General features: G+C 42.3%; 3 protein-coding genes across 3 annotated transcripts in view; 1 reads left to right on the top strand and 2 right to left on the bottom strand.

Annotated features, from left to right (window-relative positions):
• LOC132567534 (serine/threonine-protein kinase Nek3-like) overlaps positions 1-10,510 on the bottom strand; it is a 26,214-nt gene extending 15,704 nt beyond the window's left edge. The window contains exons 1-6 of the mRNA XM_060233220.1: positions 10,299-10,510; positions 8,894-8,981; positions 8,617-8,714; positions 6,851-6,934; positions 5,739-5,806; positions 5,131-5,217 (exon numbers count right to left, since the gene is read on the bottom strand). Of these exons, the coding sequence (XP_060089203.1) occupies positions 5,131-5,217; positions 5,739-5,806; positions 6,851-6,934; positions 8,617-8,714; positions 8,894-8,981; positions 10,299-10,415 (542 nt within the window). The 5' untranslated portion in view covers positions 10,416-10,510. The remainder of the gene's footprint in view (positions 1-5,130; positions 5,218-5,738; positions 5,807-6,850; positions 6,935-8,616; positions 8,715-8,893; positions 8,982-10,298) is intronic.
• Positions 10,511-15,449: 4,939 nt separating this feature from the next.
• Positions 15,450-28,005, bottom strand: CKAP2 (cytoskeleton associated protein 2). The gene is made up of 8 exons (XM_060233209.1): positions 27,685-28,005; positions 25,780-25,835; positions 23,879-24,654; positions 22,314-22,530; positions 19,875-20,042; positions 19,340-19,409; positions 17,131-17,461; positions 15,450-16,259 (listed from the first exon to the last, which is right to left on the bottom strand). The coding sequence occupies exons 2-8, from the start codon at positions 25,831-25,833 to the stop codon at positions 16,013-16,015; spliced, it is 1,863 nt and encodes a 620-aa protein (XP_060089192.1). The 5' UTR covers positions 25,834-25,835; positions 27,685-28,005; the 3' UTR covers positions 15,450-16,012.
• A 9,465-nt stretch (positions 28,006-37,470) lies between these two features.
• On the top strand, positions 37,471-68,015 carry VPS36 (vacuolar protein sorting 36 homolog). Its single transcript, XM_060233197.1, has 14 exons — positions 37,471-37,689; positions 40,118-40,186; positions 43,951-44,021; positions 44,128-44,242; positions 44,362-44,451; positions 45,618-45,704; positions 53,512-53,544; positions 53,679-53,756; positions 54,746-54,880; positions 55,557-55,622; positions 57,101-57,165; positions 58,180-58,264; positions 66,934-67,010; positions 67,097-68,015. Exons 1-14 carry the CDS (start codon positions 37,594-37,596, stop codon positions 67,188-67,190), a joined length of 1,161 nt encoding a protein of 386 aa, XP_060089180.1. The 5' UTR covers positions 37,471-37,593; the 3' UTR covers positions 67,191-68,015.
• Positions 68,016-71,795: the final 3,780 nt, after the last annotated feature.

The raw sequence follows: 71,795 nt of genomic DNA, 5'->3' as shown, positions 1-71,795 counted from the left end.
GAGAGCACTAAGATCTAGCTCCCAAAGCCTTTTAAGGATCCCTGGACCAAAGGAGGCCAAACTGAGAGTAACAAGAGAGCAGGCCTTCTCCGTAATGGCCCCCCACTGGTGGAATCAATTACCGGAGGAAGTGCGAGCCCTGCGGGACTTTAATCAGTTCCGCAGGGCTTGCAAAACCACCCTCTTTCTGCAAGCATATAAGGAGCCCTGAAAGCGATATCTAGCCATCGAAATACATCTATTGAACATAGCACCTTAATTTATTGTAGTTTTTAACTTTTATGTAACTGTTTTTTAAATGTATGTACTAATTGTATTTTGAAATTGTTTTATGTAAATCATGGTATACCATGTCTGTTAGCCGCCCTGAGCCTGCTTCGGCGGGGAGGGCGGGATACAAATAAAAGTTTATTATTATTATTATTATTATAGATTGCACAGGCTGCAAGGCAGCTACAGTGCTTTTGGGGTGGGGAGGGAGGAGGGTAGCCAGGACATGTCTCCCCCAGCCAGCGTGTACAAGCCATGCATATTCCCTGCTGCTCCCAGTTGGGGAAGGGCACAGGAAAGCGGGGAAATGGGGAGGGAGCCCAGAGATACAAATCAGCCTTCTTTTGAACTTCGGAATTGGAAGTTAATCACTGCAGGCTGAGCTCCAGGAAAGGCAGAAGGGGAATCAGAGCTCACATGCAATTTAAATCACACTGGAGGGGGGAGGGAGAGGGGTGGCTCCCACCCTCTCCAACTTCTCCAGCATCATGCTCTGACCCTCATGCTCCCCCTCCTATGGCCCCCCCTTATGGCCCCCTCTGCCTGTGACCCTTAGCTACGGAGCTGTAGATTAGACATCCTTATAATCAACTTGATGTCTCTAAATAGTCAGTCAGTCAGTCAATCATGATCCAAGATCAGAAATCGACTCTTCTTTAGATACATATATCTTGACAACCGTGACAGTGAAATCGCTGACCTTGAGCCAGACATCCTGGAGTGTGAAGTCAAATGGGCCTTAGAAAGCATTACTAACAAAGAAGCAAGTGGAGATGACGGTATCCCAGTTGAGCTATTCAAACTCCAAAAAGATGATGCTGTTAAAGTGATGCACACATTATGTCAACAAATTTGGAAAACGCAACAGTGGCCACAGGATTGGAAAAGGTCAGTTTATATTTCAGTCTCAAAGAAGGGTAATGCCAAGGAATGTTCAAACTATTGCACCATCGCACTCATTTCACATGCCAGCAAGGTCATTGAGTCCCTTGCGGAGAGGGCGGGATATAAATGTAAAGTAATAAATAAATAAAATAAATAAATGTTCAAGATTCTACAAGCTAGGCTTCAGCAGTATGTAGATCGGGAACTACCAGAAGTTTAAGCTGGGTTTCGGAGAGGTCGAGGAACTAGAGATCAAATTGCCAACATTCACTGGATTATGGAGAAAGCATGGGAGTATCAGAAAAACATCTATTTCTGTTTCATTGACTACGCTAAAGCCTTTGATTGTGTAGATCACAACAAACTGTGGCAAGTCCTTAAAGAGATGGGAGTACCAGACCACCTCACATGTCTCCTGAGAAACCTGTATAAGGGTCAAGAAGCAACAGTCAGAACGGAATATGGAACAACTGATTGGTTTAGAATAGGAAAAGGAGTTCGACAAGGATGTATATTGTCACCCTGCTTATTTAATTTATATGCAGAGCACAACATGCAGAATGCCGGCTTGGATGAAGCAGAAGCCGGAATTAAGATTGCCGGAAAAAACATCAACAATCTCAGATATGCAGATGATACCACTCTAATGGCAGAAAGTGAGGAGCACCTAAAGAACCTCTTGTTGAGGGTGAAAGAGAAGAGCACAAAAGTAGGCTTGAAACTCAACATCAAAAAAACTAAGATCATGGCATCCGTCCACATCACATCGTGGCAAATAGAAGGAAGTAGTGACAGGATTCACATTTCTGGGATCCAAGATCACTGCGGATGGTGACTGTAACCATGAAATTAAAAGATGTTTGCTCCTTGGGAGGACAGCTATGGTGAACCTGGGCAGTATAATAAAAAGTAGAGACATCACCCTGCCAACAAAAGTCCGTATAGTCAAAGCGATGGTATTCCCAGTAGGCTGTGAGAGCTGGACCATAAGGAAGACCGAGCGCAGAAGAATAGATGCTTTTGAGCTGTAGTGCTGGAGAAGAATCTTGAGAGTCCCTTGGACTACAAGAAGATCAAATCAGTCAGTCCTAAGGGAAATCAATCCTGACTGTTCCCTGGAAGGTCAGATGCTGAAGCTGAAATACTTTGGCCACCAAAAGAGAAGGGAGAACACACTGGAGAAGATCCTGATGCTGGGAAAGACAGAAGGCAAAAGAAGAAGGGGGTGGCAAAATATGAGATGGCTGGACAGTGTTACTGATGTAACAAACATGAATTTGAGGAGACATCGGAGAATGGTGGAAGACAGGAGGGCCTGGCGTTCCTTTGTCCCTGGAGTCACAAAGAGTTGGACTTGACTGTGCGACTGAACAACAACAACCTTGTAAAATACATTGGTTCAATAGAATTTGTTAAAATTATAACATTTTCTTCTGTCTAACTGAACATGCCAAGGCACAAAATCTAGCTACTTTAAAGGTAATTTCCTTGCACTGATCACCGAGCAGGAAAGAAATATGAAATTTGTTATATCTACCTGGATGACTGGACATAATTGGATTAATATACATATTCCGAATGTACTGGTAAAACCAACAATTGAAGAGGACATGCTCAATTTTCTCTACCATACCCAACTGGCATGGGCAGCAGCATTTTGCATAGGGGATATGTGTGTACCTCTCTTCTAAAAGGGCAGATGGAAGAATATTAAGTTCAGCCAGAGTGAAAGGTCTGTGATATTTGGGGAATTCTAGCATAAAGAGTTAGATTTACAACAACAAGAGTCATATAGGATATACCTCTTCCAAAAGGCTTGAATGAAAAATATGTTCTGAATGGTTACATTTGATGTTCCTGTATAATGATCTACTGTACCTTTAAGAGGGCTGTGATTTACTTCTGTTTAGAGTATTCACCTTTGAGGCTGTTGCATTATTACCCACTATACCTTTAAGTGACTGCTAATTTACTATTTCAAGTTAGAGGCTTGCAGCTGTATCTTGTATGCCATCACTAAGTAGTGCTTTCTACATGACTTATTAGGTATATATAATTGCCTCTCTTGTGTAAGTATCTCATGATTTTTTGAAAGAAATCTGAAAATTCAATAGTGCACTTAAATTGGAATTCTAAGGTTAGTGTTTTATATTAACAGTAGCTATCATACAGTGTAATTGTTTTAAATGTTATGTAACTTGACAGTATATTTTGTTTGCAGATAAAAGAAATCCTGACAGACTATTTTGAAATGGGAGTGAAGCTGACAACCCTCCCAGCTATTGCATCATCTGACAGGAGAACGTTTGAAAGAACTGAGGATTGGAATTGTTACTGCTTCATTCACTCTGTTTGAAAGAAGAACTGTAGCAGGGGTGGCCAATGGTAGCTCTCCAGATGTTTTTTTGCCTACAACTCCCATCAGCCCCAGCCATTGGCCATGCTGGCTGGGGCTGATGGGAGTTGTAGGCAAAAAAAATCTGGAGAGCTACCATTGGCCACCCCTGGTATATAGGTCTTGTTATAAGCTTAGGTACTCTCCTACTGAAAAGATGATGTGGAATGCCTCGTTTCATATGTTACTCCTCAGAAGGGGAACCCCAGGACTGTGATATATGTTTATTATCTTACAAACTATGTTTATATGAATTAATAAATTGTAGTTATTAGTTTTGTACTGGTTCCCCACAGCCACGTACTTAGTCTGTATTAAGTCTGTTGGTGGCTGTGTTACTATTTTTATAGTCACAGAACTTAAAAGTTCCAGTAAAGGTTTATATAAAGATGTCCAGAAATGTAGCAAGAAAACTAAAACATCTGGGTAGATTATATGCCCTTCATATAACAATTTAGGGTGGACAGTTGTCATCCTAGATTTTTTACAAGTTATTTATGAACAGCAGGATGGAGATATCCCACCCCAGATTGAGTGGTCTCAGCTTAGCTATAGAGGCTTAGCAATAAGCACTGTAACCTGTGCAAAGTGGAGTAATACGAAGTAATATTAGAAACTGGGGGAAAGTAGAACAATTCTTACTACTAGAAGAAGAAGAAGAAGAAGAAGAAGAAGAAGATATTGGAAGAGTCTCAGAGCGGCTCACAATCTCCTTTACCTTCCTCCCCCACAACAGACACCCTGTGAGGTGGGTGGGGCTGGAGAGGGCTCTCACAGCAGCTGCCCTTTCAAGGACAATCTCTGCCAGAGCTATGGCTGACCCAAGGCCATCCCAGCAGGTGCAAGTAGAGGAGTGGGGAATCAAACCCGGTTCTCCCAGATAAGAGTCCACACATTTAACCACTACACCAAACTGGCTCTCTCTTTATCCCTCCTGTTAAAATCTCACTAGTCAACTGTGCAAAACAGCTTGCCATAACGGATTCCCTATGGGCAAGGCATATTATACATACATTATTAGACTTCCAGCGAAGCCCTTGGCACATCAGCTTTCTGCTGTTGCCTCAGCAGATCACACACATGCGTTTGGAAGCACCAGAGAACTTCCGTGCTTGCAAGAGGGGTACAATTTCTACATTTCTCCTTCCCACAGCTGATCTCCATTTCCCTCCATGCTGTTCCCAGGGTCCCTGAATCCCCCGCAGGGGGGCTTTCTGCACTGCTGCAGGAGGGGGAAAGCAAGGAAGTCATACCTTCCACTTGATCCAAAACATAGACTGCGGTTTTCTTTGTGCAGTATGGTTTTGCTGGACTGGAGCAACTGCCAACATAAACCTCCAGTGTATTTGTTTGGCATGGAATCCCCCTGCTCACATGTTCATATAGGCTTTCACTTGCCTATGTTTTTCTGTCTGGTACCAAGCTATTATCTGTCATGAGTTCCAGATTCTGCAGAAATCAATCTTGGTTTCGAAATAATGCCAGTACATTGAGTAATTCTACCCAGAATATGTACATAGGTTGACCTACAAATGCTGCACAATACTAAGGAGAACCTTCTCTTATGATTAACTCCTTACCTTTTATTGTTGTAAGGCTCATTCTCCCATATCTCAGGAGGCACGTAATAAGGGGTTCCCACATAGGAACAAGCATATGCCTTTGGGCTGTCCCAAAAAAACAAGCAGAAAGACCGTAAGCAAATGATAGTCAACATTTCTACATCAGCCAGCGATTAGGTTTTAAAAGTATCAGAACAAAGTTTGAGTCTAGTGGCACCTTTAAGACCAACAGAACTTTATTCAAGGTAAATTCAATTCAAAGACCAGAACAGCAATAAAGGAAGACAACTAGACAACTCATAAGAGTACAGTTGATGAAATGAAGACTCTTCCAAATATTTCCTCTTGAAATTACAATGTAACAAAATTTTGCTACCGCATCAGTTGTTGAGCTCTGTGTATCTTCCAATAAAAATTTCTGAAGTACCTCAGTTCTAAAATCTATATAAAACTCCAAGGGTTTGAATTTAGATAAAAGTGGTGTAATTAGACGCAATCTTTCCTCTTGATAAAGTTCACAGTGGAGAAGGATATGCGAGACTGTTTCAACTACTTTTTCTGAACAAAGACAGCATCGTAAAAGCTTTTGTGTGCATGCACAGAATCCGAATGTGATATTTACATGCCTGGCAAGAAGAAGCGCAGATCCAAAATCTCCCAGTTTTACTTTTCCATTTTGTGTGAGAAGCATATTCTGTATTACAGAACAGGAAGAACAGTCAGCTTGTATATATGAATGCACAAAACAGTATCAAACCCTATCACTTCCCATATTAATGTCCTCACTGAGTAAATCACCACTAAATTAAAATTAGTTTTACTGATATTCAACACTGCCCTGTAGTCTAGGTAAACTGGCTCTCAGTAGTCTGGAGATTATGCTGGTGTCAGATTAGTGGGATCTAATGCTCCTTGAGATGCAAAGTCAAATGCACCTCAAAAAAAGGAGATAAAATTTCAATAATGATAGCTACTCCCTCAAAGACTCATGCAACTTTGCTGTTGCCCAATAATCCTGGTGCTGAGTCATCAACACTTTCCTAGCTGGCATGGTGTAGTTGACAGTGTGTCAGACTAGGATCCTGGGAGACCTGAGATCAAATCCCAACTTTTGCCATAGCAGTTTGCTGGGTGACTGCGGTTCAGTAGTAGAGGCAAGCAGATGGTCCCAGGTTCAACTTCCAGCAACTCTAGTTAAAAGGATCAGGGAGCAGGTCATGTGAAATATTTGTGCCTGAGACCCTGGACAGCCACTGCGAGGGTGAGTAGACAACACCGACCTTGATCGACTGATGGTGTGACTCAGTAAGACAGCTTCATGTGCCCATGTGATGTTGGGCCAGTTTCATTCTCTCAGCCTAAATTACCTCACATGGTGGTTGTTGTAAGAAAATGAAGGCAGGGAGAACAATAATCTAAAGTGCTTTAGGTCTTCATTGGAAAGAAAACTGAGACATGAAAAATACATGCCTGAGAATGCATACTGACACTAAGGCACTAATCAATATTCAGCAATGGCATTAACCCTGAGCTGGTATCACTTATCCCAGTCAACAAAATCTCAAACACAAGACACCCATTTGATTGTGGGCTCTCCTGAGATCAGTAGTATCAGCCATGTTTTGAAAGACATGCTTTATAAAGGAGCAGGCCTTAGATTTTTATTTTTTCTGATGTATTTCTTATCTAAGTAGGAGGAGAAGAATAGCAATTATAACCATCAGGAGATTTTAGTCACCTTTGATTTGATGTCTCTGTGCAATACATGCCTGTCATGAATATACTTCACTCCCAGACATATCTGTGCAAACCAATTAAGTATCTGGGGGGGAAAAGACAAGGTGAATAAATTTGTGTTGTATTGATAAAAACAAAGAAAACCATAAGGGAAAAAAGGAGAACAAATACCCTAATAGCGACTACACATTTCAATCAGTACCAAGTAACTAACTGTGAAATCGGAACACCTGTATGATTGCTTATTATCTTTCAGCACTTGAAAAACAATTAACTGGATTCAAACTCCACCTCAAGCAGATATTTGATGTGTTAGGATATACATGTCCTATGTAATTACCTTCCCCTCATGCAAGAGGGAAGGGTGATTTCCACTGACTGCCCCACTCCAATGAATGCCCCTGCGCAACATCTCAAGCCATTCTCGAGCATTCTCCCATTCTAACTCTCAGGAAATTCAAGAAGTAGGGGGCACTATAAGTAGAGGAAAGCAGCAAATACCTATGCCACAGTTTTGTTTGTGGTTCCCTGGAATGTTCTACAACTGTCATGAGTTGTATTTTGAAAAACACATATTCTGTTCTCATACCAGGTATGCATGTATGGTATAGATCAGTGATGACCAACCTCTTGAAAACTGAAGCCAGTATGTTGAATGCCCACACAGCCCTGATTTTCCCCACCTCATCTGGGCAGCAGCATAATCCCAAGCACGGATGTGATGATTCAGCTTGTTTAAAAACAATCCCTTAACCTTTACTGACTGGACAAAGGGTAGGCTGAGATGCCGGAAGGCAGTCTTCAGGAGGCTCTTCTTAAGGCACCGTCACCTTCTGTGGCTAAATGGGCAGCAACCCAAGAAAGGGCCAGATCTGAATACCACACCGGTATTGGGATCCAGGATTTTTTGGAAACAGCAGAATTTTTTCAAACTGAAAAATACTAGGGGCGGGGGGGGGGGGGGGGGGGTTGCACAGCCCTGGTATGTGTGTTTAATGTTTTTAAAATGATGTTATGTACTTAAAAGCTTTTTTTAATGGTTTCCATTGTTTGCTGCCTTGAAGACATCAGGTTAGAGGGAAGGAAGCATAAAAATGTTCTAAATAAAACAAACAACTAAGTAAATATTAAGTGGAGTGTCTTTCGACTGTAAGTTGAATGCCTGCCTTTACAGTTCTGGGAACTAACCGAGATAATATGCAACTTTGTCACTTTGCCTGTAAAAGTGAAATGTGCTTCCAATTTCCGTGTGGGGAACAACAACAACATGGCCCTTTGTAGTCACCAGATTTCTTGTGGAGGTTCTTAAAAGTCAAAGAAATTTTTATATAGTGTTGCTTCTGGGTTTTTTCCCTTTCAGTCCTTTTCCCTATGAAATCTCTGTACAAAATTTTATGTTTGATGGATTCTATATTTTACTGACTGGATTATTATTTACTCTGTGATTCTGTATTTTATTGACTGAATTATTACTTATTTGGTGATTGCTGATATGCCAATAAAGGTATACGATATAATAAAAAACATGACCCCACCTCAGCCTGGCCCTGGCAGTTTGAAAAACATCGCTCTGCTTTGTATGAAACTTCACTGAGCTATGTGAGCATGCACAGATTTCCACGAGGTTGGATCCTTAAAGGCGGTGCTCTCCTGGTATTGAAGACACTTGAGGCAATGGAACAGCACTCAAACTGGCAGAGGAGGGGAGTGGTTTTGGCCCATTTTGACCTTAAAGATTCTCAGTTAGGGTTAGTATTCTGTTCTTACCATATCTTCTGGAAACAGTTTTCCTTTTTGCTGCTTAATCTTTTGCAGGAGATCTCCATCATCACAGTATTCCATCACTATGTACAGGTGTCCATCAACTAATTTCAGGGAAGTAAAAATACATTACTAGTGGTATTAGTGTGCAAAATGTATTACTGTTATTTTATTTGTACAGCATCAATAGCATACCAGACCAAGACCAAGTCAAAGATACAAAGGAAGTCCAATTCTACAAGTGCAATAGTGTAAATAAACATTTGAAAATATAAATATTTACCTTCAAATGATTCCTTGTAAGTGACAATATTTGGGTGTTTCATTTTAGCTAACAGAATAGATTCATTCCAAGATTTCTGTGTATTTGACTGAAAACACATTTGTTAGTCAGAAAAATGGTCTCACTTCTGCATTAATAAACTTTTAAATATACAATATATTAGAATATACTTATTAGTTAGTGGGAAGCACTGAACCAATTAGTAATAATAAAAACAAATTTAAAAATAAAAAGCTGAAATTCAATTTTAAAGTAGATACTTGTCAAGATGGCAAACAAGTTAAAAACAAAACAGAAACACAATTTATTCCCAACTACTCAACGGCCTTCCAAAATGGAACTCTCTTTGCAGAGATAAAAACCTTATTAATTTTTAAAAATTATATCCCTTCTCTCAATGTCAGTTTCCAGGATGGCTTGTCATGAGTGCCACTATGGTGTAGTGGTTTATTGTGTCAGATCTCTGGGAGATCTAGATTCAAGTCCCTACTCTGCCATGGAAGCTTGCTGGATGACATTGTGCTGGTCACACACCAACCTTGCAGAGTTTGGTGTAGTGGTTAAGCGTGTGGACTCTTATCTGGGAGAACCGGGTTTGATTTCCTACTCCTCCACTTGCAGGTGCTAGAATGGCCTTGGGTCAGCCATAGCTCTGGCAGGAGTTGTCCTTGAAAGGGCAGCTACTGTAAGAGCTCTCTCAGCCCCACCTACTTCACCAGGTGTCTGTTGTGGGGGAGGGGAGATAAAGGAGATTGTGACCACTCTGAGATTCAGAGTATAGGGCGGGATATAAATCCAATATCATCTTCTTCTACTGGCTATGAGAGTAAAATGGAGAAGAGAACATTGGGTCTCCAATGGGGAGAAAGGCAGGGTATAAGGATTTACTAGCGTACTTTGAACCATGTAATCCCTCACCCACGGTTGGAGGTAGGACAGTCCATTCTGCCAACAGGGTTCTGCTGCCTCATTACCACCTCATTCCAGTGCATGCCTAGACCACGTCTAAGTCCTACTGAATCCAATGGTATAAATTAGTTGCAACTTGCAACTAATTTAAGTCTCATTCCTTTCACTGAGACTTGAAAGGTCAATCCAATCTATGTTTATTCAAAAGCAAGTCCAAACTATTGCAATGGGACTTACTTGCAAATAAGTGTACATACAACTGCAACTTTTGGCATATGTGAAATACAGTTTTGTTGCTAGATTGTTTTGTTCTCCCCTGCTTCCTCTGGGATGTAAAGAATTTCAATAACCAAGGGACAACACAATAGTTGGCTTGAAGGAAGCACCAAATTAGAGTTCCCTTGTGATGGTTTGCTGTACTGGTCTTAGCACCGGCTGAGGAGAAATTTCATATCATCTCATAGGTTTGCATGACATTAGGTTAATAAATAATTACCTTGGGAAGTCTTATTTCCTTCATTGCATATTTCTGGCTTCTGTTCTTATGATGGACCAGAAGAACTCTCCCAAATGATCCTTCTCCAAGCACTGACTGGACTATATACTCATCCATGGTTATCAAATTGCCTGAATCTTTTCAAGCAACTTTCCATGCAAAGTGAGCTGATTTCTTCCCCCAAGATTTCCTGCTTGAAAGTAGTAAAGTGACACACAGAGAATTAGATGATTTCATATGGAACTAACTAATCCCCACACCCACTCTCTGCTGACACCCTATTTGTCCCCAACTTTTATACTAAAATCTTTGTGTATAGAACACCATGTACTAAATACTAAAGTATTTACTGACAAACTGGAGTTATTCGTCAGGGGCACAATCAAGTCTATTTGCTGGGCTTGTGTGTCCCCATGACTGTCTGTTGAGGAAAGTGTGAATGAAAAATTTCTTTTGCAAGCTCTTATTCGCATCACAGGGCTCCAAATCCTTCCTTCCTTTGAAGTGGTGTGCAAACTGTATGTAAATTAAAAGTTGACTACAGAAACTGTGGCTTTCAGGTCCAACAGAGCGGCCAACCTCAAGGTCTCGACTCTTTTTACAAAAGGATTAAACAGATGCCTCGAGAAGAAGAAGAAGACGACGAAGAAGATATTGGATTTATATCCCGCCCTTCACTCCAAAGAGTCTCAGAGCGGCTCACAATCTCCTTTACCTTCCTCCCCCACAACAGACACCCTGTGAGGTGGGTGGGGCTGGAGAGGGCTCTCACAGCAGCTGCCCTTTCAAGGACAACCTCTGCCAGAGCTATGGCTGACCCAAGGCCATGCTAGCAGGTGCAAGTGGAGGAGTGGGGAATCAAACCCGGTTCTCCCAGATAAGAGTCCGCACACTTAACCACTACACCAAACCGGATCTCCGTACTGTACTATCCAAAGCAATGGTGGCTAATAAGATTTTTATAGGTTCAGGATCATTGCCTGGGATAGGAGATGGACATGTGGCATGGGGCAAGGCTTCAAGCTAGGAGGAATTCTACACATGTCCTGGAAACCTGTACTTCACATCTGTAAAGCACCATTTCAACCACACAAGTTATCAAGGTACAAATGTGCTCACATTAATTCACATATTATATATGCAGGCACACTCACACATGTGCATCCAGATACCTCTAGGTATTTTCCAAGCAGAAGCTCAGATTTAAATGGCTAGATCTTCCTAGTCCTATCCTACTGTAGTCACTTCATATATCTATTTATGCCCAAGTATTTTAGGCTTTCCTGAAATAATGATCTTTACTATTGACTACATCCATTCCTGTGAACTAGATCCAAGACCAAAATCACTGACAGACACCGGTATGGCGAAATAGACATGTGGGCACCAAAGTTTTCACCAAGATATGCCAGTGAAGTTTGTCAAAGATTCCTCATGGGCAGATTGCAGGAAAACTAGGTCCTCTTCAAGGAAAAACATCATTGCCAGTAGTACCTGACTAGAAACTGGGGCTACAAAACAATTTAGTTATTAGTAAGATGCCCAAGGCATTTCACTCCTGAGGTGATCTGTGAATGGAGAGGCCTCTGGATACTCAAAATAGAGATGTTTTCAGCCAGCTGATAATTTCTGAAGAACTGTAAGGTAAAGTTCTCTGCAGCCTTCACCATCTGCAAATGAGCCCAAACTAAACTGTTTATCCTTAAGTCATCTATGTGATAAGTAAGGGTTCTGGCCTTCATTCTTCAACATTTCCTCATCCTTAGAGCCTTCCCAGTCATTTGACCTGCTCATTAATAAACAGCCCACTTATAGTTCTCTTCAGTATTACCCACAATGGCTGAATGGACTGTTCTCTTCAGAGGCAACATAGTTTTAAATACCAAGTGCCATCACGTGTGCCTTTGCAAATCTACTCATAAGTCAGTAAACGTGCTTGCCACAGCATGCATAAGTGTGAGGCTTGCACCTGAGCAAGACTCCAACCTGCTGTTCACAGCAAAATCTCCTGAAGTTCTTCACTGGGGCACCTCTCTGCTATCTTTTGAAGAGAGGCCCCAAACACACACATTATTTGCTCTTTCATAGGACCTGACCTACATGATTCATCAGCTCTTTCCCTCTGTAGCAGAGGTACCTGTTAAAAATCATAACTTTATTTATTTATTTTAGTATATTTCTATTTCTATTCTGCCATTCCCTGTAAGGCTCAGGGCGGAGTACAACATATGATAAAATAATAAAATACAACAAAAACATTTTATAAACAAACAACTCAACAGCACTCAGAAAATGTTCCATATCATCACATATATCTGTGGAATCATATCCCAGAGAATAGTTTTAATCTTCCTTTAGATGAAACTGGCACACTGCCGATCAACCTGGTGCCAGTTTTCATTGACCCACCCTACAGGTGCCACTTACTCAATAAAGTTATATCTTCATCTGGCTTTACAATTTATGACACTAATGGCCCAGCTCAACAAGGTCTCATTTATGTCAGATCCAGCCCTCATAACAAGTGAGTTCGACACCCCTGTTATAGAGTATGAATACCCGTTCCACAAGGGACTTATTTTGCACAACCAATCAAAAAACGGAGCACTATTCTATAGCTCCACCTGATTCGAAAGGCGCAATGTAGCCGTTTTTCCCAAGTATTCCCCCAACAGAGGGCATGCGGGAGGAGGCACCCCCCCGCCCCCACTTGTGGAAACTGCTCTGCTTCGCTTTGTGCCTCGATAGTGGACGAGAGCAGGCTGGCTGCTGGCCGCAGCACGTCTCTCTCCATATCTTTCTTCTCTGCTACGGTTTTCCCTTCACCTACCCTGGCCGTGGAAGCCTCTCTTCAGTTTCCCAGCTCCGCCCCGCTAAGCAGCGACAAAGGAGGGCTGAGCGAGCGCTTCCTTCCTTCCAAAAGGGCGTCCCTGGAACCAGAGGGTGGGCCTTGTCCTGTTCCCTCCCCTTACAGAGCGAGGGAGCCGCTGTCCTTCTGCTGAGATCCTTTTCTTTAGCAGTGGGGGCCAATTCAAGGTTCAGGCGGTCATAGGGTTGCCAAGTCCAATTCAAGAAATATCTGGGGACTTTGGGGGTGGAGCCAGGAGACATTGGGGCGGAGCCAGGAGCAAGGGTGTGACAAGCATAATTGAACTCCAAGGGAGTTCTGGCCATCACATTTAAAGGGACAGCACACCTTTTAAAATGTCTTCCTTCCATAGAAAATAATGGATTGGGCACCTTCTTTTGGGGCTCATAGAATTGGACCCCCTGGTCCAATCCTTTTGAAACTTAGGAAGTATTTTGGGGAGAGGCACTAGATGCTATACTGAAAATTTGGCAACTCTAGCTAAAAAAACAGCCCCCCCCCCAGAGCCTATGGTTCATGCAGGTGCATAATGGCTGTGGGGGAGGGGCTTCCCCCACCGGCCAGCTGGCTGGGGGAGGGGAGAAAGCCTGTAAAACCGGGGGATCCACTGCTGAGACCTGGGGATTGGGAAGCCTAGGCGGTCATACTTTGTGGGTCGCGCCCACATTAACGCCCTATAATTCCAAAGGACTTAGCCAGGTGCAGCAAAAGCAGAGGCATGTGTAGACTGGAAACTTCTCCTTCGGATGCAGTGTAGTAGCCCCCTACTAGGCAGTGTAAGCAGGGGTGTGAAAAACCCTCTGACTTTAAAGCAAAGAGCCATTCACTGCATCTAAAGTGAGATTAATCGGCAAAAACCAGTGTAGTGTGGTTAGACTAGGAATCCAGAAGATCCATGTTCAAATTTCCACTTTCACGAGGACCCCTGGATGACCTTGATTCAGTCACCCGAGCTCCTCAAAGAACAGGATAAAATGTACTGATAAATGTAAGAAACAACTCAAGTCTTGTTTACTAGGAGCAGACCAACTCTGGCATGGGAAATTCCTAATTTAGAGGCAGCTTCTGGGGAGAAAGCCATGGATCTCACCCTCCAAAGCTGACATTTTCTCACTTGAAAGTGACTGCTGCAGTCTGGAGATCACTTGTAATTTCAGAACATCAGGTTTACCTGGAAGTTGGCAACTAGCCAATGGCCAAGAGTCTGGTCCTGCTAACAGGGGAAGCTGACTGTAAAATGGCAAGCCTACGGATGCTGGCTCTACATGTAAGTGGCATATAAAGAGAGATGCCAAAAATTTCAGAGGTCATTCACATTACCTGCCACTGTATAGCAACTCTAGTATGCTTTGCTGGTCTCCATTCAAATACTAATCAGAGCCAGCCCTGTTTTGTTTTTGAGAACTGATGAGATTGTGCGAAGCTGCACTATTCAGTTTGGGCCACAGGATTGCTAGGAGGGTAAAATGCAAGAGAACCATGGATGCCACACGGAGTTCCAAAGTAGGGTAAAATGATAACCACGATAGACCCTGTGAACAGTATTCTTCACCACTGATTAGCACCCCCCCCCCCGCATGGGCCACTGTAATTTTTTAATTGTGACTATTGATTTGTAGGGAGCTGGTGTGTAAATGGGTGTCACAAGAGTGTTTTGCCCCTTTCAGTTTTCCTGGCATCACCTGTAAACTCATCACAACATATATCAGTGCAGTATTATAGCAACATTTCTACACACCTACTACAATGCAACATTCCCTCCAAAATTGTTTTGTATACATTCTATATGAATTTATAATACTGAATAAGTTCTCCATATTAGGACTTTGAATGGCAGCAGGGTCTGCAAACTAGAAACACTGGCAATAAGTGCCTGCATGTTTGTTCAGAACCAAATTTCCCCAAACTCTCTAGTACTTCTCCCCCAAGCAAACACAGAATAAAGCAGAACAGCTGCACAGCCAAGTGTTCAAATCAGTGGTATGTATCTAACCACATTGTTCAGGGCTTAAGGTGATTAAATCTCTGGGAGAGTCAGTGTTGATTTCCACTTCCCCATGCCCACTGAAGGCCCCCTAAGCTGTTCCTGAGGATCTGATGACCTCCAGGAACAAAATTTCAGAGGGCTCAGTTAAAGTTAGAAACAGGGAAAATCCCACTATGTGAGGTCTTCAGATCATACGATACATGCCTTTATCTTAGAATTATCTTCAAAAAGTGGTACGCTTGTTATCCTTTCACCTGTTAAAATGCTCAGCTTAGTTTTTTTAAAAAAGAATTGGTACCATAAAACACCAATATTTTTATTATTTTACTAAGTTCTTAAAATTATTTTCTAATTTTCAATACTTTATAGTGTTAAACATCTTTCCCAAGGAATATGTCCCCCTGCCCGTAAGAAGTTAGAACAGTTTTAAGACAGAGACTTCACACACATTTTTTACATGACACTGAAAGGCACAAGGGCAATATAGAACTGCAGGAATATTTAATACACAGCATATATTTAATAGCCTGGCTACTAACTGCATCTGAACAATGTTCTTTAAAAATATTGGTTAGATGAAGACAAAACACCCCTCTATTCCCTTTGCATCTTGTGAGAATTTTGCTTCCCTTCCCCTCAAACAGCCTAAAATGTGGCCAAAAGCCGTATCCTCTAACCAATTAAGCTGATTCTCTGGGTAAGAGGGAATTAAGTTTGGGTTAACCATAGTTACAGTCAGTGTAGATTGAAACCATAACTATAGCTAAGACCAGCCACCACCAACCCTTCCATGTGATTGGTTTAACCATGAAATTGGGAGTCATGCTTACATGAAGACATTGTTTTAATTCTGTAATGTCACATTTTGTTTTGCCCTTCCATGACTTTGTGTAATGCATTATTTGATCTATAGACAAAGGCAGTGACTTCCTCTCCCAGTTCTCTAAGCTGTTCCAGCGAAGAAACACATGGACTGTGATCTTTCAGCATATCTGGTAACTTGCACATCTTCCCTTGTAGGCGCCGAGAACGTCTCACTGGGGTTAGAAGTTTCAGATCTTTAACAGCAGACTCACCATTTTCACACTGCAGTTTTTTCTTCATACTTGGGGGATCAAAAAGATATGGCTATATTATATAAAATGAATGCAAGACCATAAGAAAACACAAATCAAGAGCAGTTTGGCATTAAATGCTGGCTTACAGACAACTCTTATTGATCTACAAGATGCCCCTGTTGAGCTATACCCAGAGGGACATTCCAACCTACCCAGAACTTGTCACTAATATAATATAAGGGAAGAGGAGCACTTTAAAATGCAGGGAGGGAAAGTAGAGTCCTTTTACATTTTTTATAGGTGTCATCACCAGGGATCCCTCTAAGCTGAGTTAGCATGAGCTAGCTCACAGATTTTTAGCCTCCAGCTCACACATTTTTGTCTTAGCTCAGGAAGGAGGACCCCAGAGCACAATAATTTATGCAGTAGCTCAGAACTTTAATGCCAGTAGCTCACAGCTTTAATACCAGTAACTCACAAAGTAGAATTTTTGCTCACAAGACCCTGCAGCTTAGAGGGAACAATGGTCACCAATCCTGACCTGCTTGGTGGCGGGACCTCAAGTTTGAGCATTTGTAGGTCAAGTAATACTATATAATCAGCAGCACATGGAACAAACTTTCCCCATGTTCTTCTGTTCTTGCATCCCCTTCCAACCCCACCTCAAAAGTTCATTCCTGGGGTCATAGGACCCACCCAGAGAAATAGTGGTAGCTTCTGTTAGAAGGGGGCAATTTCTTCTGCTTTTCTTGCCTCACTTCAGCAGCCCAATACACACAGGTATTACTGTGTGGGTCTTCTGACGCTAGTATTTCTAGGAGTCAGAAGGAGAACATTAGAAAACTGTGGGCCTTTGGCACACAGATGGATACATAGAAGCCACTATAGATAGTATATACTCTTGAAATCACAGCTTACCTTTCCAAGGAAGGAGTAGTTGATACATTATACTTAATCAAGTATGACCCCGCATTGTCATTTTCTGGGGTTTTAAAGTCTAAGATTCCACTTTTCTGTGTCTCATTAACATCCTTTTCTTTTTTACACACTGCAGGCATTTGGCTTGACTCTTTAATTCTGTCCTTTTCATCATCCAGAATGCTCTCCTCTGCAGGCTTCAAACATGCTTCTGCTTTCAAAGGAGTCTCTTCATTGTTAGGCTTGCTATTTGACTGGACTTCTATATTCTCCTCTTCTAAATTAGCTTCTACAGTGCAACTGAGAATCATTTCTTTCTTTCTACATTCTCCTAGAAAATTACACACATGCATTATTTGGGGCAACAAAGATTCGTTCTTTCCAATGAAAAATGGAATTTATGGCTCAAGTTGCTGAAAGGTGGTAATATTGGACCCTCTTTGATACCTGTATCATGTTCAACCAGTGTGGGCAGGAGTGAAGGTGGGTGCTTGCTGGGGGAGAGCAGGCAGAGAAGTAAAAAGGACAGGAGAGCAGAGCAAGCCTGAGAGGGAAGGAAGCAGGCTGTTGGAAAAAGCCACTCAAGCCAGGAGGAAGTGGCAGCACCGATCTTTTTGTTTCATTGCTCCCGCAAGGGAGGGGAAAATGTACAATTAATGGTGGACAGGAGGAGGTGGTGCTGCTGCTTCCTTCTTTCCTTATCTGCTGCCCTAGCCATCACCAGAGAGCCACTATTAGGTGGGCAAGCTGCAGAGAGACAGATTTGCTTCTTCCTCCCTACCCCCCTTGATGTCATAGTGCCAACCAATGCCTTTTCTGGCATCTGCTAAGTGTTTTTTTTTTAAAGGAAGTAGGCAGGGCCAGATGGGGTTTTCATCCAACAGGTCCTCTGACTGGCCACCAGAGATCTTACTGGGTATGCACGTTTTAGAAGTTGCTTTTGGCAGCAGCTGCCACACTACAATGATTTATATATACAATGTGACTGAAGGTAAGCTGTGTGCATACAAGAAAATATTTGTAAACAATATGTTCATTTTAAAAGGCATCCTGCTAAACACAGCTTTTGCTTGAAATAGCTCTACCTCCTGCTGCAGCCATTTTGTGGTTGTGCCCACCATGCTGTGACAGAATACCAAAGGTGCCATAGCTTAAAAAGGTGGCTAATGGCTAATAGTTTATGCTGGGCTGGTTGATTGGATCTGGGAGGTAATATGCCTCATTGCAGAGGGTATCTTCTTTGAAACAGGTGGTTGCGAGGCCATCCTGAAGAATGCATCTCTGGGTCTAAATGACCTTAAACAACTACCACAGAGTGGCTAAGATTCCTTTCCTGGGCAAGATGCTCAATGCAGATGATGGCTAGAGCTTCAGGCAGCCTTGGAGATGGGTTATCTAGACCATTTTTCAACCTGGTTCAGGCCTGGCTTTGAGAATGGAAATTAGCCTTTGTTACCGTGACTGATGACTTTTGCCAAGAGAGTGTTGACCCCTGTTGATTCTCCTGGAACTTTCATGGCTTTTGATACCATGGTATTGTTCTGGAGACTGGATGGGCTGGGGCACTGTGCTTCAGTAGTTCCACTCTTACTTGACCAACTGATTGCTAGAACATGGCAGTAGAGGCACTGCTGCTCAGCCACATGGTGTTTATGCTATGGGGTCCTGCAGAGTTCCATCCAATCTCCCATGTTATTTAACACCTACAGGAAACTGCTGGGAGAGGTCATCTGACTTCCAAAATGTGGCAGGCAGGTTACTGGCAAGTTGGTTGCAGGGACTGTAGCACCCGTTTAAGGAACTGTACTGGTTACTTGTGTGTTTCTGGGCACAATTCAAATGCTGGTTCTTACCTTTAAGGACCTAACTGGCTTGAGGCCAGGGTACCTGAAGGACCATCTTCTTCCACACTATCCAGTCCACCAATTAAGAAGTGCCTCTCATGTTCTGTTCTCTGGGCTGTAGCCTTCAGAGATGAAGTGAGTGGCAACAAGAGACGGCATTTTTTACTCCAGCAGTTAAGGGGTTTTATCTTGTCAGTTTTTTAATGGTCTGCTTCTTTTTATGAATAGTTCTTATGCTGTTTATGTCCAATTGATTGTTTTTAATGGTTTTTCATATGTGGTGATCTTGAGAGACCTTAAGAAGGACTCAAGAGGAAACATAGAAATATCCTAAATATAAACAGACTAGAAATATGCATTCTTACCATCAGATTTGGGTAGATTTTTTAAATCTTTCAAGACATCCGTTAATGTGCTACGTAACTCATCCTTAGGCTGGAAAAAATACGGACTGATTAATAGGTCACTTCAAATACAACTTCCTGCTTCATGTTTCAGTTTTTTCATTGTAAAAGATACCAAGAGATCACATTATCTAAATATATCCTTGAGCTTTAAAAATTAATATCCCTGGCCCTACCTGGATAGCTCAGGCAAGCCCAACCTTGTCAGAACTCAAAAGCTAAGTAGTGTAAACCCTGGCAAGAGCCTGGATGGGAGACCTCCAAAGAACACCAGGGCCAGGACAGAGGCAGGTAGTAGCAAGCCACCTCTCTGAATGTCCAAGCCCCACTAGGGGTCGCCAAAAGTCAGCCATGACTTCCAGGCACACATGCAGACACACACACAAAATACTCATTAAAAATAACATATGTATTAAAAATTTATGGAACTTCTCAAAATTAACTTGTAATGAAATGGGGCAGTAATAAAACAAACAGAAGTTATAGGATGGCATACCTGTGCTCCTGACAAAATTGCTTCCTCATAGACAGCCATGACCTTTTCCAGAGTACCCAACTGTTCAAGACGCATTCGGCATACCCAATACTTCGCAAGTTTTTTTGCATCAGGAACGTTTTGTATCAGCTCTTCCAAAGTGGAATGTATCTTATCAGCTGAGCAACCCTGAAGAAGGGTGTAAAATGTTAAGAGAAACAGTATTTGTCAGCTACGCTTTAAGCTTCACATACTCAAAAGGAATTCCAGCTAAATCTTGATAAATCTGTTGCACTAAATTCAGGAAAGTATCTTCAGTTGCAGTTTGCTTTATTACGGTCCATGACAAAATACACAACACAATGCAGGCCAACAACAACCACATAAAAATTGTAAAAATCAAGATGGACCTAAATAGGTAAAACATAACATATTTAAAAAATAAATGTGAAAATAAAATATAGGACAGTAGTATGAATAATGAGATATGACAAATACAGTAGTGGTCAAACATCTTCTAGCTTAATATAGTACATATAGTATCTTCTGCCACCTTACAGACAACCAGGTTTTTGTGGCATAAGCTTTCCTAATACCTGCTTTTATCAGATGCTTGGTTCTTTGCCACTATTCAACATGCAGTGCAAGAGCTGAGTCACACACCACAACCCTGAGCTGCTTATGTTTAGCATGGGATTCAAGAGAGGGGGCTTCTATCAAGCTCATGACCAAAGGTTTTCTGTGATACACTGAAACTAAGGGTGTTTAAAAAAACCCCAGAATTTCTCGGATTTGGATGGTTTTTCATGGAAAAACCCAAATTCCAATATTGGTATGGTACATAAGAACATAAGAGAAGCCATGTTAGATCAGGCCAATGGCCCATCCAGTCCAACACTCTGTGTCACACAGTGGCCAAAAACAAATTATTTATACACACACACACTGTGGCTAATAGCCACTGATGGACCTCTGCTCCATATTTTTATCTAACCCCCTCTTGAAGGTGGCTATGCTTGTGGCCGCTACCACCTCCTGTGGCAGTGAATTCCACATGTTAATCACCCTTTGGGTGAAGAAGTACTTCCTTTTATCCATTTTAACCTGTCTGCTCAGCAATTTCATCAAATGCCCACAAGTTCTTGTATTGTGAGAAAGGGAGAAAGTACTTCTTTCTCTGCTTTCTCCATCCCATGCATTATCTTGTAAACTTCTATCATGTCACCCTGCAGTCGACATTTCTCCAAACTAAAGAGCCCCAAGCGTTTCAACCTTTCTTCATAGGGAAAGTGTTCCAGCCCTTTAATCATTCTAGTTGCCCTTTTCTGGACTTTCTCCAATGCTATAATTCTTTTGAAGGTGCAGTGACCAGAACTGCACACAGTACTCCAAATGAGACCGCACCATCGATTTATACAGGGGCATTATGATACTGGCTGATTTGTTTTCAATTCCCTTCCTAATACAGTATTTAAGGGAAAGCACTGGGTTTTGTTGTGCACTAATACACTGCACTGGTATTCCATACATACACTGGCTCTGCTAGACTTGGAACCCACTCTTGCTTGGATTTGTTGAGCTGGCATCGCTACAGTGGCACTGGTTCTGCTGGGCATTTTGCGCATGTGCTGTTCTGTGCTCTGCATGCACCCCAGAAGCTACACTGCCTGGAACCAAGTGGGTCGTGCTCTGGAAAAAAGTTCAGCATCTCCATCATCCTTGAATTCCTCTGAAATTCGGTGCTTCTACCTCAAAAACAGCTGCCCCCCCCGACAAAATCCCCATTATAGCCGATGCAGATCATTGACTATAATGGTCCACATAAATTATAATGGAGCTGACGGCATTTAAAAGTGTTGCAGTCCCTTTAAATGTGTTTGTGAAGCTGCAGCTACATCACCCTGAGTTTGATATAGGCAGTGTCTTGGAAGGAGGAATATTAATTTACTTTTTTCAGGATATCTGTCTCCTACTTACAGTGAGAAGAGTCTTGCAAACAGCAGATTTTAACCATTAACCAACCTAATCAAACTCCATCCAAAATGACACAAGTTGTTTTGGAATTCTGATATAGCAATCTGGTAAGATTCCATTTACAGCCCCGTGGCGCAGAGTGGTAAAGCTGCAGTACTTCAGTCCTAAGCTCTGCTCACGACCTGAGTTTGATCCCGGCGGAAGCTGGGTGCAGGTAGCTGGCTCAAGGTTGACTCAGCCTTCCATCCTTCCGAGGTTGGTAAAATGAGAACTCAGCTTGCTAAGAGGAAAGTGTAGATGACTGGAGAAGGCAATGGCAAACCACCTCTTAAAAAAGTCTGCTGTGAAAACGCTGTGATGTGACGTCACCCCAGAGTCGGAAACGACTGGTGCTTGCACAGGGGACTATCTTTACCTTTTTAAGATCCCATTACTTATCTCCTTGTATGTCAAAAGAGCATGCTTATGGTTTAAGAGATTTCTCACCTTGCCAATTAAGGACAGACATTCCATGAGAGTTTTATTGACCCTATCTCTGAATAATTGTTGTTCATCTTCCTCTGCAATGGCAGCCCAGAAGAATTCAGTTGGTTCTTTTATGGTTTGTTCTGCTTCTGCTGCACACTGAGCATCCGTTGGTAAGGGAGCAGGCGGCTTCTTCAATACTTTCCCTTTAGATGCTTGCCATTCAGCCAGCTGAGATCTGTAAACATGTACATCAACATTATCAATATGTTGTTTATCTCTGCTCTTTCTCAAGAGCAGAGATAAACCATGCAGCAAACATTGGTTACAGTCATGTTGCCCAACTGTTTGCTAATAAAGACATGGGAATAGCTGATCGACCTCTGCATTCCTCCCACCTCACCATAGTTATAGAGCTATGTATAGTAGTGCACTTCTACACAGTGAGGTTAATGCAAACCAGAAAATTACACTTTGCAAATCTTTTTAAAATCTTGCTTGCCAGCTATGGTTTAGTGCTACAGTTAACAAAGAACATTAGTGCAGATGCAAAGCTAATCCAGGTTAGTTCCAAAACCGATAAGGTGAAGCAGTGCCCCCACAAAAACAAGCTGGAACACACAGGTCCATATGGTATTCTTGATCATCTAACTGTGGTTTAGTCTAAGGATAAAGGTCCAAAAGCCCATTCTTGGATAAATTCAAAGTCACATTATAAATCAAGCATTAGTGCCGTTTTATTTTCTATATGTGGTAACTTCAGTCATTTTTAACACACGTCCTCACTAAACCAAAGGGATCAGTGCATTTGACACATTCCTAGAACTGCAGGTCCAACCTGGTCTTTCCCAAGCCTGTCAAGTAATTCTTTTAACTAGCTTTCACATTTCTCGCAGGCCGATTCAGAAATTCCAAAAACTGACTGGGATTAGCAGATCCTACAGGGCAGGGTTTTCTACACACACCCCGCCCCAGTTATTTTTACGTCTCCTTCGTGGCCCACTAAAATTTGGGGGTGGAGCTGGGAAACAGGAAATGCTGGCCAGCTTTCCCTGCCCCTTTCTGATGTTTCTGAACATCAGAGAGGGGTGGGGGGAGCGTGCCTGATTGTTATCAGACCCTGAGTCCTCCACATGGAGAACGTTTAGGGCGCGATATTGAGATTGCACGCTGACCAAGAGCTTTTTCCGCCCCTCTCTGATGTTTCCGAACATCAGAGAGGAGTGGGGGAACGTGCCTGGCTGGCGTGCAGTCTTGGTATCAAGCCCTGAGCATCCTCCAGGTGGAGGATGCTTAGGGAGCGATACTGAGAGTGCACGTTGACCAGCTTTTCCTGCCCCTCTCTGATGTTTCCGAACATCAGAGAGGAGTGGGGGACTGTTACAAGGTATTAGTAATTCACATATGGAAAGGAGAACAAAAATCTGCTCTTAGCCACTAAACAGAAGCTACCCTACAAGAATTCTGTCTTATCAAACATATGAATTTGGATTTTTGAGCACCAGAACCCATTTATATACTCAAGGATGTAGAAAAGTAGATCTGGTTTGGCTGCATGGAACAAAGTGGTATCAAATTGCCAATACCTTCTCATTTCTGCAGACTGAATCAGAGCACTTTTCCTGTTGCCAACTGTTTTTGAAGCCAACACGCGCTTAGTACCATTACTTTCAGAAGCAGAGCTTGCCAAAGCTTCTGTCAGTGGAACCACTTTCTTTGTTCTTTGTTCAGAGTTAGCAGCATTACATGGTACTGTTTTTAACACTGGTGTCCAATTCTTATTGGGCTTTTTTTGGATAGCCACTTTATTCACCACTGAAGTCTTAACTGGTGCTTTCTCATGCTTCCAGATGGCTTTGGGCTGGGCAACCAATACCTTAACAGGAGGCTTGGTTTGAAGTGATGCAATATATATGGGTTTAGAAGCATTCCCTGTGTTAGTAACCCTATTCTTTCTGGGCTCAGTCTTTGCCACTGGCTTAGAAGGAGCAGTCAAAGAATTCTTTCTCTCCTCATCCTCTGATGGTTTTCTGAAGGAGTTTATCTTAGATGAAACTATCTTGCCACGATAGGAACCAAGCACACGCTTCTCTGGAAGGTGCACACTAGAATTCTGCTGCTTTTCTTTTGTATTTTTCTTGAGTAAGAAGGTCTGACTGAATGAAATGCGCACATTTTTCATCTCAGCAGGCTCTGCTTTGGAAACAGCAGCAGTTGTAACAGTGTCAGGGTCCCAGTTTATACTTCTAGTAGTTTGCTTCAGGACAACAGAAGAATTCAAGGATGATGGAGATGCTGAACTTTTCCCCAGAGCATGGCCCACTTGGTTCCAGGCAGGACTATTCGCATTTTCTTTGTTTTCCTGAAATGAGATTAACATACTAAATGATACTTTCCCCACACAGGTTTTCCCATCACGAAGGAGCATACACGAAGGGGCATCCCATCACGAAGGAGCATACAAACTCACAAAACAAAAGCAAGAACAAAGATGAGAAACACCATCACTTTAACTCACAGTCTGGCATCATAACAGAGATTGTTGCAGAATATCAAATATTTCCTGAAATCCAATACTATACCAGTATTGATACTCAGGAAATTTGATATTTACTGATATTTTTCTGGTCTAATATACCTGAAACAAAAAAACTCCACCAATTTTGTTTTCTTGCACACCTTGTACAAGTTTAATTTGCATGATCATTATTAAATCCCTGGTATTTGTGTTTCCTCACTACATCTGTACAGGGACCACCTAAGTCTATGAATCTGAGCATAAGACACATCTAAGCATTTTTGGTTTGATACAAGCTATATTTATCTTAAAACATGCTAACATCATGAGTATCAAATACCTTAATTATAGTATAACTAAAATGTATACTTTTAAAAGTTGTTTAATTTCTAGAAAATGTTGCTCTAGCAATACATCTAATCCTGATCATGGCCATAGAATGGGGATCAAAAATTCCACAATGGCACCATGTACAATGGCCGCCCTGAGCCTGCCTCAGTGGGGAGGGCGGGGTATAAATTTAATAAACTAAACTACAGATGGGGAGATATTCCCTGCAAACCTAAGGCTAGCCTGCAGTTAAGAGAACTTGCTGCTCCCACCCATTCCTTCAGGTTTACCTTGTGCACTCAAGCAAATAAGGACTTCTCACACTTGTAGGTAAAGCAGCACCAACAGAAAGGCTGCAAGGGAAGGAATGGATGGCAGAAGCCATACCTATCTTGATTTTTGCTTCATGGAAGACTTTAAGAAGCACAAGCATGTTCTTCAGGCTGTAATCTAACAATCTTAATTAACAATCCCTAGGATTCTTCCACCTCATTCATGTGGGTGAATTTACCTCATTCGCTTACTAAACAGATAAGGAAACAGATTCCTTATTCTTCTTTCCTGATTGCAAAGTGCTTGTATTATGTCTCTACTCATAACTGAAGCAAATAAATACCAAGTAGTATGTTAGATATTTACCATGTCTTGCTTTGTCAGTGATGTTTTGTCTGGCAGATTCAGTTCAACTGACATTCCTGCAAGTGGTTTAGGAAAAAAAGAAAGTTAAGTGTCAGACTAGCTCTTATAGAACATTGCTGGCTTTAAAGCTAAGAGTCATTCTATCAGAATTAGCATGATTATAACATCTGCATGCTTACTTTTCCATCTTGAACTAGCTGACAGGTGCAAAGAACTATGCATAGAGACCCCAGTGTAATAACTGGACTGTGGGCATAATTCATGTGATCAGGGTTAAAAAGTGACCATGATCACAGGAAAGACTGTAGGTTGGTGGTAAAGCATCTGGGTGTACAAAAGGTTCCGTTCTTAGCATCTCCAGTAAAAATTGTCATGTCCTGGGTAACATGAAAGTCCTCTGCCTGAAACCCTGGAGAACACTGATCAGTACAATGGAGCTCCATATGCTCATGTGTATGAATTGCCACTGAATAGGAAATATATCCTAGCAGATTCTGGCTCATCTCTTAGCTCACTACATTATCTTAACTGTTACACTTTAACACAAAAGACACTTTTGACAACTCAGATGGTTAAATTGAAGGATAAATGCTCACTAATATAACACAACACATGGGGCCTTAAAAATGCTTATTAATTAATAGCCTAATATTGTATTTTAAATCCACACTTCTGCTTCAAATTGCTTCATTGAATTTCATCAGGTACTGCTTTCCTCATCATGCCGAAACCAAAGCAGCAGCAAATACCAGAATTTTATCCTCCATACATTTCTTGTAGTGTAGGATTTTGACCTAGCAACTTTTAATTCTTGTTGTCTCATCGACCCACAGACCCACCTGGCTTTAAAACGGTTCCTAGGGTGTGGGTTCTATCTTTAATAGACAAAAAATATTGTTGATGAAATTTATCCTAGTGAAGAGATCAAATGAAAGAGTTGATTTAAGTTCTTCATATCAAAGGATGCCCCAGGGGGGAAAAGATGGGAATTCTGGGGGGGGGGGGGGGGGGGTGGCAATTCTTGGAGAACCAGTTTGGTGTAGTGGTTAAGTGTGCGGTCTCTTATCTGAGAGAACCGGGTTTGATTCCCCACTCCTCCACTTGCACCTGCTGGAATGGCCTTGGGTCAACCATAGCTCTGGCAGAGGTTGTCCTTGAAAGGGCAGCTGCTGTGAGAGCCCTCTCCAGCCCCACCCACCTCACAGGGTGTCTGTTGTGGGGGAGGAAAGTAAAGGAGATTGTGAGCCGCTCTGAGACTCTTCGGAGTGGAGGGCGGGATATAAATCCAATATCTTCTATCTTTTTCTTCTTGTTGTTCAATCCTTCAGAAATGGCTGGCCATTTCTTTCCACTCCCAAACAACCAGTGGGGCAAGAATCTGCCTTGTGAATTTGCAGGTCTTCATGCACGAGAAATAACATATCACTTGTTCAAAAAAAGCATAATATACGTTTATAGCAGCTGGGAAATGTTAGATGAATTAGTAATTCAATCCAATCACATTTAGAAGTTTGTTTTTTTATTGTTGGCAGTGGGATCACAGAAAGACCCATTTCCCTTAAGAAACGCCAAGTACATTTACATTTTCTAGCAACATTCCCACCATATCTTTTAAACTAGATAAGATTAGATTGCACTGTCTTTTTACCAGTATCATTCTCAGTTTGCTTCCTTCCTGCTTTTGTTAAATTCAGAATAGTTCAAGGAGAACCATAGCAAGAGGTTAATACGATTCCACAGGGGCAGCCACCGTGTTAGCTTGGTGCAGCAAAAGTAACAGCATATCCATCCCTACTTATTCCTGCTTCCCCTCAAAGCACGCCTCCATTCAAAACCAGCTTGGAGCTTTCCAATAACCGGCGACGCTATAACCCCCTCCCCAAGTCTCATACAAAGTAAGCAAACCTGCGAATGATTGCGGACGGCAGCCGGCCTGATGGAGTCCGCTCGCTCCCCAGCCTGAGCAACAGCAAGAACCAGCTCGCCAAGGCTGCCCTTCACCCGAACACAGCCACAACCGCCACTGGCACGCACGGCTGAGGCCAGGCGGTTTGAATTGAATCACGCGCGAGGAAGCCCCTTCTCCAAAACACCCTCACTGATTGGCCGGGGCGCGGCCTCAGTGCTTGAATCAGTCAATTAAAACGAAGGAGAGCTAGCAGCGGGATACTACTGGTCGGAGGAGGAAAAGCTCTGCGGCTCCCTGGAAGGGGGAGGAGCCAAGAGGGAGCGGACTTCAAAAGAGCTTCCGGAAAAGCTAGACCCAAGTAGGCAGCCCTGTTGGTCTGAAGTAGTAGAACAAAATAGGAGTCAATTGCACCTTTAAGACTTAGTTTTATTCAGAACGTAAGTTTCGTGTGCATGCACACTTCTTCAGAGGAGGAATGAGGTACAGTAAGCAGGTGGAGTTTGGAATGCCAAGTGGTACAAAGTTAAAAACCAATAGCAGAATAGTAAAATTAACAAATTCAGAAAACCTTTGATCTCGGTTGAATTAGTGTGGGAAACCATAAAACAATAACATGTCAGAATGTGAAAATGCCTGTTAATTATTCTATTGCTAATAAACCTGGGTCAAAAAGACCCAGAAGTTTCCCAGAAGTTTTTTCTGTCCAACTAATTTACCTTTTAACATGTAACATAAATAAATACATCATTCTAGTTTGCCATTAGGAAAAAATACTTTAAAATATAGTAGTAGATGGGGGAAAAGGGGAAAAGTTGGATCTACACGGATCTTCATGAATTCATAGGATTTTTACATTGAAATGAAATCAAACCACTTTAATCTTATAGATCCTGTCTTAGACTATAGGCATGACCACAAAAATCATGCCTCCACGAATTCGTGGCGCCTCAGCAATGCAAAAACTGGCTTCCAAAGCACGGATCCTCATGAATTCATATGATTTTTATGGTGAAATGAAATCAAACCACCATGATGTTGTAGATCCTCTCTTAGACTATAAGTAGCACCAGAAAAATCATGTCTCCACGAATTTTTGGCGCCACAGCACTGAAAAAACCTGTTTCCAAACCACGGATCCTCATGGATCCTCATGATTTTTGCTTTGGGCCACCCCAAGATAACCAGCCAATCACATATCATGTCCATGGGCAGATGTTGCACCACAGAAATCGTGGATCCACGGCTTCGTGGCAGCGCCAGGGACCAAAAACTTGCTTTTGGACCACGGATCCTCATGGATCCATGTGATTTTTGCCTTGGATCCCCCCAAGCCTTCCATCCAGTCACATATCATGTCCATGGGCACAGTTTACACCACAGAAATCATGGATCCACGGTTTCGTGGCAGCGCCAGGGACCAAAAACTTGCTTTTGAACCACGGATCCTCATGGATCCGCATGATTTCTGCTTCGGATCCCCCCAAGTCCTCAATCCAATCACATATCATGTCCATGAGCAGAGTCTGCACCACAGAAATCGTAGATCCACGGCTTCGTGGCAGCACCATGGACCAAAAACTTGCTTTTGGACCACAGATCCTCATGGATCCACATGATTTCTGCTTGGGATCCCTTCAAGCCCTCCATCCAGTCACATATCATGTCCATGAGCAGAGTCGGCACCACAGAAATCATGGAAGCGCCAGGGACCAAAAACTTGATTTTGGACCACGGATCCCCATGGATCCCCATGATTTCTGCTTCATATCCCCCCAAACCCTCCATCCAGTCACTTATGTCCATAGGCAGTGTTTGCACCACAGAAAATGTGGATCCATAGCTTTGTGGCAGTGCCAGGGACCAAAAACTTGCTTTTGGACCACGGATCCTCATGGATCCATGTGATTTTTGCTTCGGATCCCCCCAAGCCCTCCATACAGCCACATGTCATGTCCATGGGCAGAGTTTCCACCACAGAAATCATGGATCCACGGTTTCAAGGCAGCGCCAGAAATAAAAAAAACTTGGTTATGAACCACAGATCCTCATGGATCCACGTTATTTCTGCTTCAGAACCCTCGAGCCCTCCATCCAGTCACATATCATGTCCATGGGCAGAGTTTCCACCACAGAAATAATGGATCCACGGTTTCGTGGCAGCGCCAGGGACCAAAAACTTGCTTTTGGACCACGGATCCTCATGGATCCATGTGATTTTTGCCTTGGATCCCCCCAAGCTCTCCATCCAGTCACATATCATGTCCATGGGCAGAGTTTGCACTACACAAATCATGGATCCACGGCTTCGTGGCAGCGCCAGGGACCAAAAACTTGCTTTTGGACCACGGATCCTCATGGATCCATGTGATTTTTGCCTTGGATCCCTCCAAGCCCTCCATACAGTCACATATCATGTCCATGGGCAGAGTTTGCACTACACAAATCATGAATCCACGGCTTCGTGGCAGCGCCAGGGACCAAAAACTTGCTTTTGGACCATGGATCCTCATGGATCCACATGATTTTTGCATTGGATCCCACCATGATTTTTGGCCGACGTTGCACCACAGGAATGACAGGTTCATGGCTTTGTACTGGTACCAAGGAGCCAAAATATGGTTTTGAAGTGCGGATCCTTCTTGATTTGCGTTGGATCAAGGAAAACTCGACATTATACCACATGTAATATCCATGGTCATAGCTTGCTGAACAACTATCACACATTCACAATTTTATTGTTCACCACACTCATTATCCATCCAGATGTCACGTCTATGTCCAGCGTTTGCGGGAATTTCTCTGATGCGATAAGAATTGAACGGGGGACCAGACAAGGCTGCCCATTGTCTCCATTGCTCTTCATCTTAACATTAGAACTGTTAATAATTAAAATAAGGGAAGACGATGGAATTCAAGGTGCCAAAATTAGGGGGGGGGGGGAATATAACGTGCGTGCCTATGCTGATGACCTGCTATTAATATTAGAAGACTCAACCTCTTCGATAGAACATCTTATGGAAAGATTGGAAGAATACGGGCAAATTTCTGGTTTTAAAGTTAATCTACAGAAAACGAAATTCTTGGCCCAAAATATGACAAAGGAGGAAATAGTGCTGTTAGAAACAAAATCGGGATTTAATTATGAGAAAAAGATCAAATATTTAGGTATTTTCTTCTCTAACGATTTAAAAACGCTACAAAGAGATAACTATGACAAGATCCTAACAGAAATCCAAGCAGATTTAAATAAATGGAGAGACCTACTAATCTCCTTACGGGGGAGAATTGCATCCATTAAGATGAATATCCTGCCAAGAATTCTTTTTTTATTCCAAACTATACCAATCATTCTCTCCCAAACGTTCTTTCGCCAGTTGAATAAATTGACTACCATATTTATATGGCAAAACAAAAAAACCAGAATCAAATTAAAGGTATTACAAGATAGCGTATCTAGAGGAGGGCTTGCCTTGCCTGATTGGAATCTGTATCATAAGGCATGTTGTCTAGTATGGCTATCAGAATGGTTTACATTGGAAAATAAACGTCTGCAGGTATTAGAAGGCATGGGTCTGGTTAGGGGCTGGCACTCCTATTTGTGGTATTCTCCCCCTAACAGAGACAATATTTTCCACAGACATGAAGTTAGAAAATCCTTGTACAAAACATGGTCTGAAGTTAAATACATGATCTATCCTAAAACACCTCTCTGGCTATCTCCAGTAGAAGCCTCCAGCCAACCTAACCTGTATTGCTGGGATATTAATTACAACTATAGGGTATTATTAGATGAAGAAAACAACTTAATTCTGGAGGATAATATGAAATTTGACTGGTGGCTGAAGAATCAAATTAAATCTAAATGCCAATTAGACAAGGAAGCAGGATTTGTCAAGACATCTTATGAATTTGATGCAATAATGAGTGAAAATCAGAAACTTATTTTGAAATTTTACAATTGGCTCTTACAAATTAAAATGCAGAGTGATGTTGCTAAAGAAAGCTGGGTAAAGTGGCTGTCAGACTTTGGGTATAGTATTGAAATGGAGCAATGGGAAAAAATCTGGAATCAAAATTTAAAATTTACTAAATCAGCAGTGATCTATGCGAAATACTGGAAACTCTCAAAACTAACGGACAGAAATGAATTTATACAGAAATTGTTAGAGGCTGCAGGGATGGACACGCTTACCGTAAGATTAAGAGGAGGCAATCTACAGGATGGCAGGAAGTCTTGGAATTATTTATATATATGGATAAAAAACTTGGAATTATGAACTACTAAGATGTGTCGCTGGACAACTGCCCTCTTTGCTCCTTAGGTGGTAGGGTGGTGTTGGGTGACGGATTGGTGTGTATAATTTATGTACAGTTTGTTTTTTGTTGTTTATGGATATATGGAAGCGCTAATAAAAGATTTGTTTGTTTAAAAAAATATATATATGTCCAGCGTTTGCAAAATACAAATTGGATTTCGAGTACCTTGTATGCTGTCACAGTGTGCTTACATACTTTGAAACACTTCATCTTCATGAATTCTGTGACTTTTCATTTTTGAATAGTTGGGCTCATCATGCGTGGTCCCCCTGAGGTTTCTTTCACATCACACAGCACGTCCCTGACCTCAGAATAACCCACGAAAACCTCAAACACTGCGTCAGCTACTTTGAGGCTTGTGCATTATGACATCACACCAATGTCTACAGGATGACCAAACAAAAAAATATCTGTAATGTTTCCACCTTACCATGGACACCACAGCAACATGAGAAATCAAAATCATGTCCATACCTTTCACTGCAAATAACTGCATTCTGAACTTTCTGATGCCACCGAGTTGCAAAACTATCCAAGGCAGATATTGTAATGGTCTTATCTTTGACTTCAAAACATCTTGCTCACTAGATAGAGGCCACCAAATTAGAATAATGGAATCATAGAGTTGGAAGGGACCTCCAGGGTCATCTAGTCCAACCCCCTGCACAATGCAGGAAACTCACAAACACCTCCCCCTAAACTCACAGGATCTTCATTGCTGTCAGATGGCCATCTAGCCTCTGTTTAAACACCTCCAAGGAAGGAGAGCCCACCACCTCCCAAGGAGGAAGCCTGTTCCACTGAGAAATCGCTAACGGTCAGGAAATTCTTCCTGATGTTGAGCCGAAACCACTTTTGATTCAATCTCAACCAGTTCTGGTTCTGGTCCTATCTTCCGGGGCCACAGAAAACAATTCCACACCATCTTCCATATGACAGCCTTTCAAGTACTTGAAGATGGTGATCATATCACCTCTCAGCCACCTCCTCTCCAGGCTAAACATGCCCAGCTCCTTCAACCTTTCTTCATAGGACTTTTCATTAATAATTATTTTCATTAATAATGAAAAGCTGTCTAAGGGGGACAGTTTGTTGTTTAGGGGTGAGTTTGTCTTGTACTCATTAACGTAGGTGCAATCACAACTGCTTATGGTCAACAGATTTTTTTAATGTTGTTCAGTCGCACAGTCGAGTCCGACTCTTTGCAACCGACCTCATGGACAAAGTAAAGCCAGGCCCTTCTGTCTTCCACCATCTTCCAAAGTCTGCTCAAATTCATGTTTGTTACATCAGTAACGCTATCCAGCCATCTCATCTTTTGCCATCCCCTTCTTCTTTTGCCTTCTGTCTTTCCCAGCATCAGGGTCTTCTCCAGGGAGCGCTCCCTTCTCATTTGGTGGCCAAAGGATTTGAGTTTCAGCTTCAGCATCTGACCTTCCAGGGAACAGTCTGGGTTGATTTCCCTTAGGACTGACTGACTGGCTCTTCTTGCAGACCAAGGGACTCTCAAGAGTCTTCTTTAATGCAGCCTTCTAAAGCAGGAGTCTCCAAACTAGTGATGCCTATAGGTGCCATGGTGCCCAAGAGCACCTTTCCTGGTAACAGTGGAGTGGTTTTTTAAAAATCAGGTGGCACACTGTGCCCAGCTTGGCTTCTGATTGGATGTTGTACATTTGATTGACTGTGTGGATTTTGCTAGATGTCGCTTTGGCAGCAGCTGCCTCCAACAGTACAAGGATATTCTCTGTGTGACTGAAGGTAAAACATGGCATCCATTCTTTTGCTGGCTTTGCCCCTGCAGCAGTTGTTTTGTGACAGCCGTTTTATTGGTTGCAGCCACCATGCTGTGTCATGATTCCAAAGATGCAGAAGGGCTTAGGGAAGTCGTACACCCTTGTTCTACATGCTATACTCTTGGCTCGCCAGGTCATGCAAAGCCAGTATGGTGTAGAGGTTGGAATATTACATTAGGATCTAGTAAACCTAGGTTCAAATCCTGACTGCCATGGAAGCTTGCTGTGTGATCTCAGGACAGTCATGCACTCTCCGCCTAACCCACCTTGCAGGGTTTCTGTGAGCATAAAAGTGGAGGACAGGAGAATGATGTCAGCCCCTTTGCTTTCATTGGGGAGAAAAGTGATACATACACGAAGCCAGCAAACAAAGGTAGTTTGGGAGACTAATGGAATTAGATGCAAAAGGAGAATCCATCCTCCCATATACATGTGGAATGTGGGATGTGGCTGGGCCTTTTCCCTCATCAAATTGGAGAGCATATGACTGAGGACAGAAGTGTTGTCATACATATGTTATATGTGTCTTGATGGGACACCTTGAGAGTGAAACTGGGTCAGTGGCAAAGGGTTGACTTTTTTCCATACATCACTTACCTGCTCAGAATTAAAACTTATTGAGTCTTCTTTTAATTACAATAAAAACATAGTGACTTTGTATAATCTGTGGTTTTCCCATGAAAGAGCAAGCTGTGCACTCTGCCTTCTATGCCTGAGGACAAAAGAGCTTCATAGGTTGGTTTCTGAAACGAGTCTAGGGATTTCAAGGCCTGCTCTGTTGTGTGATATTCTGATGAATCCATCTCTCTCCCATTAGCTGAACCAGGATTGGATGATGTTACCGAATCACCATACTTTTCCTTACAGATATTCAGACTGGAGTACAGCTACCTATTCTTTGATTTAGTGCTTTTGGGAAGTGTACAGAAATGACAGCTGCTCTTGCGTGAGCTTTCTGGATGTAAGTGGGGGCAGAATATAAGGATCATGCTAAAGTTACATAAAAACAGTTTTGTGGACGGCTGGCCTATTTACAGTTCCTATTTACAGTTCTGGGTTTTATTTTCGAAGTCTCAAACAACTTCAGGATTTTTTTCTTAACCTAGTTGCATATTCATTATAGCATGGGGGAGACTTATCTTTGCAGTACTATGTATGAAACCAATCTAGGGGGCTTTGTGGACCACACGCTGAACATGAGTCAGCTGTGTGATGTGGCGGCCAAAAAGGCAAACACAATTTTGGGCTGTATCACCAAAAACCAAGTGTCCACATCATGTTCAGTGATTGTGTCACTTTACTCTGCTGTGGTTAGGACCCTACTAGACTGCTGCGTTGTTTGGGGCACCACAGGTTAATAACGAAATATGTCCAGAGGAGGGCAATGGAGATGATGAGGGACATGGAGATCAAGTCCTATGAGGAAAGATTGAAGGAGCTCGGTCTGTTTAGCTTGGAGAGGAGACAACTGAGGGGTGATCACCATCTTCAAGTACTGATCACCATCTTCAAGTACTTCAAGGGCTGTCATATAGTGGATGGTGTGGAATTGTTTTCTGTGGCCCCAGAAGGTGGGACCAGAACCAATGGGTTGAAATTAAATGAAAAGAGTTTCCAGCTCAACAAGAGGAAGAACTTCCTGACCGTTAGAGCGGTTCCTCAGTGGAACAGGCTTCCTCAGGAGGTGGTGGGCTCTCCTTCCCTGGAGGTTTTTCAACAGAGGCTCGATGGGCATCTGACAGCAATGAAGATCCTGTGAATTTTGGGGAAGGTGTTTGTTAGTTTCCTGCATTGTGCAGGGAGTTGGACTAGATGACCCTGGAGGTCCCTTCCAACTCTATGATTCTATGATTCTATACAATTCTATGATTTTAGTGTAGAACAGGGGTGGCCAACAGTAGCTGTCCAGAAGTTTTTTGCCTACAACTCCCATCAGCCCAGCAAGCATGGCTGATGGCTGGGGCTGATGGGAGTTGTAGGCAAAAAACTTCTGGAGAGCTATCGTTGGCCACCCCTGGTGTAGAATGTCAATTTGGGGACACTGCTAAACCAGGAATAAAGGTCTACTGTGAAGACTCCTATCTTCTCATAAGAGGACCCATGAGGATCCGTGCCTCAAAATCATGTTCTGGATCCATGGTGCTGCCACGAAGCCATGGATCCATTATATCTGTGGAGCAAGCTCTTTCCATGGACGCAACATCAGATTGGATGGTGAGCTTGGGATGAGCCAATGTAGATATCATGAGGATCCATGAGGATATGTGCTTCAAAGCCATGTTTTTGCTCCATGATGTTGCCACAATGCCAAGGATCCATGATTTCCAGGGTGTAAACTCATGAGGATCCATGGTGCAAAACCAAGTTCTTCTTCCATGGTGCTGCCACAAAGCCGTGGATCCATGATTTTTGTGGTGGAAGCTCTGCCCATGTTCAGTCCTGGGGAGGTGTTTGTTCCAAGTTTCATAATAATTTATAATGATGTATATATGTTACATGTTAAAAGAATGCTATATAGAATTATGTATATATTTATGTTATATGTTACATTGACTCCTATTTTGTTCTTCCGGAAAAGAGTTTGATCTTTCGTGACGCTGAGGTCTTAATGACTAGCGGGGCAGAGGCAGAAGTAAACGTGTTCGAGGATATTGACTTCACTTGTCCCGCTTGCAAAAACAAAACTAGAAGTTTAGCCATTAAGGCCGTGCATAAAAATCCAATTAACAACTGAAGGCCAGCCTCATATCAAAGAAGCACGGCCAAGTGAGCGTGCCAGAAATGTCCGCCTTTGGGGAGGGGAGGAAGCAGCGCCTCCGCTTCCAGAGTTGGTTTTCAGACGTATCAGAGGAGCCAACAGCGGCCGTTTGAGGGCAGCAGCAAAGAGAAAGCCAGGGGGAAATTTCATGGCTCCCAGGAGGGAGTTTGTCTCTTGCTTCGCTTTCTGAAATGCTTTCTTTTTGCACAACTCTGCAAGATTCTAGCTGTCCTTCTGGTTACACCTAAATAAAACCAGAGGCTCGGTTTGTACAGATAAGACGGTCCCTAATGCTCCCTCTAAAGCGCAATCCCTATTCTTTCAGAAGCTTTGATCTGAAAAGGGGATTTTTTTGTAGTGGCGTTCTTCTGTTCCGGTTGTCCCATACTCCCCTTATGTAATTTAATTAATTCTCTTCGGTTTTCCATATCTTTAGTGGCGGGTTTCTCCCCCGCTCTACATATGCAGTTTGGGCAGTATTAAACAGTTACGCCGTTGAACTAGAAAGGTAGAACAAAGTAGGAGTCAAGTATCACCTTTACGACCAAAAAAGTTTTATTCAGAATGTAAGCTTAGAGCACACGAAAGCTTCCATTCTGAATAAACCTCTGCTGGTCTTAAAGGTGCACTGGACTCCTGCTTTGTTCTGCCGCTTCAGACCAACACGGCTGCCCTCTTGGCACTAGAGCGGGGCAGTCCTTCAGCGTTGTCCCGTTTAACGTTGAACTAGCAGTTTCCTGTTCATTGCAAGATATCCAGAGCGCATGTCTACTCAGGAGTAAGCCCCATTTTCTTAATCGAGGCTTACTCCCAGGAAAGTGTTTTCAGGGCCACAGCCTTTGCGAGGGAGTCTCTTTCTTTGAGCCTCCCTAGGAACCGAGGCGCGAGAGCAGCCTGGGAAACGGGTCTGCCTTGCAAAATGGCGGCGCTTGACGTCATCCTGGCCGCCCGAGAGGCTGCCTCGGCTTTCGAGACAGGGAGGTGTCGGAAGCGGCTTCTCGGTTGCTGGCGGAGGGGAGGGAGGCTAGGCCGGCGCCATGGATCGCTTCTCGTGGACCAGCGGCCTCCTGGAGATCCACGAGAACCTGGTCACGCAGCAGCGCGGGGTCCGCCTCTACGACGGGGAGGAGAAGGTCAGGGCGGCCGGTGGGAGCCGCTGCAGGGAAGGAGGCGGGGGGGGGGCGAGTGGCAGCCAGGCGCCGCGGCGGCCTCGGGCCCGCTTCCTCCGCGCAAAAGAAGACTGAGGCTAGCGTAGGAAAACCTGCTCTCGACCGAGCACGTTCTTGGCAGTTTTCTTCACTAGGATTGGTGTTCTAGCAGACGACACGTGTCTTTTGAGTGCGAGCAAGCGAAGGGGTGATTGTGTGTCGCAACTCTTCTTGTTGGGTGACTTTTTGCAGCTTTCCCCCAAGTGTATGGATGTTTGTGTGAGAGATTTTTTTATTTTTACATTTCCTCTTGCCTTTGCACATTGATGGGAGAACGCATCTCTTATTTATGCTTGCCCTGGCAAAAGTGCCATTGAATCAGGGAGACTTTCTAAATCAGGATTACAGTCAAAACGTACGGCCCGGAAGTCCCTTTTTGGAATGCCACTTCTGCCTCAAGTAGACCATAATATCTCCTCTTAAAATCTCCATAGTCTCTCCTCTTAAGATCTCCAGCTGCATCATGTTCCTGGGTGAATATCGTTACCTTGCAAGGTTGCTCTTAGCAGTACGAGATAATGCGTATGAAGCTCTTTAAGTACTCTAATACTACAGTGTTGTTGCTGTTTCTCAGTTTTATACCCCTTTTATAAAGTAGCAGGTTAATGAAAGTTGCTCTACCTGTGCAGAACTAACATGACAAGATTGAAGATTAGATTTATTCTTGTTAGTTTTTTCTGTGTATTTGGTATTGCCATGGTTAGCATGTTGTACAAAGACACGGGTGGCCAAATTGTGGCTTGGGAGCCACGTGTGGCTCTTTCACACATACTGTGCAGCTCCCAGAGGTCGAGGAGGAACTTAATGCAGGCTTACTCTCAAGTAAGTGTGCTTAGCATTGAGACCTCAGTCAGCCTCTGAGCACAGTTTTATCCATCTCATTAGCCGTCATAATATGTGCTTAGGGTTGGTTGAGTACATTGAACCCCTGAAGGTGCTCTGTACTGAAGCATTAGTCCACCCAAGTGGGTATTGTCTATTCAGGCAGGCAGTAGCTCTCCAGGGTTTCAGGCTGTGGTGCTGTTTTTTTAAAACTTTATTTTCAAAGGTTTTTTTGCATGCATACAAGATACAAACAATTGATTTAACAATTCTACTAAAATATAGTAATAATAAGAAATCTGATATGTCTGGAAGGTAAATTGAACATAAAACAAATTAGATCAGCTAACAAGAGAGATAATGTTGCTATCTTAATCAGAATAGAGCCAAAAAGCTATAGATAGTAAGGATAGTTGCTTCTGAGTCTTTTCTGTTCGTTATCTGAAAGGGGGAGCCACTGTTCAAAAAAGCTAGAATGATACTGAGGATTATCGATAATCTGAGATCGTCTTCATAATAAAGAAGTCCCATATTTTCGTATATCATTGTGATATCAAAGGTAGATCCTTTCTTTTCCTCTTAAAGAAGTAAAACTTTAGCAGCTGTTAATAGAGAGAATACCAAGTATTTTCTCATGAGTGGAATGCTTGGATCTTCCCACAGGTTCAGAAGAATTGTTCCCAGGCAAATGGGTACTGAATATCCTGTACTATATATATTTTTTATTTATAAAATAATTTCCCCTCAAAAGCCTGTACTCTAGGGCAATCTCACCAGCGTTGAATATAAGCGCCTACTGCGCCGCAGTGTTTACAGCACAAGGGACTGCCATTAGGGACAATATAGTTCAGTTCTGGGGGAGTTATGTTACCTTGAAAGAATTTTTATGTTAATTGTTTTTGATGCATGTTTTTGGGTTCCAGATTGTTCTCCATTGAGAGTCTGTAAAATCAAAGGTGCAATCTTTTTGTCATTTTTTTCTCGTATGGAATCATTGCATTTCCTTTGTTTGAGTTCAAGATTTTATATAGCTAAGAAATTAATCCTCTTCAACTTGTTAGGCCTATTTTGACCTCTGGGTTTCCTGCAAGGTATTGAGTTTGTAACTACTGGAACCAAGGAAGTTTAATTTCTGAATTTTTTTCTAATTTCAGTTTTTCTAATGGCTGCCCATGGTTTACAGGAATAGTTTTGCCAGCTTCAAACTGCGACTGATCAGGCTGAGGTCTTTCATATCACCAATGACATGGCCCTTATTGGAGATGCCAGTGGCTGAACCTTGTGCTTCTGTTGGGTTTCTTAAATGACTGGTCTACGACTGTGCTTCATCTTTTCTGTGCTTTACAATTTATGGATGATTTTGGCTGTGGATTGTTTTTTTTTATGAACTTGGTTGCCTGAATACAGGATGTTTGCTTAGCATTTCCCCAATGCTGCTAATCTTAAAAGTATATAACAACAAAAAAATCTTCCAAAAGATTGTGTTGCATATATGAACTGGATATCTTAAATATGTCTATTTTCTCTCTAGGTGAAGTTTGAGGCAGGAGTATTGCTGTTGAGTACACACAGGTTGATATGGAGAGATCAGAAAAATCATGCAAGTATCACATTTCTCTGATATATTTGCAATGTCCACAGAAGCTATAGAAATGTAGTGTATGATGAAACTATGGTTAATTTCTTCATCACTGTATGAGCAATAGAAATTTAGTAACATGTGTATGATGAAACTATGGTTAATTTCTTCATCACTGTATGAGCAATAGAAATTTAGTAACATGTTATCGTCTTCTGTGCAAATCGTAAAAACAGGAAAACTGGGCCACCTACAGAGGAGATAGTTGTGTCTCATTTCTAAGAGCATCTCCTAGGTATTCATCAAAGCATGAATTTGTCAATTATCCAAAAGAAAAATATACCCACAAAGCTGACTTAATAAGGAAGGACTAAATATGGTCCAGAGTGGGAGGAATGATGAGTACTAGTTAAAGAAAAGCACAGATAAACATGAAGGAAGCAATTTTGAGGAGAGGGTTGGGGTTTTCAGATTGTTCCCACTCCTTCCATGATCCATTGTAGGCTCCGAACTCATCAGTATATCTAATAGTAAGACAGCTGGCCCCAGTTGTGATAGTAACAGCAGGAGAACCAGGCCACTGACAGCTGGCAAGGGCTTCTACAAACCAAGAGGAGTTCTCCAGTATGCAGAAAAATATGACTGAGCTGATGTGCACTAAATATGATCCAGAAAGGATGGGATATTGAAAGAAATTGAGTGTCAGTTAAAAGAAAACAAGGGAGGGGAAATCAACTTCAGCTCCTGAATCTGAGAATCTTGAATGCAGGGATGTGGGCATGAACCTAAAAAGGGCAGTTTGGAGCGCTCATGAACTGAACCAACCTAAATGGGTCCCATCCAAACCAGTCTGGTAAGTTCAGTCCCCCCTTTCTCCCAGATACAACGAGCTGCAGCCAGGTACCTGATTCCTCGTCTGATGAAGTGTGCTTAGCGCACACGAAAGCTTACATTCTGAATAAAACTTTGTTGGTCTTAAAGGTGCAACTTGACTCTTGCTTACTACTGCTTCAGACCAACATGGCTGCCCACTCAGCTCCCTCTCTCTAGTTCCTGATTTTGGCTTCTACTTCTCCCCATTTCTTTTTGTGTCCCTTGCCCTCCTTGTGTTATCCTTCTAAACCAAAAGCCTGTTAACAGGGATATAATCTTTTTATGAAATTTTTTTTGTTAGTGCCTACCTGTTAGACATACTATTAATTTGTATGAGCTTGGGAGGCAGAATTCGATATTACACACTTTTGTTTGCTGTGAAACTGAATTCCTGAGAATAGTTTTTCAGATATTTTAGCAGTCTGTGTTTAGTTTGGATCATATTGATCATTATATGTGGAAGTTTATTTATAGTAATATACTCAGAAAAAGTAGAAGGATCACTTATATGTATGTAGTCCCATTCTGTGAATTTTTAAATCTGCACCCTGGGTCCAAATTTGGAGTTAGAAATGGTGATTCAGCCTGTTCACCCAGAGGCGTCAGTCTCCACTAGAAGAGACAGTTGGATTGCCTCAGTCAAAATGTGAGATGGATCAAAATACTATAAGGTACTGTAAGCTTAAGTAGCAAGCAGTATGCATATAAGCATATTCCTCCTCAAGCATCCCTGAAGTATATGTGTGGTGCCAAAGTGTGCATTTTAGTGCTCAGCAGTGCATTCTTTGGCTATTGCCTCAAATGTGGGGTTAATTTGGAAGCTTGGCTAGTCACCAAGATGTGAGGTGGAGTGGTTCAGTGGTACTTTGCAGATGCTGTTGGAGTGGTGAATCTTCCATCTGTATGGAGCCTAAGCCTAGGAGTTCCAGATACCCACTGCTTTCTCCATTTCTGTGGTATTGCCCTAAGTATGGCATTTGGTAATGGGCAAAGTTGGGCAGCATCCAGTAATAAGGAGGAAATAAATTACTTATTCTTCTGTGCTAGCCTCAACTTTTATTATTGGGTACCAGCTCTGATAGTGAATGTTGAATCAAGTGCCAGGTGAAGTCTAAGTATACAAGGCTGCCCAGACCATAAACCAAATTAAGCCATGATTGTGGCGGAATTGTGAATAACACTGCTCCTTAAATTAAATTGCAGAGAGACATTAATCAGCTGAGGTTATTTTTCCGGCTCCTGTTATCTCTGGTGGACAGTGCTTGAGTTCTGGAGTGGCAGCATGTATAAATTATTCTAAATGCTCCCTGCTCTGTGAAAACCAAACTAAAATGGATAAACATCAGCTGTAGTTACAGTGGCTGTTTTTCTTATCTTTCTAGTGCAGCAGGGTTCTTTGTTTTCCAAGGTGTCAAAAGACATATAAATCTCATTCGTGTGTGTGTGCATCCCCCGTGAGAACCCTTACTATTGTCAAAGTAGAGATGAGCCTTTGAAATTGTGAAACTGCAGCTAGATCCACGACAGCCAGGTTCAAATCCCAGTTTCTGCAGAGATTTTTAGGGGATAATCTATTCTCTGTAATGCTCAGATTTCTTGTAACATGAAGGGAATAAATCAGTCTCTCAAGATTTTTGCAGGAGTGTTCCGATAATAAATATAAAAAATAAAACAGAATTCAAAGTCCTCCTAGACAAAGGGAGAGGGCACGGCTCAGTGATAGAGCATCTGCTTTGTGTGTGGAAGATTCTAGGTTCAATTCTTGACATCTCCAATCAAAAGGATCAAGTAGGAGGTAATTTGAAAGACCCCCAAACTCAGACCCTGGAGAGCTGCTGCCAGTTAGGGTAGACAGTGCTGACGTTGATGAACCTGTGGTCTGATTTAGTAAAAGTTCCATTTGTAAAACCTCCATAAGTATGTTGATCCTGTTACTATGTGTACATGAAACACGTGTGCGATGCCAACAGAATTTTTGCTGATTCATGGCAAGCCTTCTGTCTTCTCTTAAGTTGCTTTTAACAGTTCACACAGAGTGATGGAGGCACTTGCCTTGCTATTTAGTTGGCTCCATTTCTGTTGTGAGACTGCTGCAGTTCTGCAGGTCTGAATGTATTGCTTCAGAGAGTTGCTTCATGTTACCTGAAACCACCTGAGCTGCTACTGACCTCTCCAAAGCATGGGCGTGCAAGCACAATCCAGTCTATGAAAATAGTGTAAACCTAGGGCTGTGCCAGATGTTTTGGGGCAAATATTTCTTTCCCAGAGCATATCATTTTAATACTTATGTTCTGCTGCTTGCTACCTTGATTGGCTGTTGCTTCTGCACCACTTTCAAATAAGTCTTGTTCACCCTGGGAGTAATTGTAATGTCACCAGTCGGATATGGGAATGCACTGACAACTCTGAGAGCAAATGGATCTAATTTAAGGAGTATATAAGTAACAGAATTGTTCTACAATAGCAATAATATGTTAAACGTTGAATGGCACAATTGCTTGCAGAATTTTTAAAATCTTTTCTGGGGTGGGGAATTGTAGCCATGTAATAAGCCACAAAATACACAATTGAAGTGGGTCTCTCTGTTGCACTGATGTTCTGGCTTTTCTCATTCGGTCTTGGGGCGTTGTAAGCAGTTTTCCCATCCTCCAATTTATTCTCACAACAGTTCTGTGAGGTAACTGAGGCTGAAAGTCAGTGGTTTGCCAAGATCACCACAGTGATCATAATGGCTGAGTGGGGTTTGAACACAGGATCTCCCAGATTCTCATCCAGGACTCAGGCTGCTACATCACACTGCCTGCATAGTTAGACAAGGCATACAGGTCACTAATTGCAAACATAATGCTTGCATTTTATTGTCCACTGAAGTATTTGACTAAATTTGTTTCATTCTCTGTTTCTTATTATAGGAATGTTGTATGGCTATCCCACTTTCTCAAATTGTCTTCATTGAAGAACAAGCAGCTGGGATAGGGAAAAGGTAATTTGTCTAAACCAAACTTTTATAAACTTACATCAGTTGTTTTTAGGAACAGTGCTTGTAATTTCAAAGCCCATCTTTTTTCCTTTTCTTCCTTCCAAAATAGTGCCAAAATTGTAGTCCATCTTCACCCAGCATCTTCCAACAAGGATCCTGGCCCTTTGCAGAGTAGTAAATATTCTTATATCAAACTTTCATTCAAAGAACATGGTCAGATAGAGGTATGCATGTATTTTAGTCTGTTGCATGAAATTATATTGCAATGGATGTTCTTAATTTGCCTTGAGAATTCCCTAGTGTATTTTAAAGGTTAATCAATTTATGTGTTTCTAATATGCAGTTCTATAGACGGCTATCAGAAGAGATGACACAGCGGAGATGGGAGACCATGCCTGCTTCTCAGACCATTCAGATAAACAAACGTCCACAGGTATTGGTGCCTTTTTGCTTATTGCTGCCTTCCTGAGTAAGGCAAAGGCAGCAGATGCAGTATCAAGGAGGAGACGTCACAGACTTGATTTATACATGATTCACTGACCTCATCCACCTCTACCCCCAATTTCACTGACATGTCTGAGTTCCAGTCTCTCTTCACCCTGGCGGGGCCAGCTTTATGAACAGCCTCAACAAGCGAGGCCTTGGGCAGCCCTGCATGCAGCCTCTTAGCATAGATTCTTAGACAAGAAGGGATTTGCCAGCTTATTTGTTCTTCCATTTACAGGGTTTATCCTCCAAGCTAAAACAATGGCCCCAAAGTAGTTAACTTCACTCTGACCACCTCCATTGCTTCCTTCCCCACACTCTCATTCCACCTTTCACAGAGCCCCAAGTCATGCCTCCGTCTTCTGCCTCCAACTCTTCTCCACTGCTGCCCTTAAATTCTTCCCTACGGCCTTCAGCTGGGGCCATGAGGCAGGCCCTCTGTGCATGTGCACACACACACTCCTCACCAGGCCCACCCCCCTAACTACATGCCGTTCCCCATCCTGGTGGCTCCAGCTCCCAATAGCCACCCTCTTCCCAGCTGGTGTGGGCCCTGTCTGATTGCCAGCCTTGCCCCCTGGGAGGGGGAGGTCTGGGCAGCTGCATGCTGCAGGGGCCTTGGTAGAGACACAGAGCTTTGACGGTTGCTGGCTCAGGCACTGTAGAATCAGCAGATGTGCACGGAGTGCATTTTGTTTTTAGCAGCTCTTATGTCAATCTGATTTTAAAATCAGATTCTTAAGCATCATGTTGTATCCTTCTAGAGTGGCAAGTGCATTTTTAAAGTACAAGTCTGCTTTGATACATCTACTGTATTGAAGTATTAATGAAATATAATTAAGGTCTTTCACTTATTAAATATAATACTTCTACATGGCATAACTAATAAACAATGGTCTTTTGGGATATAGAAAGAAATACAATAATACAATGCCAGTTAAATGTGTTCAGCTTTCTACAAAATATTTTTTTGTGTTGTAGGTAATGGGCTTTGAATCTAATTCTGGGCCAGAGGTCTCAGATTTAAGCATAGCCTCTTGTTGCTTGCCAAATACTGCTGGTGAGAGAATTTAAGTGCTTCCTTCATGATTCTTTGTTGTGTTTTTTTTTCAGACTGGAAAAATAAGAGCTGCAGGAATAGTAGGTATTGAGAGGAAATTAGAAGAAAGAAGAAAGGAGATGGATAAAAACATATCTGAGGTAGATTATATTTTCCAGGTCAAAAATTCATGGTTGTTTTCACCTTGGGTTATTATAGCGATTATTTATTATTTCTAGTGTTGAGAAGGGAACTACATGTTACAGCAGCCATGTGATCCTCCTGTCAGCTTCTGGGATGTGTCAAAAAGAACAGCCCCTCCCCACTCCGCTTCAATCCGTGGAATGAAGAGCAGAGGGGAGGAATCTTGACCATAGTGTCACAGTGTCACATGATCACTTTTACTATATTTTATTGAGGGAAGGTGCAAAAAAAGCGCTTTTTTGTGCTAGATGTGCTTTTCTGGTACTTACAGTTTGTTTACCAGGGGATAAAAGAAATCAAATTGGGTGTGTTGGAAAAGTGTGTGTGTGGGAGAGATGGGTGGGTTAGTGAACTTCTGCATGTTATGAATGTTAATGACAGAACTGGTGCCCTGTGGTCCAAAATGGGTTTCCTGCACCTGCTGTTTGTTTTTCTTTTTTTTTTTTTTTTTTTTTTAATGTCCAAAAACTTTTTTTATTGAATTTAGTAAACATACAAATAAAGCAATCAATGACTGTATCTGCAATCATTCTTTGTGTATAAGCATAGCATACCAGCAGAAAACAGAATATATATATATACACAAAATACAAACAAAACAACACATACATACATTCACACATACATACATACTTGGCAGCTGAATTAAAAAATAAGTACTCTGTCCATATGTTAATTACATCAAATTAATAATGTCATAATATCTACCAGGAATACATGTACGCATCTGATCTACAGGACTAAAAGAAAATTTAAGAAATGGAAGCCACTTGTACATCAGAGAATCGTTACCTTCTGAATTATTTATGTTGCATAAACTATCTGCTATCTTGTCCATAGCATAGACCTCCCAGATTTTAGCATACCAGGCTTTAACTGGAGGAATATTGGGAGATTTCCAAAATTGGGCTAACACCATTTTAGCAGCAGCTAGTAAAAGGGATATCAGGGATTTATTGAGAGAAGTAATAGAAATACCTTTCCAACAGTCAAGCAAAATGAGTTCCAATCTTAAGGGTAAACTATAGCCCGTGATATCCTTGATTTTTGCCACAATTACTGCCCAAAACGACTGCACCCTCGGGCAAGACCACCAGCAGTGTATAAATGTGCCCACCTCTCCACAATTTTTCCAACATTTGGAGGATTGATTTATCGCCATATGGCTTAATCTCTGAGGTGTTAAATACCACCGGAACAAAATTTTTTGAGTTTGTAATTGTATATTCAATGATTTTGAAACAAACGAAGGAGATGACCAGATTTGTTGCCAAACATCCTCCTGAAAATTAATTGAACTATTCCTTTGCCAAATTTCTTGATAGGATAACAAATCAACAGCATCAATGTCTAGCAAACCCTTATAGATAAATGAAATCAGTCCCTTCCGCTTTAAAAAAGGAGATTGTAGCAAGGATTCAAAGAAAGTAAGAGGTCGATTGAAATTGTATTTCTTTGAGAGTGATGTCACCAAGTTGTTAATTTGCAAGTATTCAAACCATGGGATTTTTGTCCCACCAGTTTTCTCTTCTAAAGATTTTTTGTCGAGCACTTTTCCATTGGACAAAATATCCACAAACCTATAAAGATTATATTTTTTCCAAATTGGAAAAGACTTGTAAAAAAACCCCGATTGAAACCAAGAAACATCCATAAAATGAGATAGTGGAGACATAGGAGGGGCTAAAAAGAGGCGGCGTTTGTCCCAAATCTGAAAAATGGCTTTAAGGAAAAGGTTGGAGGAGATATTAGGAGGTCTCTTCTTTGGAAATTCCCATAATGTAGATTGAAACGATTTGTTATTTAGATAGGTATCTTCTAGGACCTTCCAGCCTGAATTTAAATCAGCATCATGGTATCTGACAAGGCCTCCTAAAATGGCAGCTTCATAAAATTTATGCAGATCCGGAAGAGCCAGACCACCTGAGGATTTAGAACGAATAAGAGTTGCATACCCTATTCTAGATAAGCCCTTGTTCCAAATGTATCTTAAGAACGAACGACGCCAACCCACAAATAAGTCCTCAGGAATAAGAATAGGAATGGCTCGAAATAAAAACAGAAATTTGGGAAAAATAAAAGATTTAATAATCTGAATTTTTTCATTCCAGGGAATGAGTGAAGAATTTTTATTCTTTTGCATAGTAAGAATGTCCTTAATCAATAAATGATGATTGACTTTAAAAATATCTCCCAATTTTAAAGGTATATTGATCCCCAAATATGTCCAATATCTATCCATTTTTTTGAAGTGATAATTTGAGTAGATGGAATCTTGGAGAGCATCTGAAATTGTGATGGGATAAAGAATGGTTTTAGATGGGTTTACTCGAAGACCCGATATAGAAGAAAATACAGATAATAAATCAAAGACAGCTGGTAAAGAAGTCTTAGGTTTTGTAACAAAAAGCACTAGGTCATCTGCAAACAAAGACACCTTAATTTGTTTCTTTCTAATAGGGATACCAGCAATAATATTGGTATTACGGATAGCATTAGCAAGAGGTTCAATTGCGATTGCAAAAAGCAGAGGAGACAAGGGGCAACCTTGCCTCGTCCCTCTGAAAAGATTAAATTCTTCAGAATCCAAATTATTAATAGAAAGAATAGCAGAAGGCGACTTATATAAAGAATGGATTATCTTCAGAAAATTCGGGCCAAAATTCATTTTCTGCAGTAAGGTTGTAAGATAAGGAACTTCAACGGAATCAAAGGCTTTTTCAAAATCAATAGACAAGATAAAGGAAGACTCAATATTAAATTTCCGGCAGTATTGAATAACATCAAGGACCATTCTAGTATTGTCCGTTAACTCACGGTGTGGGATAAAGCCCGATTGGTCAGGATGAATGTAGTTCCCTATAAAAGTATTAAGCCTAGCCACCAGGGCTGCTGTAAAAATCTTGTAATCGCAATTAAGGAGCGATATCGGCCTGTATGAACTAGGGTCTAGCAAGTCTTTGTCTTTCTTTGGAAGAAGAATGATTTTTGCCTGTGACCAAGTAACTGGAAAAGAACCAGACTGTACAAACTGATTACAGGCGTCCGCCAAGATGGGAGCCAACAAAGTATTAAAAAATTTATAAAATTCTGGTATAAAGCCATCTCGGCCTGGAGATTTATTGGATTTCATAGACTTGATAGTCTCCTGTATTTCAAGTGCAGTAAAAGGTTTGTCCAAAAGGGATTTAACCTCAGGAGAAACAGGCTTAATAACTGAGTGAGTGTCTAAAAAAGATGAAATAAGGTCTGATGCTGGATGCTGGGAGGAATATAGAGATGAATAGTATTTTTTAAAAACTCCTACAATATCCTTAGTGGAATGTTTCAAGGTACCAGATTTAGAACGAATGGAAGAAATAGCCATTGAGGATATTCTCTTTTTAACCTTCCATGATAGGAGTTTAAGGGATTGAGGAGTTCGAAACCAATATTTTTGTTTTATATAAGCCATTTGTTTTTGAATCTTGGAGACGTCAAAAGATTCTAATTTTTTCCTTTCTATAAGAAGTTTTGAATAAGTTTTTTTGCTACCAAATTTTTTAAATTTCTCTTCCAATTTGGTAATGTTGGCAACCAAATCTGATCTAATTTTGTCTTTTTCTTTTTTATACGAAGAGGCAATAGCCAAAAATCTGCCACGAATTACAGCTTTAAACGAGTCCCAAACTATATGCTGAGGTACTCCACACTCAGTATTGAATTGAAAAAATTCTTTAATGTCTTTTTCAATGGAATCTGTAACCGATTTCATAGACAGAAGTTTACTATCCAATCTCCAATTAAAAGAAAAAGATCTTTCAGTGATTCCTGACATATAACCTTCCAACCATGCATGATCAGACCAAATCATTGGGCCAATGTCTACTTTAAAAAAAAGGTTAGAAATAGAATCCGAAACTAAAAGAAAATCTATTCTGGAATAAGTTTGATGACGAGAAGAAAAGAAGGTATAGTCTCTTTCTTTTGGATGCCTGCTTCTCCAAATGTCTGACAGATTATAGGATTGAAAGATTTGAACTAAATCATTTTGGCCATTCGAATCTTTTGATTGAGACCATTTATTGGCAGATAGAGGTAACAGGCTTTTTTGAGATCTATCTAAAGAAGGATTGACAACATAGTTGAGATCTCCTCCCAAAATAATGGGCCCTTTATGAAAAGTTTGAAGTTGTGACAACGTATCTTTAATAAATGCAATTTGTCCATCATTTGGAGCATACACCGATGCCAGAGTATAAGGGCTACCATTAAAGACCCCATTGATAAAAATATACCGACCCCTAGGGTCAATTGAGGAATTTTCAAAAGTGAATTGGACTGATTTACCTATTAAGATGGCCACACCTCTTGCTTTGGAGGACCCGTAAGCTTGAAATTGATGAGCAAAAAATTTTGACTGGAAGACCTTGGGCTGGTTACCCTTAAGGTGAGTTTCTTGCAAAAAAACTATATCTGGTTTCTGATGAGAGATGGCAGAGGCAACCCGTTTTTTCTTAATTAAATTATTTAGCCCATTACAGTTTAGAGATAGAAATTTCAAGTGGCACTCTGCCATAATTGAAAGAGGAAATAACCAAGGTTATCAAAATTATTGCAATTCATAGCTTTGAACCCAGGTGCCACCAGGATAGCTAGAGGCGAATCCTGTAGATCAAATTTCAAAGGTATGAGGACAGATTTCAGATCAAAGGCTTTAAAAAACTTCCAACTAAATCCATAATAATTCAATACAGTTACGCTGCCCGTAACACAAACAAAAAACCATAACCAACACCAGTGGTCTAGCATTAACAGACACTAGCCACTAACTCACCCTCCAACTCTGTTAACCCAAACTTGGGAAAACAACAACTATTTACTTAAAAGGATAAATTTGAAGCGGAAGTCTTCGTTACTGAAGACACCACACAACTAGCAACAACTACCAAATGGAGCTAATTAAAAAAAACTGAAGTTCTCCATTCTCCCTCTCTGCCAAAAATGCTTATATTTAACACTATCAACCCAGCAAAAATAAAATTTATAAACAGAATAACAGAGCCGAATGTATAGAAAGTTTATAATGAAAGGCCAAACAAAGCTGATCGAGTCAAGGCTAAAATGCCTAGAAAGCCACATATAATAAAACCTGTGCCTTTTACCAACTCAGGTTAGTGAATTAAAGATAATTACAGGCAAACTAATATACCATGTGTAACAGCATCAGATCTCGATCACAAAGTTATTGTAAGACTTAAGACACTATGATAAAAATACAATGAAACTTTAAACAGAACTATGAACGCTATTAAATACTGGTCTCCCCAAACACTCCCCACCAACTATCCTTCAGCCACTTATAAGCCTATGTAGGGAGATATGATGGTGAGGGAAACAAGTTTCCAAACCTTCATAGTAGCATAAGGCACAAACTGACACACACATACATTCCCTACCCACCCTCTGTCTCACAGATTCATTTCCATTCAACAATTCACACAGGAAGGGAAAAGGTCCTGACAATTCATTAACTCATAGTAGAAAGAAATATATTGATATAAAACCCTAGTCATACTATTCAAGTTTCTCACTCTGATCTACCCCCCCTCACTCACTCTCTCTCCCTCCCTCTCTCCCACTCCCTCACTCAACACCCAGCCTCCCCATTCCAGCTCCTACTCAAACCATATATTCCAAGTCACCCCATTCTTCCAATCATGCATACCCAATCAACCAAGAAGATTTCCTTTAATGAGTTGATTTGAATTAATAACTCCCTCACATTCATAACATTGTGTTCAAAAGATATAAATAACCAAAAAAAAAAGGGGGGGGACCCCCCAATTTCGTATATAAACATTGCTTCATAGGCACGAAACAATCAGCATATTTCTAAGCCGTGACAGAGTTACACGTAGGCAAAGCTTATAAGTCAGCAGTTCAGTAGGCAAAGCTTATATGTCAGGAAAAAAAAAAAAAAGGAAAAAAAAAAAAAAAGGGGGACGTCAAGAATCCACACAAAAAAGGGAAGATTTCTGCATAGCAACAGTTCCAGCGTTTAGCTTCTAGGAGAAACAGGCCGATCAGGACGGTTCATAGGCACACGACGCCATCTAGTGTCTGAAGTTATTGAGTGAACATGTGAGCTTGCTTCTATAAGGCCGGTGGGAACAGGAAGATTCAAATCTCTCAGCATGCTTAGGCCTGAGTCAAGGCCTCCAGCGACAAACGACCGATCCTGTACAGTAACTTGCAGCTTGTACGAAGCAACCCATCGATATCTGATGTTTTCCCTGTTCAGGATTTCAATAATTGGCTTCAAAATTTTCCGCCTTTGCAAGGTTTCAGAGGACAAATCCTGTAGAATTTGGATGTTGTAATCTCCTAGCAGAAGTGGATTTATAGCCCGGGCTTTTTGCAGCAGCTTGGATTTAACTGAGGCAGAAGAGAAACGGACTAAAATGTCCCTAGGCAACGAAGTTTTCTGTGTGCGCAAAGGGCCAATTCTATATGCAGCCTCCAGGGCACAAAGATCAGATTCAGAAAAACCCAATGCCTTTGATAGCCAGGAGGCTATAAGAGATTTTAGGTCAGAGGGAGAGGCAGAGTTCTCGGGGAGCCCGCGAATTTTAACATTCCCCATTTTCAGTTGGTTCTCAAGTGCAATAATTTTATCAGTGGCCCATTCATCTCTTTTATAAAAATACTGAGTGTCCTCCTGCACAGCACATGCCATGTTAAAAGCAGAATCTGCAGTCTCTGCCACCTTCTCTAAGGACGTTTTGAAACCCTCCAACTGAGCAGAAAGGGGCTGGATCATGGCAGATATTTTGTCAGTCATATTTTTTTCCAGTTTTTGAAAAGCCTCCATTACCTCAGAACGAAATGAAGCTAGGTCTGCTGCTGTGTTTTCCCCTTCTCCCGACGCCATCTTGCTTGCAGGGCTGCTTGCTTTTCCTGAGGCCTTAGCCTTAGGCTTTTTGGGAAAATAGTCTTTAACAGAGTTCCTTGAGTTTCTTTTTGATCTGGATTTTTGACCATCTACTGTTCCCATACTAATTAAAGAAAAAAAAGAAAACAAACAACAACGCTGGGCGCTTGCTTAAGTGGATTTGGCAGGGGTAAGTAAGGAGCTCTGTTTTCAGGCGTCCATTCCCTATGCGTGCGACGCCACGCCCCACCTGCTGTTTGTTGCTGATAAAAATCGATTCCCTCAGCCGTTTGTTTGTTGGAGGAAATTCCTGTGAGGTGTGTGCACATTTTCCTTTGTACTTAGATCTGCCTCCACCAGAGGAAGAACTACATTTACTCTGCTCATTATTTATCCATTTCTCTTTTTTTCTTTTTTGATTGGGGAGCTTTTGTTTGTTCTGATGAGATAATGAATTAAGATGCTAATTTCCAATTATATTATGAATCCAGCAAATAAATAAATTAAATAATGTTACATGTTTTAGTGCCCCATTAAAGTTGGGGATGTTTGCTGTTTGTGAAGCTGTGAATGCTTAAGTACAAGCTTCTGTTGTTCCGTTGCTGAACGTGCGCTGTCATCTCATAATTTAGGAATGGGAAACCTATTAGCTTCCCTTCATTTGCTACATCCTGGCTGCATGTACTGTTCACACAGAAGCAGGGCCTGTTCAGGCTATAAAGCAAAGGCATATATTTTTGTTCCATTATATTTACTAATGTCACTGTTCATGTGTTAGTATTAAACCACAAAACATTGTAATAGTTTCCTTTAGGCAGAATATATTTCAAGGTGTGTTTTTATTGTTTCAGGCTTTTGAAGACCTCAGCAAACTAATGGAAAAGGTAAAATATCCTTATTTGTTCTTTCTGAGCTGAAATGTGCTGGTCCCCTAGAGAGGAACAAGAGGGCAATAGAAACTGATCTGCTTTTTGGTGCTCACAGAATGATCTTGGTGTCTGCATTATGTGTTTAACAGGCTAAAGAAATGGTGGAATTATCCAAATCGATTGCTAATAAGATCAGAGAGAAGCAAGGTGACATCACTGAAGATGAGGTCAGTTTGTATGTCAGTAACTTGGTCGATAAATGCTATGTATGTGAATACAGCACATGTGCTAGGGCATTCACAGTACTTCTAATCTCTGCATTAGTAATATGACATAATTTGCAGCACTTATCAATATGTTCATAATAGTATCTGACAAAGTGTGCTTGCGCTTGATAGCTTTCACCCTGAATTACACTTTGTTGGCCTTAAAAGTGCCACTGGATTCAAACTTTGTTCTGCATGTTCATCCTCATTCTTGCATTCATGTACTTCTGTCTTTCATGCACACATCCATGCTGGTGCTTCCCATAACTTCTTCAGCTCTTTGTAACAGACTGGCCAAATTTTCCAAAATTAACCTCATGACATCCTACAATGAGCATTGCTAGACTAAGTGACTTCCTTATCCTAGCCCCTTTTCCATCAAAAGCAGGAAGTCATCTTGGATGTGGAGAAAGCGGAACCTGCTACATTTCTTTCCCTGCTAGAGAATCTCTATTAGCTTCCCTTCATTTGCTACATCCTGGCTATTCCATGCCTGAGGCATTCTCCCGTACCTCTTCTCACAGAGGAAAACAGAAGCAAAGTTTAATATGGCTAACTGCCTGAAAGATCTTAAGTAAAGGTTAGAGTAATGGTGAGATAGGTACATGCGTGGCCCTGCTCAGTTTCTTATACTGAAAGGAAAGGGAGAATTTTAGAACAGATCTTTCCTTTTGTGCAAGGGACAAGCTGGTCTGATCTTCACTTCCACCTTATTCACTTTTATCCTCTGCTGTTAAATACTGCTGTTGAGATGAATGGCATATGTATGTGTCTGTCCTCTTGGAGTGCAGAAGGAGAATAAGATTCTAGGGCTGGATTTGCTCTCCACTTGGTATGTAAAAAATTCTTCCAAGTATGGCAGGATCTGTTTAAAATGCATTGAGTGTTGGTTAACTGCTTTTAGATAATATTTCTGGATGTTTTCATTGTAATCTTTTATTTCTACACAGACTATCAGGTTTAAATCCTATCTCTTGAGCATGGGTATAGCTAATCCAGTTACTCGGGAAACCCATGGATCTGGCACACATTACCATATGCAACTGGCAAAGCAACTAGCTGGTATTTTACAGGCACCACTAGAGGTAATGCACTTAAGAGTCTTCTTTTAAAAATGCTAATAAATTTAAGAGTCTTCTTTTTAATGTTTTAATATGCTTAATTAGTGAACAGAGGCTTTATTCAATTAATTTGATGTAGAGAAACCAGGGTTTTCATCTTACGTGCTTGAAGTCTGGGCTCTATATTAAATTTGAAAATAGAACCTTCATGGACAAATTGTAATTTTACCTTGATGTCTCCGTGAACATTGTAATGTGTTTTGAACAGTCTAATAATTTTTCTCCATGGTGTCTGACAACAGTCGTAATAGTGGATTCAGTATTAAAGTCAGTGCTGTTTAATGCAGGGAAGTGCTATCATGTTGTGCTTTTGTTGGTTGAAATGCTCTGTAGTTTTAATCTGTAGATCAATTTCATGTGACAATGGAAATTGCTGCCAGACCTGATGGTGGGTGGGCTGTGACTTTGTGGCCAGGTGAGGCATTGCGTATAGGAGGTTCCAAGTTAAATCCTTGGCATTGCCAGCTACAAGTGTTGTCTGTCTCCACCTTTTTCCATCTGAGGTCCTGGAGAGCCAGTCAGAATAGACAATACTAACCTAGAGAGACCAGTATGTCCATAACCTAGGTATGTATTGTGAAGAAACATAGTGCATGTTTTAAGATGAATTACATGATAGTAACTAGTCTTAATTTAACAGGAGCGGGGAGGAATAATGTCGCTCACAGAAGTGTATTGTTTGGTGAATCGTGCTCGAGGCTTAGAGGTGAGAAATTTATGGGGTGCCCTGACAAAACTGGCTTTGAAAGATTCCCATATTTCTATAGATAACCAAAAATGTTTTGAATGTTCTTCCTGTGAAGAAAACCAGATGTTTCTTCTGCTGTCTGCCCTTTTTTCTTTCTATTTCTGTTAAAGTCCTTTGCAAACTAGATGATCGTTCTGGAGTAAAATTCATCTAGTAGTGTGCAATAAATGTAAGACAGAAGACTGTGGAAATGGAGGCATGAACCAGACACTTTGGAGAAAGGAAAGTAGGGTAAATCTTCTAGTTCAGGAGGGAAAGATGATGAAAAGCAGTGGAATAGAAGACAAAGTGAGTGAAGAACTAGTGTGAAAATGTGGCTGGATTTCTAAAATGAAGGATGATGAAGGAACCGTCTGTTGATAAGGCCACATAGTGTTAAAAAGTCCTGGAATTCTTAAACACAAATCTCAGTTTTCTTCCTTAAAACTCCAAAGTGGCATACACAAAGTTCCTGTGTAATTTCTCATCCAGGTTTTTTCCTAATCCAAAACTGGTTAGTTCAGTCAAGACAGTAGATCATCCCAACTTGGATCCCAAGGGTGTAGGAGAAAGGAAGAATATTACTATTTCATACAAATTTTGATCTGGTCCAAGGTTAGGATAGAGAATATCACATCTCTGTCTGTACATTATACAAGCCAACTCATAGTAAAATGATTTTGAAAGCCATTCTGTATTCATAGTTAATGCCTGCTGATGGAGAGCCAAGATTGCTGTTAGTTATTTTGTAGCAAAGAAGTCACTAAGTGCCAAAAGGACAAAGATTCTGGATTGTGCAGATGTTTACACTGCACTGCCAAAATCTGGCTGCAGAACATCCAGATGCTCTAGAGAGAACAGTTGATTCCAGTAATCTGTGTACTTAGAATGGAGGCAGACGTTCAAGACTAGTGTTTATTGGAAAATATGGCTTAAAATAAATATAGCACGTTATTTTCTGCTGTAAAATCCTTCTTTTCATAACCAAATAGTCCTGTGTTTTTCTCTGATAGTAGATGCTATTGATGAAATGGGGATTCTGTGTACAGTAATGGTAGTTAGCACATTCTGGAGCGCCAGTAAAACATTCCAAAGATGCCATAGTGTGCATGTAAACAGCTTGGGAATATATCCTTATTTCTGTGTGCCTGCTGTGTCCTCTCGGTAATATGTGCTTGTAATTCGACTGAGGAGTCATTCCTGTGCAGTTGTAAATACCTAACGTAATGCATAGTGCTCTAAATATTGTGTTCATGAATATTATCTCAAGATACACGTGTGTGTGTTTCCAGGAGGAATGGTACTAGTAATACATATAGCCACAATTTCTATTCATTGGTACTTCTATTGTTGGTACGCCAGTGTTCACTGCCAAGAGCAAAGTCTTGTTGGAACCAGACCTGAGAATAAGATATTTCTGCATGTGACTAAATGTCTGTTTTTGTTTTTATAACTAGTTGCTTTCACCTGAAGATCTAGTAAACGCATGTAAGATGTTAGAAGCACTGAAATTGCCTATAAGGTGCGATTCTTTCAAAATGTATTTCTGACAATATGTCTAAATAGGGGGTTTGATCTGTTCTACAAGGACTTTAAGAGTACCTTTTGACACAGAAATTAAGTATGTCCTGCATTTTCTCTTATCATATCTCTATGGTAGAAAAATGTCATGAGAAGATGGAGACAGAGGACTGAGGCAGGAAAGAGCTAATTAGAGGGGAGATTCTTTTGGAGGGAAGCAAATTGCACAGTGCATGGGGTCAGTGGAAGCTATGTGTTATACAAGGAGAGAGAGAAAAGTTCCAGAATGGGTAACTAAGAGGCAGTATAGCTAAATGGACAAAGTAGGTAGTGGGTCAAAAATGGGAAATGGAGAGAACAATGAGTAGTCAAGATACAAGGCGAAGAGGTCCTATGGATGGAGGAAGGATCAAAGCAAGCAGAAAAGCAGTAGACTACATATTGTGGGCATAGGTCTTGTTTATAGCATGGCAAAGTAATCCTGGCAGTCAAGGCTTCTGTTGTCTCTGCTGCGTTGTGAAGGAGTGATGAGGGGCAAAAAAGCTGTACGTGGTTAGGGTTAGATTTCACATTGGGTCAATTAGAGCAGGGGGTATTCAGCCTTTCGAGACCCCGGGCCCAGTTTAACTGCAAGGGGATTAAGTAAACTGAAGACCTATGGCCAGAATTCCTATGACATCGCAATCATGATAGGAAGAAAAGGAGCCAATGTGTCTGAACCAATATGAACAAAAAAGAAATTTTCTCAGCTGCTGAGTGATCTTGGTTCACTGACCCGATGCTGCTCTCAGGGTGTTTGCAAAGAGGGTGGGACCCCTTGCTGTGGTCCTTCCAAAATACAGCAAAAACCCCCACAACCTGGCAGCTCTGTAAAGCCTCATGACCCAGCAGGTGGGACTCAGGGATCCATCTGAAAGTTCCAACTCAAATGGAAGATTACTAAATTAAAATTTACCCAGCCACCTCTTTGCTTGCAAAGTGCTAGTTCAACTTTGTCTTTTTTTTTCCAATGTAGGCTACGTATATTTGACAGCGGTGTTATGGTGATTGAGCTCCAGTCCCACAATGAAGAAGAAATGGTGGCTTCTGCTTTAGAAACTGTATGTGAACTATTTTCTTCAGCAATATGTCTAATGAAACATGATTTTCATCACCAAACCTTATGTAATTGGGGGGGGGGGTTTCTTGTCAGAGCAGAAATTCCCTGTCCGCTGTTTATTATACATTCTCTGAGGCTCACATGCTTAACTCTGCTGGGATTCAACCTGTCTTACCTGTGCCCACTCAGCTAAAATCAAGATAGGGGTTGGAAGTTCCTAAAATACAGCTTTCAAAAATCTTTCAGTGGTAATGCTTTTGCTTTTAAAAGGTTCTTAATAGGTATTCATCTTAAATATATACCAGTTAAGTGTGTATTTTTAAAGTTGGTGTAGTTTCTTAAATCCTACTAAATACTTCCACAGGAGGGAAGCCTGAAACTTGACCCCTAGGTTAGGGGCACATGCTTAACCAGAGAGGATCCTGTCGGAGCGGGAGTAGCAGAGTGAGGGAGATGACTTGCCCGACACAGGGCTTCAGGAAAGAAAATCAGGCAGACACGTGCAACTAGTGCCAAAAGGTGTATTAACATATATACACAACAAGTGCTCTCTTGTGCAGTCTATACAATATCACCTCCACGGACAAAGTGCTTCGCCTAACCACCATCTCACAGGGAGAGACCTGTGTGATGCACACACAGATCATATATAGTCCAAGCAGCCAATCCTGGCCGTGCTGACTCAGCAGATTGCATCACTTGGCTTCTGCCGGCTCAAGCCGGTCTGCTGATCAGGTCACTGTGACCTAGCCTGGTAGCTAGATCACCAGCTGTCATACTGTAGCTGTCAGACTGGGTTTATGTAGATTCTTGCTCCAACACACCTCCTAATCTATTTAAACCCAGTGCACCAAAACACTTTACACAGTTTACATACATGTCCACCAGCAACATTACAGTTCATATTTACGTAGCTCGGAACCCTTTCCGGAATTCGTTCAGGAACTCATCATGATTGTAAAACACATCATCGTGTTCCTGTTCAGCCAGCTCTTTCAGACGCTTGGCTTCAGCCTCCTTCTCCCTTGCCTCGCACTCTGCCACCCAGGCTTTCCATTTCTTAGCCTTTTCTTTTAACATTTCCTCAAATCCGGGTGGGTCTGGATTGACAGTCAGAGTGACATAGGGACACTTGTACCTAGCGGGACGTTGGCCTTTGGTGGACCTGGCAGACACCCGTGGCCCTGTGCTTGGACCAGCTTTGTCTTCTTCGGGTTGCTCTGTTCCCACCTCCTGGGCTGGTTGCTCTGCCCCTGTAATTGGGTGTTGAACCTCCTGACTCTCACACTTTACCTCCAGTTCCTGCATTTGAGGCTCTGCCTCCTGACTCTGCTCGTCAGGCTCACCTTCTCCAGCCCCACTGGGTGCCACCTCCTGGGCTGGAGTTCTGGGCTGCGCTCCAACATCGTTATCGCTACTTGGCAGCAGGACAAATTGTTTCTGCAAGGAGTGCAACCTTGGCCAGCTGCTTTCTTCATTGAACTGGGCACTCTTACTAAGTGTTATCTTGCTTTTGCTATTGCAGAAACGATAACACCTGGCCCTTGGCTTGTAGCCCAGAAAAATTAGGCTCTCTGCCCGGACATCCCCCTCCCCGCTACTCGTGGAGTGGATGCCAACCCGAGCCCGTGACCCAAAGACTTTTAAAGAACTCAAATCTGGGGTCTTGTTCAACAGTAACCTGTAAGGCACATTTTTCACAGTATTACACCAAACCCTATTTTGCAAAAAAACAGCTGCATGTATGGTTTCTGCCCAATAGGTCATTGGCAGTTGTGCATCCTCTAACATGCAATACATCACATTCTGCAATACAGCCCCATGCCCATTTTCTCGGGGCGTTGCCGGGTTCGTCAGACGGTGGGCAATGCCCTTGTTCTCCAGCCAACGTTTCATCTGGTTAGATAAGAATTCCCCCCCTCTGTCGGTTTGTACAGCTAGGAGATTAACCCCTAATTGTCTCTCCACTGCTTTGACCCACTTGGTGAATGTCTTATACACCCCAGACTTATGCACCATGGTGAAAACCCACGCGTACCTCGTGTGGTCGTCGGTGGCCACCAAGCAGTATCTCCTCCCCGACAGACTCTTTGGCAATGGGCCAATAACGTCTAAATGGACTAGTTCCAGGGCTCGTGTGCTTTCCCTTGAGCTTTCTTTAGCAACAGCACACGCCTTGCTTTTGGTCTTCTTGCAGACCTGGCAATCCAAGTAACATTTGCAAGGATTTACTTTCAAACTAGGCACAAGCTCCAGGGTTTTCTTTAACGCCCTAAATCCGCAGTGCCCAAGTCTCCTATGGAGCAAATGTATACAATTATTGTGCACAGGCTCATTCGACACCTGAGCCACCTGGGCACAATCACTCTGGACCACATACAGTTTACCTTCCCTCTTTCCTGTCACAAGCAACTTTCCCCCACCTCCCAGGATTTTGCAGCAGGTTTTCTCAGGTTAGACTGCAGTGAGGGTACATACAACACATACAACACATTTTGCAACATACATTTCAGTGCAGGAAATTCCACATTGCCTGAGCAAACAGAATTGGCAGTGGTCCCATCAGCCAATCTCACATACTTATGCTCAGGACTGTCAATGTTTTTCAACAACTCCTTCTCGCAGCAGAGATGGCTCGTTGCCCCGGAGTCTAAAATCCAAGCAGACCCTGTGCTCTCTACTGCAGACGTGACCAGCCGGGTTGCTTCCTCACACGGGCTGGCGGTCCTCCGCTCTCGCCGCACACGCCCCCGCCTCTTCTCCCTCTCAGGGCAAGCTCGGAGCAGGTGCTGCGACGACCCGCATCCATAGCAGCGACGGACTGCAAACGCAGTCGGCTCCACTTCCTCCACCTTCGGACGCCTGCCAGCAGCAAAAGCTGGCTCATTCTTGGCTGTCTTCCCGGACACACCGATAACAGCACGCTGCCCGGCCGACACCCCCGGACAGCTCACGGCCGCAATTCTCTCTTGGAAGTCAAGCAGGTGGGCACAGACGTATTCCATGGTCAGGGTCGCTACGTCCACCGTCTCCAGAGAAGTTATCAGGGGAGTGTACTCAGGTGGCAACGACGACAGCAAAATGTACACTCTGTCGTCTGGAGCTACAGTCTTGCCTCTTGCCTCCAGCTCAACGAAACAGTCCGTTAGCCGTTTGATGTGATCTTTCACACACCCTCCAGCCGGCATAACGGTGCGGAACATCCTCCTTGTCAAGGCCATGAGGGAACCAGCAGTGGTGCTAACATGCACCGCACTCAACGCGTCCCAGGCAGCCTTGGGAGTGTCCTTCCCTCGCACATAAACCAGCTGGTCATCTCCTATAGACAGCACTATGTTGGCCAGTGCCTTATCCGATAACACAGTCTCGGCAGGAGATAAGTCAGCAGGGGGGTTACTCACGAACAGCCATTGCCCTTCACGCTTGAGGTAGTGTTGCATTCTCAGGCTCCACACCGCGTAGTTGGCTGAGGTGAGCTTCTCAACGGCTACTCCAAGCTGTTGCTGAGCCATCGTGCCGACTCCTCCTCACAGCTGGCTGCCGACGTCCCTCTGGCTCTCAAACAGAGAACGGTGGTGCTTCTGTGTCCTTCACCGGCGTTCCTCGCCTCCGGCTCTTTCCAAACTCACAGTCAGCTCAACTCTCAACTCTCTCCTCCGCGCAGCGGAACCGCCCTGGGCCCATAACCCTGTCGGAGCGGGAGTAGCAGAGTGAGGGAGATGACTTGCCCGACACAGGGCTTCAGGAAAGAAAATCAGGCAGACACGTGCAACTAGTGCCAAAAGGTGTATTAACATATATACACAACAAGTGCTCTCTTGTGCAGTCTATACAATATCACCTCCACGGACAAAGTGCTTCGCCTAACCACCATCTCACAGGGAGAGACCTGTGTGATGCACACACAGATCATATATAGTCCAAGCAGCCAATCCTGGCCGTGCTGACTCAGCAGATTGCATCACTTGGCTTCTGCCGGCTCAAGCCGGTCTGCTGATCAGGTCACTGTGACCTAGCCTGGTAGCTAGATCACCAGCTGTCATACTGTAGCTGTCAGACTGGGTTTATGTAGATTCTTGCTCCAACAGATCCTGCTAACAGGATGCGGGGGAGGGGCCAAACTGGGTGGAAGGATGTAAGAGGAAATAGGGACTGCTGCTTCCTGTGTTGTGAAGATGTTTGATTACATGTTGTCTCCTTTCCTTTCTCAAAGGAACTCAGATATGTAGGATTATACTTTTTTACCCACCCTGAAACTATGTGAAGATGTTATTTTATTTACTTTATTTATCCCCTACTTTTCTTCCCAGTGGGCACCCAGAGTGGCTTGCAACATTCTCCTCTCCTCCATTTTATCCTAACAAAAACCCTGTGAAGGAAGGTTAGGATGAGAGAGAGTGAGTGGCACAAGGTCACCTAGCCAGCTTCCATGGGAAAGTGGGGATTCAAACGTAGGTCTCCCAGGTCCTAGTCTGACTTTCTTAACAACTACACTATACTGACTCTGAATAGGTTAGGCCAAGAGATACTGCAGCTTGCTCAAAACTACCAGGCAATCTTTGTGGCTTAGCAGATATTTGAATGCAGTTTTGCCCTGGCTGAAATCTATTCCTTCTGCTTTATAGCAGACATTATGATTGTATTCCACAGGTATAGAATATCACTTTGTGTGTTAGTGACTATGTTCATGCCACCGAAGGAACCCTGATTCACAGCATAGGTACACAGTTCACATCTAGGTTAAATAGAAAGACCAGTAGGGCTGTTACATGCTTCCAATTGAAGAAATATCTACCACTAATTTCTGCAGCATGTGATGCAGCCAGAAGACTAACTATATGAGCCTGTGCACAGGACAGGGGTGTTTGGGTAGCAAGACCAAGTTCCAGTGAGCCAAAAAGATTATTTGTTTACAACAGGGCTCAGAGAGGGTACCAACACACACATAAACAATATTTATAATTTAAATTATTAAAACACTAGAACAATCTTTACCAAAGATGGCATATAAACGGGAGCACAGTCCAGTGCCCCTTACAGGGAGGGAGAATAAATAGTCTTCAGTTAGTCAGTAAAAGAATTCATGGGCTCAAAAGGGGAGGGAGGAAGAGGAAAGAAAAAAGGAAGGGAAAGGGAGGCCAATCTAGAATGGTAACTGTCATTGCTCTCAACCATAAGCCTGGCGAAACATCTCTGTTTTGGCAGGCCCTGTGGAGCTGCATCATATCTCACAGGACTCAGATCTCACTCAACAGAACGTTCCACCAGGTCGGAGCCAGGGCTAAAAAGGCCCTGCCTCTAGTTGAGGACAGTTGGGTATTTTGGGGGCCAGGGATCACCAGTAGATAATTATCCATTGAATGTAATGCTCTTTGGGGGATACCAGGAGAAGCAGTCCAGAAGATAAGCTGGCCCCAGACCGTTGAGGGCTCTAAAGGTTAATACCAAAACCTTGAACCTGGCCTGGTATTCAGTCTGGAGCGAATGCAGCTGACAAAGCACTAGTTGAATGTGAGCTCTAAAAGAAGTTCCTGTTAGGTCACCAACTGCTGCATTCTAGACTAGTCGCCGTTTCCCGTCAGTCTTAAGGGTAACTCTGCATAGAACAAGTTACAGTAATCTAATCTGGAGATGCATGGATCACTGTGGCTTAAGTCATGTTGAGACAGGTAGGGAACCAGCTGCCTAACCTGGCACAGATGGAAGAATGCCTGTCTGCCCACATTTTTGACTTGAGCCTTCATTGCAAGGGCAGCATCCAAAGTCACACCCAGACTTCTGCTGGTGGGCACTGGTGTTAATGGCACACTGTCAAGGCCCAGAAGCTGGTGACCTAACCCTGAATCTCTCCAGCCGAGCCACAGAACCTCCATCTTAGGTGGATTTAGTTTCAGCTGGCTCTGTTTTAACCAATCCACAGTTTCCAAACCCATAGCCAAAATACCTGGGGCAGCATTCGTCTGGCCATCCATCAACAGATACAGCTAGGTGTCATCTGCATATTGATGACACCCTAGCCTGAAACTCCACACCAGAAATTGCCTTTGTCCAGACATTTGACCTTGATAACCTTTGGCTAACTTTCTTTGTTGTCCTACACATACCAGAACACTGAGCTCTGTATTATTTTGACATTCACCTTCCAGCTTATCCTGATAAGGATGACTTCCATCTTGATAATAAGCTTACAGGAAATCTTATGTTCAGTCTAGAGACACTCTGGAGTATAAAATCATGGGGAAATAAGTGGGCTGAAGCTTTGGGGAAGAAACATATAAATCAGCATAAACATAGATCCGCCTTCTTCCATCTCAAGAGGGCGAGGCAGCTGGCTCCCTTCCTGGAGCGCAGCGACCTAGCAACTGTGATCCACGCAACGGTCACTTCGAGACTAGATTACTGCAATGCCCTCTACATGGGGCTGCCCTTATACCGAACACGGAGACTTCAGGTAGTCCAGAACGCGGCGGCCAGGCTGCTGGAGGGACTACCACGGTGGGAACCTGCGCGGCCTGGGCTGCGGGATCTGCATTGGCTGCCGGTTGTGTACCGTGTTCGCTATAAAGTGGTGGTTATTACCTTTAAAGCCCTATATGGCCGAGGACCTGCCTACCTAAGGGACCGCCTCTCCCCATATGTGCCCCAGAGAGCACTGAGATCTAGTTCTCAGAACTTACTAACAATCCCTGGGCCAAGAGATGCTAGGTTGAAGGCTACTAGGGAGCAGGCCTTCTCAGTGATGGCCCCTCGTTGGTGGAACCACCTTCCAGAGATGGTGCGAGCCCTGCGGGACCTGAACCAATTCCGCAGGGCTTGCAAAACATTTCTTTTCCAGCTTGCTTTCGAGATAGAACCCGATTAATCTGACGTGTGGACATCTAGCCATCTTGTGGATATTATGATTACAGTATTTTAGCACCCATTTTATACATTTTATCTATTCTAAATAATTTATTATGCAATTGATATATTTAAAATTGTTTACATTGTTTTATATGAATCATGGGATCTCCATGTCTGTTAGCCACCCTGAGCCCGCCTCGGCGGGGGAGGGCGGGATATAAAAATAAAGTTGTTGTTGTTGTTGTTGTTGTTGTTGTTATTATTATTATTATATATAAATATATATAAACACATATATCAGTATAACTGTTCCAGTCCCATTTCCACCCTGGCTATGGAATGGAAACGATGTTGGTTGCCCTTGCAGATGACCTCTGGAAACACCTGGATTGAGGTGGATTGGCGCTACTGTTATTACTTGACCTGACAGCAGTGTTCGATATGGTTGATTATGATCTTATGGCCCACTGCCTCACCAATGTGGAGATACATGGGGCAGCCTTACAGTGGTTTGTCTCCTTTCTGCACGGTCAGAGACTCTTGGGGGGGAGAGTCTTGCCATGTTACCCTTTGGTTTGCAGCATCCCACAAGGGACGATTCTCTCATGTTATTTAACATCTATATGTGTCCTTCCAGCCAGCTAGTCTGGAGCTTTGGGCTGGATTAGCATCAATTTGCTGATGACACCCAGCTGTATCTGTTAATGGATGGATGGCTAGGCTCTGCCCCAGATACTTTGGTTGTGGGTTTGGAGTCTGTGACTGGGTGGTTAAAGCAGAACCAGCTGAAGAAAAATCCATCAAAAACGGAGGTCCTGTGCCACAGGGGAGGAAGACTTAATCCAACCCCCAACTCTTGATGGGACACTGTTAACGCCAGCACCAACAATGAAGAGTTTGTTAGTGATTTTGCTATATATGGAGGCCCAACTCACAAATGTTGCCAGAATAGCATTTTTCCATCTTCGCCAGATCAGGCAACTGGCCCCTTATCTCTCCTCCTACCCTGATTTAGCCACAGTGATCCATGCAGTGGTCACCTCCAGGCTGGATTACTGTAACTAGCTCTGTGCAGGGCTACCCTTGAGACTAATCCAGAAACTTCAACTGGTCCAGAATGCAGTAGCATGTGTTTTTACCAGAACACTACTAAGAGCACATATACAACCAGTGCTCCGCCAGCTGTACTGGTTGCCGGTTGAATACTAGGTCAAGTTCAAGATCTTGGTTCTAACCTTAACGCCCTATGTGGTCTGGGACCAACATAACTTCAGGACTGTCTCTCTCAGTATGCCCCTCCTAGAGCATTAAGCTCAATGGATCAAGAGAGATCTCTGGCCCTAAAGGTGTCTGCTTAGCCTGGACCAGAGTCTTCTCAGCATTACCTCCACCTGGTGGAGCACTCTCCCTAGTGAGACCTGGGCCCTGCATGACTTAATGCAATTCCACTGGGCCTTCAAGATGGAGATGTTCCTCTGGCCTGTGGTTGAGGGGATGGAGATGCATTTACATCAGCCTCCCCTAGATTGCTGTTAACATCTATGGTTGCCAATCTGTATTGTCTGCCATCTGTCTGTTTCCCCAACATCGGTTACGTCATTGAGGAAGTTATGTGGCATCAGAAAGAGACAGTCAAATGGTTGCCATTGACTGCACTACTTGATATAGTAATTGATCTTATTGTAAATTGAGCTTTAATGATGTGATTTTAAATATTGCGTTGTGTGTTGTTGTTGTAACCCACCCTGAGCTGCTACTGGGGGAGGGAGGGCTAGAAGTTAAATAAAGTGCTGTCCAAATTTACTGCATTTTTTCATGGTCTTCTAGGTCTCTGAGAAGGGGTCTCTCACAGCAGAAGAGTTTGCAAAGCTTGTAGGAATGTCTGTACTTCTAGCCAAAGAGAGGTAAGGCATAAGAAGTCTCATTTTTTAAGTAAAGCAGGCATCGATAATGAAGATAATAATAAAATACTTTTTTTTTCTTGTTCTAGGCTTCTTCTAGCAGAAAAGATGGGCCAACTTTGCAGAGACGATTCTGTGGAAGGCTTGCGATTCTATCCAAATTTATTTCTTACCCAAAGTTAACAATTTCCCCTTCCCATCAAATTCCATTAGAATGATCTTGGACATTCTGTACAAAAGAATGTAGAGTGATGTTCCTTTTTCCCAAAGAGGAAGAGGACTTTCTAAACTGGCCGCAGTCATGACTTGCAGTCTGTTTGTGTCTTTGGACAAATTCACATGGAGGAGTTACTTGACAGGCTACCTGGCCATTTTGTTTTTAATTACGGAGGAAGGAAATGATGCAATTCAGGAAAGGATTGTCACCAAGGCCTGCTGCAGGAGTTGGCAGAGTACAATGCACGCTGCTTCCTTATTGTATTGTTGTTCTTTCATTGTTTTGCATCTGCACCTCTAAATCAGTCACAGATTTGCAGCCACAGATCACTTGTATAAGTGTAATTCAAAATCACAATGTGGTTGCTCTTTCCAGAATTATTAATTCCCTTGGGAAATACAGACTCCGAAGCAGCAAAACCTCAGTCCGCGCACTTGCCTACAAATGTCCTGCAGAATGATTAAATCTGTGTTCCTGAAAAATGTGGAGCTTATGTGTTGCTTGTACTGAATGTAAAGGGTCTTTGTGAATTCATGTGGATTTCCTTCCTTCCGTTCTTTGATTCTCAGCTCCATGATATGTTGCTATTTTTGTCCATTCTTTTGCATAGCTGTGAAGGAGGGCATTTCGCCATCTCCCTTTAGAACAGTACAATGGATTATTTTCCCTCATTAAAATAATCATTTGAGGACCCACCATTGTGAAGGAAAGACTTCATGTGTGTGTGGATATTATTGCTATGTTAGTTTCTGTATCTAAACATGAAATAAATGCTAATATTTGGCTGAGAACTCTTTTAAATTGTCTTGTGATTTGTTTTTATATAATAAGCCACCTTGTTGGCCCTGATTGGGTAGAAACAGTGTACAAATTCTGTTGATAAAATAAGACTGCATCACCATAAAGCAGCAATCCTAGAATTGTGTATTGTATTGCCTTCGTGTTTTCTGTTGCTATGTACTAATTCTAAAGGAAATAGAACTGTTAAAATATGGCTTGAACAATTAGCTGATTGATTAAATTAATATATTAAAAACTTGTTGATCAGTTATAAAGCAATACCCCTCAGTTAATTGGTGGACATACTTTTTAAAATTCTCATTATTGTGATGTTTATTTATATAACTGTTTTCAGCTGTTGTTCAGCTCAAAGTGAAAGCTGTTATTTATAAAAAAGTTTCGTATGAGCTAACATTACTACGGTTTAGAAAGAGTCCTGTACAATAGCTATGAAACAAAGATCACATTTTTGAACTGAGGGACTCTTGAGCCACTTCAAGTTGTGGTGGCCAGCTGTTAAAGTGCTTGCTTTCCTTTTTAAAAAACTTTTTCCCAAAAAACTGCAGATTTCTTCTTCCCCCTTCTGTCACCCAAGATAGAATGTCTCTTCTAAGATTATGCTTGCTGTGCCACAAGCTAATAAAAAAGTGAATATGCTGTTATTTTGATCTTATGCAGACTTCATTCACTCATATGAGTAACTAACTAAAAATGTCTTTAAATCAGCACCAAATTTTAAAACACACCTCAAAGCACTTTTATTTAGCTCAATCTTGCAGTGATTTTCTTTATTGTGCATATATTTCCCTCATACATTGGGCTTCTGGCAGTACTGACTATATTTTGGATGGATTTTTTGCTTCAATGTTTGATGCTCCCAATGCATCTCCAGAAAGATTTCAAAAGGTTTTTTTCTCACATAATTCCTTGGAGGGATTTTCTGCACTGATGTTCTTAATTCTTACTACAGAACAATCAAATGGAACATACCGATTTTGTTTATTTCTTAAATATCTGAATCACTAGAATTGTTACCACTTTTATGCCCCTTCTAATTGGACTAAAGCATACTGAATTTTGTCCACAATAGGTATCATGGAAATCCTACTTGTTAAAAAATTGGGGAGGGAGCATTGTTTCCTCCTTAGCACCAGCAAATGTGGTTGCGTTTCTTAGGCTACTGAAAATTCTTTTGAGTGTAGAAGAGTTGGTTTTATACCCTGCCCTTCACTCCCTGAAGGAGTGAGCAGCTTATAATCACAACAGAGACACCAGGGAGGTAGGAGTGGAGAATGAAACCAGGTTCTCCAGATTAGAATCCACTGTGCTTCACCACCACATCAAACGATCTGAATCATGACCTCTTCACAAAACTGACTTCTAGCATTTTGAGGAGGGGGAATGTCAGGCTTGTAATGTGGGAAGATGATATTGCTGCTGAATTCATATCCCTAAAATGACGCATTGTGAATAGAAATGGAACTAAGGGGCAGGTGATGGAGCCTGATAGCCTCGAGAAATAATGGTCATTTGGTCTTGTAATACGCTTTTTAATTACGCTTGTGTTCCCAAGTTAATCTGGCTATATGGATTGTCCAGCCTTCTGTCTGTGGGGAAGCTGAGATTTCTTGGTACCGGAGATACCTGACCTGGTGTGCCCAGCCTCACAGATTTCAAAAGCTAAGCCGGTTCGGCCTTGGCCAGTGTTTGGTATGGGAGACCACCAAGAAATACTAGGGTCATGACGCAGAGCCAGGCTGTGGCAAACCACTGCTGAACAGCTCTTCCGTTGAAAACTCCAGAAGGGGTCTCGTAAGTCAGCTGTGACAATGGCACTCCCACCACCCACTCTTGGGAGTGTTAATCGAAATTTGGGTTTGAGAAATCTGGCTACTTAAGGCTAGGAGCATGCATTTGGAAAAGTGCCTACACTTTTTGAGAGTGGGGACTGCGAGTGATGCTTGGGAAGGTGCCTCCGGGAGCAGCATCTTGCTCCGCTGTGCAGCTCTGAACATGACCTCTGGGCGCCACCTGAAGTGGGAGGTAGCCAGAGCTGGCCGGAGAAGAAGAGCCCAGGCAGCTCCCCGGGACGGGCTGCAGGCAGGATGCGCTCTCTTCCTTCCTTCCTTCCTTCTTCCTCTCTTTCCCAAGGCAGCAGGGCGGGTCTGGCGGCGGCGCTCTTTCCCCTCTTTGCGCCCCGCCTGGACAGGGAGGCGCAGCTCTGCACAGCCGCTGCGACCCGCTCAGGGGAGTCGCTCGCTCGGCTGCCGGGAATGAGTCCTGCTCCGACTGCGAGCCTCCGAAGCGGGCGCACGCCGGCGAGAGCAGAGGGCCGGCCTCCGTGGGGACGCGGAAGACTGGGCGCCACAAGCAGATGCCCCAGTCAAGCCGCGCACGGATCTCTCGCAGTCACCTTTGTTTGCCCCTCCTCTACCAAGACTTAATAGGAACATTAACAGAGCGGAGGAAAGCAGGCTGGGACCAGGTAAGTACATCCTGCTCTGATTGATTGGTTCGTTTGTTTTTGTAGCTTATTTATAGTCCACCTTTCTCACATGGACTCAAGGCGGATTACACATAGCGCGAGCCAGTACAGTCAGCAAAACGGGATATTCAGTAACCAATACCGTGGAATATTAGAAAATTGGAAGCACCAGAAGGAACAGGAGCATCAGCATAAGTATTAACATGACATATTAACTGGTACAAAAAGTATGTAATAGAATCTTTCTTACAATAAGCTATCTACATCAGTAAAGTCCGCAAGTCCTGATCATTTATGCAAGTAAATTTGTGAAACCAGTAAGTGGGGGAAACTATCCCAAAATGTATTCTTCAATAGAGTTCTTCAACGAGGATATTTGGCTCTTTGATGCTGTTCTTGAAAGGATAGCACCTGCATTTAATGCTCTTTGAATAACAAAGCAATCCACAGCAGGTTTACTGGGGTCTAGTTGATGGGGTATATTCCCAGGGAACTGTAATGATTACACAAAAAGCTGTTGGAAATATTTATGGCTTGGTGACTGTCCGGCAGAGGTTCTGTTCCAATGAGTCACTAGCGTTGATCTGTTTTTCAAGTACCTTTTTAGAATGACTATTTCAATAAGTTTGTCATCATTGGCTTAAAACTGGATTAAAAAAAAATGTGTTAAAGAAACTTCTAATTTCTCATGTGAGGTACTAGACAGCTTTGTGTTCTGAGTTTTGCTTTCTTATTTAAACTTGCATGTGGGCCTCCCTAACACTTCAATTTACACCCCATCCATTTAATTGTATTTCTGTTAAAGCCCCCCAATCTAGCCTAACAAAATTTATTCTAATATGAGTTTTGATAAGTCAGCACTTCATCAGATGAAGAGAGGGTATCAGAGGCTTTCTGGGCATGGAGTGTAGACAGCAGCTAACTTTATACTTACTTTTCAAGGACCTTTTAAAAATTGTCTTTAAATTTATACCTAGCATCTTTGTATGGACTTTCTAATGCATCTGAGGAAGTGAGCTCTAACTCACAAAAATTTACACTGGAATAAATTTTGTTAGTCCGGAAGGTGCTACTGAAGACCTGTTCAGTTTTGCTGCAATCGATTTAACCCAGCTGTTCTGGAATTAAGATGCATTCTGAAGTGGAATGAGATCTTAGTCCGGGAAGAAATATTTGTAATCCTACAAACTAATTCCAATCTTTGCTTTTAAGGCACACACCCTACAAGGAACAGGCTATTATCTGGGGTGCCCCAAAGCATGAACCCTTTGTTTTGCCTCTTGTTTCTAGGTCCATCATGTTACCT

This window comes from Heteronotia binoei, chromosome 1 (assembly GCF_032191835.1).
Source record: "Heteronotia binoei isolate CCM8104 ecotype False Entrance Well chromosome 1, APGP_CSIRO_Hbin_v1, whole genome shotgun sequence".
Lineage (NCBI taxonomy): Eukaryota > Metazoa > Chordata > Lepidosauria > Squamata > Gekkonidae > Heteronotia > Heteronotia binoei.
Note: the sequence above shows the minus strand (reverse complement) of the source record. Positions and strands in the feature narration are given on the sequence as shown.

Coding starts and splice junctions, on each gene's coding strand:
- CKAP2 (XM_060233209.1), bottom strand. CDS start 25,833: ATGTCAGTTGAACTGAATCTGCCAGACAAAACATCACTGACAAAGCAA. Junction 24,655..25,779: donor CACTGACAAAGCAAGACATG/GTAAATATCTAA, acceptor ATCTCATTTCAG/GAAAACAAAGAAAATGCGAA. Junction 17,462..19,339: donor AAATCTACCCAAATCTGATG/GTAAGAATGCAT, acceptor GTAATTTTCTAG/GAGAATGTAGAAAGAAAGAA.
- VPS36 (XM_060233197.1), top strand. CDS start 37,594: ATGGATCGCTTCTCGTGGACCAGCGGCCTCCTGGAGATCCACGAGAAC. Junction 40,187..43,950: donor GGAGAGATCAGAAAAATCAT/GCAAGTATCACA, acceptor TTCTTATTATAG/GAATGTTGTATGGCTATCCC. Junction 53,545..53,678: donor TCAGCAAACTAATGGAAAAG/GTAAAATATCCT, acceptor TGTGTTTAACAG/GCTAAAGAAATGGTGGAATT.